The sequence below is a fragment of the Plecotus auritus genome (genome assembly GCF_963455305.1).
Source record: "Plecotus auritus genome assembly, chromosome: 10".
Lineage (NCBI taxonomy): Eukaryota > Metazoa > Chordata > Mammalia > Chiroptera > Vespertilionidae > Plecotus > Plecotus auritus.
This window is the reverse complement of record NC_137785.1, coordinates 10,605,848-10,663,056: the sequence shown is the minus strand read 5'-3', so window position 1 is coordinate 10,663,056 and position 57,209 is coordinate 10,605,848. Positions and strand designations below refer to the sequence as shown.

Below are 57,209 nucleotides of genomic sequence, written 5' to 3'. Positions count from 1 at the left end.
GAGGGGGGCTGGGGCCTGCTGGACCCTCCCCTCCCCTCCCCAGGGCCCCTCCCGCCCGACTGGCTCCTCATCGGACCATATTAGGCCGCAGCTGCGAAAGCACCTGGGCGGTCACTCAGGCCCGGAATAGAAACACTTGGGAGTGTCCGCCAGGCTGTCTGGGGCCGGTGGGTCAGGGGCGGGCACAGCGGGAGGAGGGGGCCCAGGGGGCCAGGGAGGCACAGAGACAGGAGCCAAGACAGAGACAGGGAGAAGCATCCAGAAAGAGCGGGCAAGAGAGGGGCAGAGGGGGAGCCAGCTGGGGAGGCGGGGGCGGAGGGAGGGAGACCCCGCAGGTTGCCGGGGCCCAGGGTGGGCTGTGGGGCCCCAGATCCGGGTGTCTGGGACTCCAGCCGTGTTTCCCTCCGTGCTGTTTGACTGCTGACTTTTTAAAAATATATTTTTATGGACTTCAGAGAGGAAGGGAGAGGGAGAGAGAGACAGAAACATCAATGATGAGAGAAACCATTGATTGGCTGCCTCTTGCACGCCCCACACCTGGGATGGAGCCAGAAACCCGGGCCTGTGCCCTGACCTCCTGGGTCACAGGTTGGCGATCAAACACTGTGCCACACTGGCCGGGCTGACTTCTGACTTTACCAGTTGCCCTTTGACCTCTGGGAGTCTGGGAACCCAGAACCCTTCAAGCCCCAGCCCCCACTTCCCGGCCAGCTTTTCCGGGTGACAGCTGCTCCCTGCCTGCTTGGGGGGCAGCTCCTTGAATGACTTACTATTTGGGTGACGCCGGCCTAAGGCCGAGTGGGGACACACCCTGCCTCTCCCAGCTGCACCTCCCTGTGCCTCTGGTCCCCAATCCTGCCTAGCCCTGTGGGGTCCCTGCTGCTGCCAAGCCCCCACCCCCACCCCCGGCTCACACACCCCTGCCTCCCAGGTCAGACCCTTGACCCCTGGAGCCATCTCCCTAGTCCCTCCCCCCCCGTCACCCAGCCTGTCAGGGCCCTTTAGCCCACTGAGCACACGTGTTCCCAGACCACTGCTCCCCCCTCCTCCCCGTGCCTCAGGGTCACACCCCTGGGCACCTTCTTCCCTCCCTCCCCCCCTCCCTCCCCCCTCCCCCCTCCCCCCAGAGCCTGCCAGGCCCAGACTGTCCTCTGTCCCCTTGTCTCTGTCCCAGGGCCCTGCTCAGGCCTCGTCCTCCTCCTCCAGGGCCTCGGGCCCTCCGTCAGCCCAGCAGCCCAGAGGGTCTCTCTGCACCCAGGACTGACCAGCCCCCTGCCCACAGCCCCCCCCCCCCCCCTGCACTCCCCTCACAGCCGCCCTTGGAGGCTGCGTCTGGGCCTGGCCAGCATCCACCTCATCTCTCATCACCTCCTCAGATAACCACAGGGCAGACGGCTCCGCTCAGCCTCCCAGGTCTGAGTTGTTCCCAATTCTGGAAAGGCTCCCTCCTCCCCTCCCCCTGGCCCTCTGGACACCTCTCAGCCTTCCACAGCTGGCCTCCCAGGTCCCCTCACCTTCCTGTGACCCCAAAGTGTCCCATGGGACCCCTGTTAACGCCCCCCCCCACCCCCATGGGACAGGGGAGGTCTTCCTGTCCCGTTGCTTTCTCCTCCCTGAGACCTGGGGTGGGCAAGCGCCTGGCTCACAGGCCCCACCCAGAGCTGGGGCTCAGGGGGCACCGGGAAAGCAGACCTAACGGGGAAGCTGCAGGGAGGGCCGGGGGCCTGGTGGAGGGGGGAAGACAGGGAACAGGGGCCTGTCTGGTGAGGAGGAGGAGACGCCTCAGGGAGCTAGTGGTCCTTGCTCTGTTTAAAACTGCCGCCTCCTGGGCACGGCTTCCCATTTGTCAGCTCTCCACCCTCCCCTCCTGCCCTGTCTCCCTCCTCAGGGCACATGCCTGCCCCAGGGCCTTTGCACTCGCCCCTCTCCCTGCGGGAATGCTGGTCCCCCGGACCCGCCCATGGCTCCCTCCTTCCAGTAGCACTCAATGGCGCCTTCTCTGTGAGGCCACGCCCTGCCCTCGCGGATGCCCACGACGCTGTATTCCTTCGCCAAGGCTGTTCTTTCCAACAAACCTCGCTGAGGGCAACACAGTCTTCAACACTGTGGCAGCCACAGGTCCACCAGGAGTCCGACGGGGCCAGTCCAGTGTGGGCGGGGCCGGCGCCGCGGGGGGCTGGGGGGCTGTTCCTTGCCCGTTGGGCCCTCTGTCCTTAAAGCTGCGTGTGAGTGGCTGGGCCTGGCCTGGGTTCCATGGCTGGGCCCTGCCTCGCCTTTCTCGGACTCCTCTCCTGCCTCCCTCTCCGCTCCCCAGGACCCTCGAGCTTCTGAGACCGCAGAAGCCTCTCCGCCTCAAGGTCAGCTTCAAGGTCAGCGCCCTGCAGCCTCCACTGCCCTTGCCATGTGATCGCACCTGTTCCCAGTTTCTGGGGATTCGGGCGGGGCCACCTTCTGGGCCCAGGGAATAGAAATGAGAGTCAAGGAATGAACCCTGCCTTCTCCCGGGCGCCGTCCCGCAGGACACGCTGGTGGCACCCAGGTGCCGGCCTCTGCCCCCTGGGAACCTGGGCCCACAGGGCGGGAGGAAGCAGGCCCGGGGCTGGGACCCACAGGTCAGCTGGGAGGCAGGGCAGGGCCGTGGGGGACCAGCCTCGCTGGGAAAGCAGTAACACCGGGAAAGGAACAAATCCGATTTATTGAGGCAGCAGCGACAGGGGGCATGGGGGAAGGGGCGGGGCCTCCGCGGGGCCCATGAAGGGAGGTGGTGAGGTCGGGAGGCTCCCGTGGAGCTGGATGCTGGATGGGACTCCGGGGCTCGAGCAGGGACAGGCAGGGCGGCAGGGGTTCCCTCCTCGGGGTCAGTCGGTCTGCAGCCAGCTGCTCTTCTCCTCCACCTCCTTGGTCACCACCACCAGCACCTGGCACAGGCCCGGGGCCAGCACGGCCCCCAGGAAGGCCCTGGGCGGGGAAACGGGGAGACTGAGGCCCTGGGGCCTGGCGCAGCCTTTTGGGGTCGGGGGCTCCCCATCTCCCCTCACCTGAGGCCGTCCTCATCCCCCAGCGCCTCCGGAGCCCGCAGCTTGGAGTCCAGGTTGTAGTAGACTCCGTCCACCTGGCGCAGGGCCACCCAGTGCCGCCGGCGCAGCGGCAGCGACAGCAGCCCCAGCGACACGGGCGCCGGCAGGTTCAGGATCAGCCCCAGCACATGGGGCAGGGCCAGCTGGGACAGGGGCCTGCGCGGGGGGCAGGGACGCCACATCAGGGCTCCCGTCACTGTGCACGGCCCAGGCGGGCGCAGCAGCAGTGACCAGGGAGCCACCCAAGGACTCGCCTCACCAGCCCACCGTCTCCTTCCACCTGTTCACCCACCCGCACGGGCTCCTTCTCCTCCCTCCACCACCCATCGATCCCTTGCCCACCCACTTCCCCATCTACCCATCATCTGCCCACTCATCCGACCCCTAGTCAACCCCCTCCCTGCCCCACCACCATCTGTTCATCCGGCCACCACCCACCCATCCAAGCCCCCAACCACCATCTCCCACCATCTCCACCTCCCACCCAACTCTCCATCACTCTCCACGCATCTGCCATTGATCTACCCATTACCCATCCACCCTACACCACCTGTCCACCCCCATCCAAAGCTCCCAGCCATCTAACCACCGCCCACCATCCAGCTACCCATCATCCCAAACAGCATTCACCCGCTGATGCAGTCAACGGCCACCCAGCCAGCTCCCTACCCACAAACTTACCCACCACCCACCCGACTCATCTGCGCTACCCATCCAGCCACCCATTGCTGTCCACCGCCTGTCAACTAACTATCCATCCTTTGTTCACTCAACCCCTCACTTACCTGTCCATTCACACAGCTCCTCGCCCAGGCACCGCCCACTCCACACATCCAACCACCCATTCCCCACCCAGTTAGTCACCCAGTTTCCATGAATTTACCCACCATCCACCCATCATCCATCGACCGTCTGGTCATCCCACACATCCTTCTACCACCTCCAACCCATCGGCCCACCAGCCAGCGTCCACCATGCAAACCTACAGCCACCTTCCCCTCCCTCCTGCCCTCCCTCCTTCCGGACCTCCCCGCCCCACCCCCCCCCACCCCGCTCCTGCCCGCTCTGTCATCACACCACACCCACTGTGCCAAGCCCCGCACAGGACACGGAGCTTCAGGTCCCACCTCCTTCGATCCCACCACACAGCGGCCAGGCCCAGCCCCTGCAGGGCCGCCATGATCACATTGACGTCATAGTTGCCGGTGCCCAGGAAGCTGCGGTGGGGGTTCAGCCGGCAGTCTGGGGCCAACCTGGTTGGGGGGTGGTCAGAGACTGAGCTGGGCCCCTAGAAAGGTCTCCCCCCTTCCCACAAAGCATGAGAGTCCCAGGGTCTGCGAGTCACCAGCATTGGAACTCTTCCTCCCTATCCTTCCTGTCCCCTCCTCCCCCCCCCCCCCCCCCCCGCACTCTATCTGCCTCCCTTCCCCCCACCCCCTCCTCCAGCCACACCTCTCTGCCTAGGCCTTGTCCTCCTCCACCTGGACCCTCACCCAGCCCCCAGTCCCCCTCCAGCGCACCTCCCACAGGGCCCAAGGCTCTTCCCATGCCTGTCACTGCCCCTGCCCCTCCCACACTCTCAGGCCTCCCTGGTGCACCATCACCATGATGGAGTCCCAGCCCCTCAGCCCAGCCTTCAAGGTCCCACATGGCCAGGCCCCTGTGGCTGCCTAGCCTCAGTCCCCTCCCCCCCCTTTCCCAGCCACAGCTCTTGTGTCCCTGCCCCCAGCCTCTCCTCCAGCCATCCCCTCTCCCCTCCCCTCGGGAGGGCCACCCAGCCCCACTGTCTCTCTGGGCCCTCCACCTCTGAACAATAGCGCCTTTGTTCTCTCTCTGGCCTTTGGTGGGCAGGTCAGAAAGGGGCAAATTTGTGTGTCATTTTTCTTTGTATATTTCCCTGACCCCTCGGGGCAGGGCTCGCACTGGACTCTGGGTCTCCGGCAAGGCCTCGGCCTGAGAGCGCTGACCGCTCCCTGTTCTGAAAGACAGAGATGAGTCAGTTCTCAACAATCAGCCTCAGGGGCTGAGACTCAGCCTGAGGGTACGGGGCACCCCAGAGGGCTGCGAGCAATGACACAGGGTCACCTCCTGGCTGAGGATCATGTGGGGACCCTGGTGGAATGGGGAGACTGGAGGCCAAGGGGAGGGCCTGGGGGACGATGGGGCCTGAGCTGGGGCCAGGGGTGTGTGCGTGTGTAGGGGGGCAGGGGTGAGGCAGAGAGACAATAAAGAAGTGTTTGAAATCTTGAACGGTAAGGAGGAACATTCCAGGCTGCCAAGAGGACGCCATGCCAGCAGAACAGGCCACGCCAAGGCCCAGAGGCCTCATAGCGGGACTCCTCCATCCCTGGAGAGGAACGCGGTTTTGGGGGAGCAGTGAGATCTGAAGCTGCAGAGCAGTTGGGGAGCAGAGCACGCAGGGCCTTGGATATCAGGCTGCTGGGGAGCCAGGGGAGGGGCAGGGGCAGCGCTGGGGAGAGTGTAGATGGATTGGAGGGGAAAAACCAGAAGCTGGTGGCCAGAGGGGAAGTGGGGCCCAGGGCCCAGACAGGACAGGGTGAGGGGGATAAAGGCCCAGATAAGGGAGGGCAAGGCCTGAGTGGGTGAGGCCCTGCGGATGGACAGGTGCAGGAGGCCACACGTCCATCTCCCAGTCCCAGGGGCCAGCCCAGCGGGTGATGTGGCAGCGGAAACCCTGGGCTCTGCCCCTGCCTTGCTAAGACCCCGGTGGGTGGTTCCAGGGCGGGGGTGGGTGAGGTCACCTCTTGCAGATCTCATCGGCAGCCTCCTGGCTAAAGAGCCGCTGCTGCAGGACGTTGTTGAGGGCGTGGATGGCACACAGCTCCAGGCGCTGCCGCTCGTGGTACACAGAGGGTGGTCTTGGCTGCGCTCCTGGGCCTTGGGACATGCCGCCCTCCGCTCCTGCTTGGGGGGCGCAGGAGAAGGTGCTCAGGAGACCGGGACCTGGAGCTGGAGGCCCAAACTGTCAGTAAGCTCCGGAAGCACCACCATTTACCACTGAGGCGGGGGCAGGGTGAAATCTGAGGGAACACTGGGCCCTGACCCTGCTCCCGGGTCCCTCTCCTGGCAACAGGGTACCTCCATCCCCCATGCCTAAGCAAAAGGCTCCCTTTCTGCTCACCCAGCAACAAAGAAACCCCCCTCCTGTCTGTAGGTAACAGGCTCCCTCTCTGGTTACCTAGCAACAGAGAACCCCCCACCCCACAAGTCTCTCCTCTAGTTACTTAGCAACAGAGGAATCCTCCTCCTGTCTCTAGGTAACAGGGTCTCTTTTGGTCGCCTAGCAACAGACGACTGCCCTCCCATCACTAAACAACGGGGTTTTCTCTTCCTGTCACCTGGCAACAGAGCCCCTTCCCCAACCCATACCCCAACCGCGGCGCTTGCCCGTTGCCAAGCAACGCCCCTCACCCCGCCTGCTCTCTGCTCCCCGGAACCAGGGGCTCCCGCATCCCCCTGGGCAGCGACTCTGGGCTCCGAGTGCGGAGCAGGAAGCACGGCGCTGACTGGGTAGGCGGCGCAGACTACAGCTCCCGGCGCTCCCGCGTGTTAGACTACGACTCCCGGCGGCCTCCGCGAGGAACGTCTGGGCGGCGTGGCCCGGAAGTCCTCCGCCTCCGAGATCGCGGGAGGGCAACTTCCGTCACTCTCCGCGGTGAACCTCAGTAGTGCGCTCTGCAGAGGCCCTCGCCTTCGCTCACCCCCCTCTCCCTGCCGCTCAGAGGATTCTGGGAAATGTAGTGGATAGGTTCTCGCGATGGCTTCCCGGCTTTTTGCTCCCAGCCGAGCCCGCCCCCTGAGGTGGCGTGATGCCCCGTGTGCAGACGCAGCGTGACGTCACAGAAGGGTAACCAGGCTGTGCATCTTTACTGAGACAGGAGGGGGTCCGGGGAAACTGAGGCCAGGGCAGCGGCCGCACGGTGGCGGTGGTGGCGGTGGGGGGAGGGAAATGAGATGAGGATGTCCTGGGGAGGAGACTTCTCAGCAGATGTGGATTCCGGGCCTGGAAGGGAGCTGGCAGCAGCCTGCGGGGAGATACACGGGGAATGAAAGGCTGAGAGAGAGACGGGAGAGACCCACCTGGAGGAAGGAACAGAGGGGCAAACCCCGAGGGGGACAGACCCCTGGAGAGCGGCCAGAGATGGGGAGAGAAGTGAAAGGGTTCAAAGCCATGGTGTAGAAGGCTAAGGAGACTACAAAATAAAGATCAACCAACAGAGACAGAACCAGAACTGCAGAACCAGAGCCCGAGACCCAAGCTCTGCGGAGCACAGGGCCCGGGGCCGGGGGACCGGGGCCACTAACACTGGAGGGGCCTGGCCATACCCAGGAGGCTGCGCCAGAAGGCAGTGACGGTGGCAGAGCCCGTGACAGCGCCGGGCTCGGCGGGGTTCTCTCTGTGGGTGTGCACAGCAAAGCTTCGTCCTGTGGGGCCTGGGGGTCCGCTCAGCTCCACATCCACCACGTGCATGTCCGTGAGGCTAGGGCAAGCAGGGTGGTCAGTCTGTCTGGCTGGCCCCAGTCCAACCCCCTGCTCAGCGTATCTCACCTGAGGTCCGCCACAAGCACCCCGATCACGCCGTCGAAACCCAGGCTGGGGGCCGCCAGGGCGGCAGCTGCCATGGTGTTGGAGTTGCGGGGGGCAAAGGGGCAGAGCCCGCGGACAGGGCCTTCATAGAGCACAGTGCGAGGCCCAGTACTCCGAGCTGCAGCCAGGGGTCCCTCCAGCCGGAAGCCATCGGGATGTGTAGCCATAGTGACACGGAGGCTCTGGAAGTGACAGCCAGGGTCAGCGGGGGTGTGTGTGTGGGGGGTCTCTGCAAAGCCCCTCCGCGTCCTGGGGACCCCAACAGGCCCTCACCTGGAGGCCCCCAGCTGAGTCCAATCTGCTGATGTCCTCCGTGCCCCACAGGGCCCCCCGGGCCACGAACACAGCGTGGTTCCAGCGTTTTGATGCCTCCAGGAGCTGCCGCTCTGTGGCCTGGTCAGCCAGGGCTGAGGGGGACCCCACCTGGGGTGGGTGAAGGTACGTGGGCAGAGGTCAGGGGACCCATCCCACTTTGGGGTGGGGTGGGGCCAAGGAGGAAGGGGCAGGGCTCACCAGGAGATTGGCATGGCGCAGGATCTGTGCCCCAGATTCCTGGATTATTTTGGGATGGGCCACTTCCACCACAAGGTCAGGGTGCCTAGGAGAGGGGAGAGATGGGGAGGGCCTTGGAGAGAGATTAGGCCTCCCCTCCCCAGATTTCCTCAGTCTGTAGTGGCCTGTCACTCTTCACTCAGGCCTGGGAGGGGAAACGGGATGGAGGCGCTTGTCCCAATTCATACTTGGGTGACGCAAGGCGCAGAGAGGGTGAGGGACTTGCCTGAGGTCACACAGAAGCTAAGGGAGGCCAGAACTGGAGCTTCGCTCCGGGAGCCCCGCTCTCTCAGGGCAAGGTCACTGACCTCTCCCCAAGGGCAGCGAGGTTCTGCAGCTGCAGGGAGGGGGGCACTTTCCCCGCCAGGCGTCCCGGGTCTCGATTCCAGACAAAAACCAGTTCTAGGCCCAGTTCCGGCCCCTGAGTCAGCAGGTGGGAGACCAGGGACTGTCCTGGGAGGAGGGAAAGAGACTCAGAGAACAGGGGACAGAGACCCAGGGGGAGGGGGACAGAGGCCTAGAGAAGGGGACAGACCCCACCGTGGGGAGTAGAAGCTGCTCAGGCAGCCAGCCAGCCAGGGCGCAGACACAGACATGGGTGAAAGGTGTGTTTGTGGTGGACACAGGGCTTTGGGGGCTTCAGGAAGGGGCCTGGGGAAGAGCCCCAGACAGTCAGGAACTCACCGAGACGGCCGTAGCCCACCACCCCCACCCTCCGCGGGACCCTGTCCAGGGCCATGTCCTCGAGTCTGGTGGTCTGGTCTGTGGTCCGAGCTCTGTCAGCTGCTGGCTGCCCGCCCTGCACACACACGAGGCCTGGGCAGCCGCTGATCTTTGGACATTTGACCCTTGAGCCTCTCCCAAGCCGTCCCCCTTCCCCGCAGCCCAGAGGTGAGGGTGCCAGTTTGCTGGGTGGAGGCGGGGTGACGATCCTCGGGGCGGTGGGCATGGTGATTTGGGGTTCCAGGGGCCCTGCGTGGCCCCCATCGTATGGGCCATTTCCTTCCCTGCATCATACCTCCTCCCTTGCTGCTGATGTGGAAAATTTCCTCTGCAGTCCCCCGCCCCCTTTCTGGCCGGCCAGGTTGTCATGGAAACTGCATCCTGCTTGGGGTGGGGGTTGAGGTTTTGGGAGCAGGGAGAAGAGATGGTGACAGGGACTGGGGCTCTCAGTCTGTGCCCTTGCTCCTGTGTTTCCAATCCACACCCCCCCCCCCCCGCACCCCCGCGGCCACTCCCCCAGGCCTTGACACAACGTTCCTCCATTTGGGTCTCTGTGTCCGTCTCTGATCCCTCTGCTGGCTCTGCTGTCTGTGCTGGCCTCCCTGGACCTCCATCTTTCCAGCCCCCACCCACATCTCACCTGGGCTGGCTGCCATTCTGTCCCCGGCCAGGCCAGGCCCTCATCTCCCCTCCGCAAGGTCTGGAGGCCTGGCCTGGTCGTTCCTCGTCTCCCCACAAGGCGGCGGGATGGAGTCGGCTACCCCAGCCCGGGACCAGGACCTCAGTTCACCTTGACTTTGGACCATTCATCCTCCTCCCCGGCCACCAGGCCAGCAGCACCCCTCCCAGTGTTGTATTCTCACCCCCACACTGTCCCTCCCTCCTCCCCACGTCCCATCGGTCAAGGAGAAGCCTGTGAGGCCTGAGGTGGCCCAGTGCCCCCCAAACGAGCCCCAGCCAGTGCGCCTTGGCATTGGAAATGGCAGAGTCTGCAGCAGCGCCGGCTCCCTGCCCCCAGCCGCCACCTGGTACCCGCTGCAGTGTTGCCATGGCAACCAGGATGGCTCTGAAAGAGGACGAGGGAGAAAGAGAGCATGAAAGAGGGAGCGAGGGAGAGTCCCAAGTCGACAGGCGCAGAGCAGACAGGCGCTGACAGAAAGGGCCCGAGATCCCAGCCATGGCGGCTGCTGCCTCTGCCCATGAGGGAAGAAGTTGCTTTAAGATAAACTGCTGTGGGCCCCCACTTCTGTCCTCAACTCCAGGGGGCCTGGGTGTCCTTCACAGCACCCAGCCCTGCTCTATACGGGGCCAGGCTGGGCTGAGGTGAGGGGGCAGAGGGGGCTGAGACCCGGCCTGCTCTGGGGCCCAGCCCTGCGTGTGCGTGGCCGAGCCTCATCCTGAGTGGACCCGCCTCTGTCGGCCTCTGCCTGTCTAGACAGCATGGATGGCAGCCCCGGGGGCCCAGTCCTCTAGAGGCTCAAACGCCAGCACCTTGGCCTCCCTACTCACCCCTGGGTTTGCTCCTGGCTGCTAGCCCTGGGGGGTGGGGTTCTGCATGCGGCCCACCCTGAGGGACAGTGTAGCCTGCCCCCCCTCCCCAGGCCTGGACCCTGCCCCCCCCCACCCCATTCCTCGGTTCTCTGCATTCACAAGACAATGTGTGGCTCCCTTTGATCCAGCAGGCCCCAGGGAGCACCCCTTGCCCCCAGGTCACCCCCTTTCACAGAGACCCGCTTTGCTGAGGCAGTGTGTGAACAAACGGTGTGCAGAGGAGACGGGCGCTCTGGCTCGGCTTGAATTGTGCCCGTCCGTCCCCCCGTCCCCCCCCCCCCCCCCCGCCCCGTGAGACACGCTGAGATGCTGACCAGGAACTGAGTGTGACCGGACGTGGACACAGTCCTTGCAGATGGGCCAGGGAGGTGAGGCTGGAGGAGGAAGGGCCCTCACCCAGCATGACCAGCGTCCTAATGAAAAGGGGCAACTGGGACACAGAGGCAGGCACGCTCAGAGGGAAGGCGACATGGAGATGCAGGGGAGGTTTGGGTAAAGCTGCCGCCAGCCTAGGAACGTCTGGGGTTACCAGCCAGGCCCCACCCCCCCCAGACTCCCGGATCTTGACCTGTGACACCACATTCCGGCTGTTCTGGGCCACCCAGTTTTTATGGCAGCCCCAGGAAACTAATACGGGCCCCTCCATTTCTGCTGAGAGGTGGGGGCGGAGAGAGCACCCCAGGACCTGCCTCAGAAGGGCTGCAGGGAGATGACATACTAGTGCCAGGTGATGGGGCCCCTCCTGGGCCCTCACCTTTTCAAGGGTGAAAAGGGTGAAGGGTCACATTCCCCTGCACGCCCCGTGACATCCTCTCCTTTAGCTCCCGATCCACATTCACTTCGTTTTCTCTCTTTTCCATGCTTTCATGACCCAAAAAATATTTTTTTTACTTTTTCCGTGTTTTTTTTTAAAGTAATTACAGAGCAGGTAGTCGTTGCCGCAAACCTCCCTTCAGTATCAAAAGAGTCTGTGTGTGGAGGGGTGGGCGCTGGGGCGCCCCCCCAGCTAAGGGCCCTGGGGACCGCGTGGGCGCGGGAGGGGGCGGGGCCAGGGTGTCTGGAGGCGCCGACGACCACGTGTCTGTCTCTTCCGTTTCGAGGGTGGATGGGTGGGAGGGGGGGCAGGCGTCAAACTGCAAAAAATGAATCTTAAAAGGAGGGTTGTTGGGGGATGAGGGGAAAGACGCCCCTCAAAAAAAGCTCCTCTTTCCCCTGGAAGGTGGAGGGCGGGACGGTTGGTCGGGAGAGCCGGGAGGAAAAGCGGGCGCGGGGGAGGGGTGGGTCCTGGCCCCTTATGAATCCTGCATCCCCTCCAGTCACCGGGGATGGGGGCGAGGCCGGAACCACGGGCTCCGCGCCCGGGGCCCACCCTGTCCTCGCTGGGCCAGCCGCCCTGGGGTCCGGGCAGGCTCCGAGCCCGTCTTCCCTGACCGTCCCCAGCGGGTCCGATGGGCTGGGGCTGCGGGGAGGGTCCCAGTCCGGCCCGAGCCGGTCCCGCCCAGGGGCGGAGCCAGATCTGCGCCTCCCGCAGGGTCCCCGCGTCAGATCTGCGTCTCCTGCACGTTCTCCTTGGAGCCGCTCTTGAAGAGCAGAGGTTCGTGGATGGAGTTGAGGCCCGGCGGGCCCTTGCCGCCGCAGCCGCCGCCGGGGTTGCCGCCGTAGTGCGCCTTGAAGGCGGCCGCCACGTAGTGGTGGTGGTTGAGGTGGTCGCGCTCCAGGGCGGGCAGGGCCAGGTGGCTGTCCCCGCCCACGCCGCCCCCGCTCGCCACGGCGGCCGCGGAGGCCACGGACACGGCCGAGGCGGCGGGCAGCTCGTCTTCCACGTTGATGATCTCCACGGTGCGCGTGGGCCCGTGGTGCTTGTGGAGCTGGTGCTGCTTGCGCAGCTTGTAGAAGGCCACGAGCATCACGGCGGCCATGAACGTGATGGCCACGAAGCAGCCGATGATGATCTTGGTGGTCTTCATGACGTCGTCCAGGTCCTTGAGCGCGTTCTCCGTCACGTCCGTGATGGGCACCGTGAACGCCTTCTCCGTGGGCCGCGAGGAGCGCGGGGCGGGCGCCGTGGTGGACGACGAGGCCGCGCCGGCCGCCTCCCCAGACCGGCCCCCGCCCCAGACGCCATCCGTCGTGGGCCCCGGCGGCTCCTTCTCCGTCCCCCGCGTCTGCAGGACCTCCTCGCCGGGCTGCGTCTCCAGCGTCTCCACGGTCACCGTGGTGAAGTAGGTGTAGCCGCCGCTGCCCCCGGGACCGCCCCCGCCGCCCCCGGGACCGCCCCCGCCGCCGCCGGCAGCGCCGCCGGCCGCCACGGGGTCCACGGCCGAGACGTTGAGCGTGGCCGAGGCGGTGGTGTTGCCCGCCGAGTTCGTCACCATGCACGTGTACTGGCCCGTGTCCTGCACCGTGACGTTGGTGAAGTTGAGGGTGCCGTCGTGCAGCACGGAGATGCGCACGCGGTAGGAGCCGTGCGTCATGAGGGTGCCGTTGGGCGTCAGCCAGTTGACCGAGGTCATGGAGGTGCCCGTGCGGCACTTGAGCTCCGCGGCCATGCCCTCGGTCACGTTGAGGTCCGTGGGCGGCTCCACGATGACGGGCGCGTAGCAGGTGAAGTGCGACTGGTCCAGCTCGCCGATGTAGCGCCCCTTGAGGCCGGCGGGCGCGTGGCAGCGGGCGCAGCAGGTGGTGTTGCTGGGCACCGTCTCCTTGAGCCACCAGCTGAGCCAGAGCACGTCACAGTTGCAGTGCCAGGGGTTGTGGTTGAGGTGCACGCGCTCGAGGCGGTGCAGGGGCGTGAAGAGGTCGTGGGGCAACGACATCAGGTTGTTGTGGGACAGGTTGAGCTCCTCCAGCGACTTGAGGTCGTCGAAGGCGTTGCGCTCGATGGTGGCCACCTGGGCGTGCATGAGCCACAGCTTGCGCAGGCTGGTGAGGCCCTGGAAGGAGCCCGGGCGGATCAGGTCCAGCCGGTTGCCCGACAGCTCCAGCTCCTCCAGCCGCACCAGGGCCGTCAGGTTGGGGATGTCCTTGAGGTTGCACATGCCCAGGTTGAGGTAGCGCAGGTTGACCAGGCCCTCGAAGGCCGCCTCCGAGATGTACTCCAGCCGCTTGAGCTCGCCCAGGTCGAGGCGCCGCAGCGAGGGCACGCGGTTGAAGGCGTAGGACGGGATGCTCTCGATGGGGTTGTTGCGCAGCCAGAGCTCCCGCAGCTTGGACAGGTACTCGAAGGCCTGCGTGGGCACCGTGGTCAGCCGGTTGTCGAACAGCTCCAGCGTGTTCAGGCTGGGCAGCCCGTTGAAGGCGCCCACCTCGATCTTGCGCACCAGGTTCTTGCTCAGCTGCAGGATCTCCAGGTGGCGGAGGTGCTTGAAGGTGTCGGTGCGGATCACCTGGGGGGGGGAGGGGGAGGGGGAGACACCATCAGTAACTCAGGTAACAACGGACAGTAAGCACCAGGTCGCCAAGTGCTGGCGGCCATGGGCAGAGGGGCCCAGCTCTCCCGCCTCTGCCGGTGGGAGAGTATGACCATGATGCCATTTTGGAAAAACGGTTTGATTTTTAAAAAAATATATTTTAATATTTTATTAATTTTTTTTTTACAGGGAGGAAGGGAGAGGGATAGAGAGTTAGAAACATCCATGAGAGAGAAACATCCATCAGCTGCCTCCTGCACACCCCCCTACTGGGGATATGCCCACAACCAAGGTACATGCCCTTGACCGGAATCGAACTTGGGACCTTTCAGTCCGCAGGCCCACGCTCTGTCCACTGAGCCAAACCGGTCAGGGCGGTTTGATTTTTGAAAATAGATTTTTTATGGATGTTTAAGCGGGGGGGGGGGGGGGGGAGAGGAGAGAGAAACATTGATTTGTTGTTCCACTTATTGGTGCATTGATTGGTTGCTTCTTGTATGTGTCCTGACTGGGGATCGAACCCACAACCTTGGCAGGGCTGATTGTTTCTTGCAAAGGTGAACACTGAGCTGCCACGGGACCCAGCCTTTCCACTCCTAAGGCTTTTCCCACGAGAATTGGGAGCAGAGGCCCGTTCGACTGCTTGGGGTGGGCGTCCACAGACTCTGTGGTCATTATAGCCTAACCCGGAAGCCCCTAACGGGGAAGGGACATGCGCTGTGTCCCAACAGCGGAGCACGGCGGCCCAGTCGTGAAAAGGAACCACGGATGAATCTCCCGGGTGTTGAGTTGAGTGGGAGGAGCCAGACGCCTGCGCGGTGGGATCCCATTCACGCTGCTCCCTGGCCGAGCTAAGGGTGTCTCTGAGCATACGTGTTGGGGAGACAGGCTGGGAAGGGGCGCCAGGGAGCTTCCTGGGGTAATAGAAATGTTCCAAATTTGGTGGGGGCGGGGCGGGTGGCTCCACGGGTGAACTTAACTGTCAAAACTCCCCAAACTGTACACATAAAAGGGGCATTTTGTTATATGTAAATTACACCCCAATAAAAAGACTAATCAGCCAACACGCGTTGAACACGTCTTCGGTGCCAGACCCTCTAGTAAATGCTTGGTGGGCCGCAACCGATTTAATCCTCCGAACCGCCCTGTGTGACGTATTCACCACCTGCAACTCGAGTCCACACGCTCCGAAAACCACAAGATGTTTCCACAGAACTTTGGCACCAGATCCATTTCGTGGCAAAGCCTGATCAGAGTGCCTATAGGCTATCCAAGCCTTTTATCGACCCCACTCATGTGACTAGTCAAACCTTTCCCTCGGTACAGAACCCCACATTTGACAAGGGATGTAGTAAGACCTGCCGGTGTGCTACAGAAAACACATCAGGCCGAGGGTTTCACATGAGCAAGTATGAATTATCCCCATTCAGGTGGGAGGACATGGAGGCACAGAGAGGTGCAGTGACCTGCCCAAGGCCACACAGGAGGGGTGGACCGAGGCTGTCTGGCTCCGGAGTCCTGGCTCTTAACCCCTGGACGTGGCCACCGCCTCTCAGGGTCGAGGCTGGGGAAGGCCTGGGAGGCTGTGTCGCCAGATTCTCCTCAGTGTTCACCATGCCGGGTACACTGAGGCACCGAAATCCACACAGCCATTCGACGGCATCCCTGAAACCCAGCCAAAGCCGCGGGGGACCCTCGCATTATAACATCAGGGGGGATGGAGAGTGCCCAAGAGCAGACTTCGCAAAACGTAAAGAGGAGGCTGAGGAATTAGGTGTCCCATCCCAGGTGGGCCGCCCCTCCTGTGTGACCTCGGGTAAGTCACTGCACCTCTCTGTGCCCCAGTGCCCTCCCACAGAAAGGGGCTGTAAGACACAGCCTGAGCTCTTCTCAGCGTGATCTCCAGCTGGTGGGGAGCATGGGCGATTTGTATTCTTCGTTTTTTTTCTTCAACGGACAAACTTACTTTTTAAAAAAAATATATTGATGTTTACAGAGAGGAAGGGAGAGGGATAGAGAGTTAAAAACATCGATCAGCTGCCTCCTGCACACCCCCTACTGGGGATGTGCCCGCAACCAAGGTACATGCCTTTGACGGGAATCGAACCTGGGACCCTTGAGTCCGCAGGCCGACGCTCTACCCACTGAGCCAAACCGGTTAGGGCCAAACTTACTTTTATAATAAGTACACAAACCTTTTTTTTTTAAAGTTTAAGAGACAAGACGGTGCCTGAGAGGCACCCAGCATGAGGAATGCTGTGCTCCGGGTAGAGTCCCGCTCATGGAACAGTAACCCGCCCCGTGTGCCACGTCAACGAAAACGCAGCGAGGACGACTTACTTAATCCTGCGTTTCCTAAAAGCCACATTCAGAGTAAACGCAAGCCCTGGTGGGGGGCTCAGGTGGTTGAGTGTCATCCAGTACACCAGCAGGTTTCAGGTTTAATCCCTGGTCAGGACAGTATGGGAGGCAACCGATCAATGTTTCTCTCTCTCTCTCTCATCAATAAACATATCTATCCTCAGGCCCAGCCAGTGTGGCTCAGTGGTTGAGCATCAACCTATGAACCGGGAGGTCAGGGTTTGATTCCCGGTCAGGGCACACGCCCGGGTTGCAGGCTCTGTCCCCAGTGTGGGGCGTGCAGGAGGCAGGTGACCAGATTCTCATCATGGATGTTTCTCTCTCTCTCTCTCTCTCCCCTTCTCCCTTCCTCTCTGAAATCAGTAAAAATATATTAAAACACACACACCTATCCTCGGGTGAGGATAATAATAATAAAAAAAGAAAACCCTAAACAGGCAAAACCAACTTTAATCGTGTTTATTTAGCCCACTAGATCCCAAATATTATGACTTCACCATGTAACTGAGCTGAAACCGACGAGGGAGAGACTGCCACTCTTTTCACACTCAGCCTTGCAAACCCCTGGCGTGTTTTCCCGTCCACGTGATGGCGTGTGAGGCTGTGCAGGTTGCCAGGCGCTTCCTGGGCTCCTGCGCTGTGGGAGCACAACGGCATTTTGCCTGCGCCCGCGCCCCCCCCCCCCCCCCCCCCCCCGCCGCCGCCTATGAAACAGGATTGCCAGGAAGGAGGGGCCTTCCAGCCCTGAGCCTGCTGACAGGCCACACTGCCGCCACGGGTGGAGGAGGCCCCAGGGCAGCGACAACCAGAGATGGCTGGTCGGTCTGACACTTGCTGTCCCCCCCGCCCTCCTCTCCAGTCCATGGCCTGGGCCCCCCTGGACACCTGGGCCCCCCTGGACACCCGGCCCCAGGAGGTCTGTTCCTACCCACAGTTCCCAGTCCCTCCTGCTCACAGCGCCCCCCCCCCCCCCCCCCCCCCCCGCCCAGAGCCCCTGTCACTCCCAGAGCCCACATCTGCCGCAGACCAAGAGGACCAAGTGTGCCGGTCCATCCCATATAACACACAGTCCCTGCCCTGGAAGGCATAGGGGCCTGGCATGACTGCCCCCTCCCCTTCCCCCATCCTTCCCGAATCCCCCCCCCCCCCCGCGCCCCCAGCAATTCCCTGAGCCCAGCGCATTCCCCCATGCCTCTGCACTTGCCTCTCCCTCTGCCTTCCACTCCCCGCTCAGGGGTCACCTTGGAGGCTGTCCTGGCTCTGTCACCCCCACCTGGGCCCCCATTGCGCCAGCTGCCTATCTGCTGTCTCTCCCCAGAGACACCCCGCCCACCCCCCTCCCCCCTCCCCCCTCCCCCCTCCCCTACTAAACACCACCCGGCCTCTCCTGAGGCCAGGTCCACGCTGGGTGCCAGGTTACAGTAACAGAGCAATCTCCATACACCTTTCTATTCTGCCGAGAAAGTAATATATACGCATCCTGGCTGGGTGGCTCAGTCGGTTGCACATCGTCCTGAACACCAAAGGGTTGTGGGTTCGATTCCCAGTCAGGGCACATACCTGGGTCGTGGGTCCGATCCCCGGTTGGGGTGCACACAGGAGGCAACTGATCCATGTTTCTCACATTGATGTTTCCACATCGATGTTTCTCTCTTTCTCACCCTTCCTCTCTCTCTCTCTCTCACCTTAAAAAACGATACAGCCACTTTATTATTATTATTTTTTAATCCTCACCCAAGACTATTTTTCCATTGATTTTTAGAGAGAGGGAAAGAGAGAGAGAAAGACAGAGAAATATCGATGTGAGAGAAGCACATCGATTGGTTGCCTCCTGCGTGCACCCTGACCAGGGCCCGGGCTGGGGAGGCGCCTGCACCCGAGCTACCTGCCCTTGACCGGAACCAAACCCTTTGTTCTGCAGGCCGACGCTCTATCCACTGAGCCAAACCAGCTAGGGCTCCTCTCTCTTTAAAAATCAATGAAAAAAAATCCTCTGGTGAGGATAAAAAAATAAAAAAAGCACTATATATTCATTTTAGGAAAAAGCATAAGGAGAAAAGAAAAATCAGAAAACTCAGCCAAAGGGCCTCTACCCACAATTCACTTCTGTTAGCGACTTCGCACAACCTCCCGATCCCTTTTCTGATGCGTATGATGCGTATGATGCAGGGAGATCGCTCCCATCATCTTTTTATTCTTACAAACGTGGGTGATGCACTACCTCTCCGGCCCGCGGTTCCTGGGATGGTCATGGGATCGGCCTCAGTGACGCCGCCGTGGCCACAGCCGCCTCCCCAGAGCACACCTACTCTGACGGATGGACGGGTCCGTTCTTTCTTTCTTTCTTTTTTTTTAAGTCAATTGTTTTATTTATTTTTTATTTTATTTTTGTTAATCTTCACCCAGAGGATATTTTTCCATTGATTTTTAGAGAGAGTGGAAGGGAGGGGGAGAGAAGAGAGAAACGCTGTTGTGAGAGAGACACATTTGATTGGTTGCCTCCTGCACACACCCCAACCAGGGCCAGGGAGCCTGCAACCAGGGTACGTGCCCTTGACCGGAATCGAACCCGGGACCCTTCAGTCTGTGGGCCTACGCTCTATCCACTGAGCCCACACTGGCCAGGGCACTTTTTTCTTTAATAGGCTTGCGCTTTCTCCAGCTTCCTCCCGTGACATGCTGGCTCTTAGAGCTGGAGAAACCTCCGCAAAGGAGGGGTGAGTCGCTTCCGGAGGGAGCTGGCTGGGGGTGACAGGCCTAAGGAAGCTCCTGCCACCGGGGGAGTGGCCCCTGCAGGACGTGGCTTCCTGGGAACGATGGCCTGGGAGGTGGGAGGGCTGGAGAGACCCCTCGCCGGCCCTGCGGCTGTCCAGGAGGCTGGGGGGCTGAGCCCTGCAGCTCCGGCTCCGCCACGTGGGCCCCCAGCCTCGCTTCCTCCTCATCCCGTGGCGGCCCGAACGGCGCCACCACAGCAGCTTTCCTGGTCAGACACGCCTGGAGCCCGCGTGTTGGGTCCTGCAGGGGCCAGGGCCAGTGGCGCGGCCCGGAGCCCGGGAAGTCCGGGGGAAACATCGTGACCACGCGCCCGTCTCACGTCGCCGTTGTCATCGCCCTGCGAAATGCTGGCGGAGCTCAAAGCAGGCCTCGCCGCTGCTTCTGTTAATACTATAACATCCCCACCGGTGTGGCTCCGTGGATGGAGCCAAAGGCCTGAGGACGGCAGGGTCCCGGGTTCGATTCCAGTCAAGGGCACGTGCCCAGGTTGCTGGCTCGATCCCCAGTGGGGTGTGCAGGAGGCAGCCAATCCGTGACTCTCTCTCATCATTGATGTTTCCATCTCTCCCTCCCCCTCCCTTCCTCTCTGAAATCAATAAAGATATATTTTAAAAACAATTTAAAAATAACAGTAACAATAATAATGGAGAGGGAGTTCCAGCGGGTCACCAGGGAGAGAGGAGCTGGGCTGCGAGAGCCTGGACTTGGGTTCGGGCTGAGAAGCTGAGACCAGGAAGCGCTCTGGGAGGCGGCCCCTCGTCCGGTCCTGGGGACACTTGGTCAGGGGGGGTCCCCGGGAGCCAGCTAGCCCATCTGCAAGCCCAGCAGGATGCGCTGCCTCTTCCTCTGCCCCCCACTCCTTCTGGGGTCCCTGTTCTCCGCGTGGCCCCTCCGGTTCGCCTTCCCAGGCAAGAGCGGGCCTGCAGCCTTGACCCCCGCACCACCCAGGGCCTCCCCGCGGGGTCAGCAGGCCCGCCTCGCAGTTCTGTCCCTTGTCAATGTCTCATCCAACTTCTCTCCACCCCCGTGACCCACCTCCAGCCTCTCCCCTCCATCCGTCATCTACAGGGCCTCGCCACACCCAGGGCTGACCCTGCTCTGTCCTCCTCCACAACCCCCCATGGCTGGCCAGTGCCCTCTGCGGCCATCCAGTCCGAGCCGGAAGCCCTGCCTGCCTCCCCCAGCCCCTCCGTACGACCCCCTCCCGTGCAGCCTCACTCCAGCGGCCTGTCACCAGTCTCAGCTCCTGGAACTCTCTCACCAGGTCCCCCACCTTCGCATATGCTGTTCTCTCTGCTCAGAACGCCCTTCCCTTTCATCTGCCCGGACACCTCCCGAGCACCCTCTTGGGCCCTGTCCAATGCCTCCTCTTCATCCACTGCCCATTTCGTTACCGATAAAGCGACGCTGAGGAGCGGATGGGAGGCCTCATCTGAGGAAGCCTTCACATGCCAGAGGGAGACAGGAGCAGCCCGCTTCCCCTGAACTATTTTATTTTAGTTCTTTAATGTTCTATCCTCACCGAGGAGATGTTTATTGATTTTTAGAGAGAGAGGAGGGGAGAGAGAAACATGGATGTGAGACAGAGACATGGATCGGCTGCCTCCTGCACACCCCCTGCCAGGGATCAAACCTGCAACAACGGGCGTCCGCCTGCCTCCCTTCCCCGCCACACGCCCTCACTCCGGCTACTTGGGGAGTCGAACCCGCGTCCATTTGGGGCATGAAACGACACTCTAACTGAGCCGCCCGGCCAGGGCTCTCCTGAATCGGAGCACGAGGTCCCCACCCCGCCGGCCCACCCTGAGCAGAGGGGCTCACTGCCTGCCGTGTCCGTGTGGATGTGAGCGGCATGGCCCGCTCCGTGCTCAGACGTCAGCGTGTGTCCACTGGCTCACTTGACAGGTAGTCCCTGGGCGCCTGCTATGTGTCAGGCTCCACGCCGGGCTCTGGGGATGCAGCCGTGGACGAGACAGCCGCAGCCGGAGCTGACCCGCAGTGGGGAGGAGAGACACACCGTCAGTAAATGCCATGGTGACCGGGGCCGCCCGGGTGGCAGTGGGGAGGCGGGCCTGCGGCCCCTCCACAGCAGAACAGGTGGTCAAACTCTCTCTGAGGCCGGGGCAGGCACCCTGGTGGCCACGGTCACGGGGGTGGGGGGAGGTGGCGTGGACAAGGTGGGCCTGGTGCTTGGGGCAGACACTCCCCCCTGCCCCCAGCAGAGAAGCGAGGCCTGGGGTCCTGCCTCTGACAGCTGCCTACCTGCCTGAGTCCCCTGGTCCCCTCACTCCTTCCCCCCAGTTACTGGGCCCAACCCTACCCAGTCCGGCTCTGTGTCCAGCGTCAAGGACACAGACACCTAATGGGGCTTCTGCCCCCTCATCCTCCGGCTCCCGTTGTGGTGAGCACATGTTACTAACGCTGGAAAAAAACCACTGTGTTCTGTTGGGGTTTTTAAGAAAACAAACTGCCAAGAAATCCTTTATTAAAATTTAACCATGGTAGGAAAATGATTAAGTGCATCGTTCATCTTAAACACTATGGAGATAAATTGTTTTTATACGTTTTGAATGCAATGAACCGGTAAAAATTTCGTAAGCTCCACTTTTGTGCTTTTTCCCCGTTAGTTTCTTTTTTTACATTCGCAATTTTAAAAATCATTGTTATTTTTCCAACCACTTTCACGGGGACTTCTCATATCTCCTCCTTCCCGGAGATAAGGGTGCGTCTCCCTTTCCCAGGGGGGCACCGGAACTCCTAGGACACGGCTGGGGCCTGGCGGGCACCTCACTCAGTGAGTCACTCAGCCTAGACTGGGCCTCCCCGGCCTCCTGGGCTTCCCTAGCCTCCGGGGCCTCCCCGGCCTCCCCCCTCTGCAGGGGGGACAGGGCCCTGAGGACTAAATGAGAAAAAGCACAGAGACAACACAGCCCTACCCAGCGCCAGGTGGCCACTCAGAACCAGTGTCTCCGCCCTTAGGGAAGACCATTATGCTATTTTGGTCAATATCACCTCACCTCCGCCTCCACCAACAATACTAACTGTTCCTGCTAGGAGCTCCAAGCCCCCCCCTCCTCCGCCTGGCCTAAGGCAGTGGGGTCAGGGGTCAGCCCTCCCAGGAAGGCATCCCCCCTGCCCCCTGCCCCTCTCCTGCCCGTCTGGCTCAGCTCGCAGCTCTCACCTCCAGCCAGAAGTACTGCCCTCGAACAACCAACTGGGTGAGCTGTGCGGGTCCACTTGTGGGCTTTTCCGTTAACACCTGAGCTAGTTTGGGTCTGTGGTTGGGAGCCCGCCGATGCTAAGGGCGGACTCTGCGTTCACTGTTCCACACCGTTTTCCACTTGAGCATCCACAGATACAGGTGTCTGACAGGGGTCCTGGAATCAACTCCCCCCTCCCCTGGTAGACACCGAGGGACAAGCAATTTTGGGGAGAGTCAAAAGTTATATGTGCATGTTTGACACTGTCTAGGAGTCAGCTGTGCTGTGCGCCTTCTGCCTGTCTCTCCGCCCAGCTTCGCAGGGGGCAGGGATGTGAACCTGCCCTGCTCACTGTGCTTTGTGCTTGGTGCAGTGCCGGGCACACAGTAGGTGCTCAGTAAGGGCACACAGTAGGTGCTCAATAAACCAATCAGGAACAGGACTGGGTGCTGCAGGTGCACTAGCTGGGCCTGTCAGACACGCGGTGGGGGGGCGCAGGGACTCAAGGTCTCAGCTGGGTTCCCGCTCAGAGCTGGTTTCCAGGTGGAGACGGACCCACGAGGAAGAGCGCCTGGCGTGGAGCACGTGCGGAGGGACGCGGGCTGGGGCTGTGTCTGGGCCCAGCGGAGGGCGCCCCCGAGTGTGGTGTGGCTGGGACCAGACAGCCCCCTGGGGCAGGTGCCTGTTGCAAGGGGAACAGGGATGATGTGGCAGCTCCGGCTGGGGGTGGGGGAAGGGGAGAGAGACAGAGGCCAGGAGGCAGGGGTGGGGGGTGGGATGGGGGGGGGAGGTGGGTGAGCATCCCAATGGGCAAGGAGGAGGCCAGAGCCCCGAGGGCTGTGCCCACGCAGTCAGGACTGGCTCACAGTTCTGTCACCAGGCGCGGAGCCCAGAGAGCTGCCAATTAGGGAGCATCAGAAGCACGTTAAGAAATCAAGTTCAAACGAAAGAAAAGAAAAGAAAAGAAAAGAAAAAAAAGATCAAGTTCAGCCCTAGCCTGTTTGGCTCAGTGGATAGAGCGTCGGCCTGGGCCTGCGATTGCAGGCTCCTCCCCAGCCTGGCCCTGGTCGGGGCTCGTGCAGGAGGCAGCCAATCGATGTGTTTTTCTCACATCAATGTTTCTATCTTTCTCTCTCCCACTCTCTCTTAAAATCAATGGAAAGATATCCTCAGGTCAGGATTAACAACAACAAAATAATAAATAAATAAATTTTAAAAGAGAAAGAAATCAAGTTCAGCCCTGGCCGGGAGGCTCAGTGGATTGTAAGATCGTCCTTGCACTGAAGGGTTGTGGGTTCCATTCCTGGTCAGGGCACATTCCCAGGTTGTGAGTCCAATCCCCACTTGGGGTGCATATGGGAGGCAACCGATGGACGACTCTCTCTCACATCCATGTTTCTCTCTCTCTGTCCCTTCCCCTCTCTCTAAAAATCAATAAAAAACATATCCTCAAGTTAAAAGAGAAATCAAGTTCTGCAGCCAGCCTGCCGGGCTAAGTCTCAATCCCCTTGCTAACGGTGGCCTCTTGCACAGCACCCTCGCTCTCCCTGCCTCAGTGTCCTGGTCTGTAAAATGGGGATAAGAATAGGGCCACTGGGGTGGTGTGTGTGTGTGTGTGTGTGTGTGTGTGTGTGTGTGTGTGGCCAGCATGTTGAAGTTAGCGGACTGTGGAACTAGGACTTGGAGCCATGGGGGGAGGGCAGGTGATGATAATGGGGGGGGTGTAATTACTGGGGGCCATGGGTCTTCTGGCTCTGGGGGCCTCAGTCTGCTCAAGTGAAACGTGGGGATGACACCCCCACCGGCCCTCCCTGGGGCTGTCATGAGGCTCAGAAGCCACGTGGCTCTCCAGGACGTGGCGCTTCTCCCATTCGGCCATGTCACGGTTCGACTCCGAGCTGAGCACTGGGCCAGCGGTGACCGCGGCCGGTGTCCACGAAGTCGGGGGCCGTGCACTCCGGGGCGGGGGCTCGACTGGACTGGGCTGGGCGCTCAGAGCAGGCGCCTGAGGCCGGCGCTTCTCTGAGTGGAGCAGGATGACAGTGACCGCGGCGAGGCCGGCCTCGCTGTCGCCTTCTCAGCTGTGATCTGCTGGCGACCTCGGTCCCCAGGGCCACGGAGCGCGCCTGGCACATGGCGGTGCTTAGTACACGCTGTCCAGGAAGGAGGCGCGATTTCTCATTGACGGGGGAGGCTGTGCCCGTCCCCAGGTCGGTGACGAAACTGAGGCCCAGCGGGCTTCACAACATGTCAGATCCCCACTGTCACCCACAGTCGTAAGCGCTTTTGACATTTTTGGGTGGTCCCTGCTGCTGTTGTTTTTTAAATTAAGTTGTAAAACAAATCGGACATCCTGCTCGCATCCTTTGGAAACTCGATATTGCATTTGAAGCAATTTCCTGTGTCATTCGATATTCCTCCAATTCCGTTCTCAGTAGCCGGTAACCTCGCGCGTGAGATGCTCGGCCACTCGCTTACCCATGACCTCCCGCGTGGGATGCTCGGCCACTCGCTTACCCATGACCTCCCGCGTGGGATGCGCGGCCACTCGCTTACCCATGACCTCCCGCGTGGGATGCGCGGCCACTCGCTTACCCATGACCTCCCGCGTGAGAGGCGCGGCCACTCGCTTACCCATGACCTCCCGCGTGGGATGCTCGGCCACTCGCTTACCCATGACCTCCCGCGTGGGATGCGCGGCCACTCGCTTACCCATGACCTCCCGCGTGGGATGCGCGGCCACTCGCTTACCCATGACCTCCCGCGTGAGAGGCGCGGCCACTCGCTTACCCATGACCTCCCGCGTGAGAGGCGCGGCCACTCGCTTACCCATGACCTCCCGCGTGAGAGGCGCGGCCACTCGCTTACCCATGACCTCCCGCGTGAGAGGCGCGGCCACTCGCTTACCCATGACCTCCCGCGTGAGAGGCGCGGCCACTCGCTTACCCATGACCTCCCGCGTGAGAGGCGCGGCCACTCGCTTACCCGACGCCCATCATCAGACCCGCGGGCTGCCTTTGCAGCCCCATGGAGGCTGGGCTGCCCTTCGGCCTAACCCTACAGCACCCATGAGTGTCTCCTTGGGATGGGCTGATTGTTTCTGAGGACAGAAGCGCGGTCTTTGCCAAGAGCTGTCACACACTCCGTGCACATGACCTCACGGGCCCCCAAGGGACCCAGGGCAGCCGACTACAAGCCTTGGTGGATGGGATCGGTGTGAGGCTGAGTGCATGTCCTCTGAGCCACCAGTCCCCCAGGGACACATTCCAAGACATTGTCACGCGGGCACCAAAGGGGTCCCCAGGGAGGATTTGTGTGTGTGGGAGCAGCTGGAAGTCTCCTGGGTGTCTGTCCTGACTAGGGTGGGAGGCAGGGTGTGAGGGGGCGCCCATCAAGGGGAATTCTGCAGCAGTTAAAGCAATGGAGCAGGCAGTTGCCCGCGCACGCGTGCACACACACACACACACACACACACACACAGCCACGTGGATGGCGCTTAACAACCCAGGCCGAGGGAAAACAGTGAGACAAAGAAAGCCATCCATAACACAGCGTCATTTACATGAATTAAAAATACACGCACACAAAGCAACAATAAGCGCTTTCCAGGACACACACAAGCAGAAAGACCCACAGTAAACAGATGAGGGTGGCTGGCTGCGGGGAGGAGGGGATGGAGCGGAGGAGGAGCAGGCGGTGAAGGAGGACGGAGACTGCAGCCAGGGCCTCACCGAGGAGCAGGAGCAGAGCCCAGGGGTGGGAGCTTGCCCCTGCCCCCCCCCCCCAGGACACCGAGGGGTGCCAGGCTACAGATGCTTCCCCAGCCAGAGCCCCAGTCCAACCCGCTCCTTCAGGTCACTGTGGCTACGAGGCAGAGGGAAGGCTGGTCCCCAGGCCTCCGCCTTGAAGGCCTCTCCGTGGCCCCGGGCTCACATGCCCAGTCCAACCTCAAACAGAATGAGGGACCTCACGGAAGGCCGGTGATTAAAAAAATAAATAAACCATCTTGCCCACAAAGGCATCCAAACCACCACCTCCACACCCCTGTCCCTGCCGTGTCACAGAAGGGCGTTTAACTCTCCCCAAGACTAAACCATCATCCCAAGGAGAGGCCCCGGCCACCTGTGCACTTGGCGTTCCCGCATGAAATGGCGTGATTTCATTTCCTTTTTTTTTTTAGTTAATCCTCATGCCAGGATATTTTCCCATTGATTTTTAGGGAGAGTGGAGGAGAGAGGGGAAAACAGAGAGAAACATCCATTGGTTGCCTCCTGCAGGAGCCCCAACCAGGGCCCCCACCGGGGAGGAACCTGCAATCAAAGTACGTGCCCTTGACCGCAATCGAACCCGGACCCTTTGGTCCGCAGGGCAACGCTCTATCTTCTGAGCCAAACTGGCTAGGGCTCTTTATTTTATTTTATTTTTTTAATTTGAAAAGAGAGAAAAGCTATAAATGGGTTTCCTAACCCCAGCCTATTGCGCATGTGCCGAGGATGTGTGTGGCGCGTGTCCCGGGCGGCTGTGGAATTTTGCTTGGCTTGTTCTGTGTTTTAGCTATATTTTCTAGTGTTTCTAAATGAATTTGCATTCACTCTGTAATCAATAATTTAAAAATACATGCACAGAGGCACACAAAAGAGCCAGGAAGGCTTTTAAAACAAAAGCTGAGCAGCAGTTATTTATATCCAGGTGGTGGGACTAAGGGTGGTTTTTAAACTTTTTTATTTGTATAATTAAGGAGTTGTTCTTTTTAAAAACGCCTCTAATTGCTCCCCAGATGGTCCCACTCCAGCCACCTGCAAGATGCCTGGTAAAGAGGCCAGATCTACTGCTCTTCAAAAAAATAAATTAATTAAAAAAAATCCTCACCTGAGGAAATGTTTTCATTGATATGTAGAGAGAGGAAGGGAGAGGGAGAGACAGAGAGAAACATCGATGTGAGAAGGAAACATCCATCGGTTTCCTGCACGCACCCGAATGGGATTTAAACCTGCAACCCAGGTACGTGCCCTGACCGGGAGGGAATCAAACCTGCGACTGTGCACAGGATGACGCTCCGACCAACTGAGCCGCATGGGCCATGGCCAGCACCCGCCCTTGTGGACGGACACCCTCTGCCCTCGGGGAGCGGGCAGTGTCAGGAGTCGGTGGTCTCCAGAGTGGGGTGCAGGATCCCCAGGATGAGGAATGAAAGTGTTGGGATTTGGACCCATTAAGGGAGCCCATTTCTGTGTGCCTTTTCTTTTTCTTTTAAAAAAATATATTTTTATTGATTTCAGAGAGGAAAGGAGAGGGAGAGAGAGACAGAAACATCAATGATGAGAGGAAATCATTGATCGGCTGCCTCCTGCACTCCCCACACTGGGGATCGAGCCTGCAACCCGGGCACGTGCCCTTGACCAGGAATCGAACTGTTCATAGGTCGACCCTTAACCACTGAGCCACGCTGGCCGGGCTGTGTGTGCCTTTTCGTGTCCACGGTGCAGGAGACTGAGCGAGAATTACACATGAACTCATGTATGTCCGCGGGGCCACGTGTGTACTCTGACAGGGATGTGGAGCCAAAGGTTTGGAGGCCGGTGGCCTGGAGTGGGGGTGACAGGCATATGAGCAAGCAGGTCCCACCAGAGGGGCCAGCTCAGGCTTAAAACCCCGGGCCATCCTCGTTCTCTGCCTCCCTCCCACCTCCCCTCTGCAGGGAAACCCTGCCATTTCCACCTTCAACACAGACCCAGAACCAGTCCTCTGGTCACCACCGCACCCCCACCAGCCTGTCTGAGCCTCCGCAGCTCTCCTGAGCTCTGCACCAGCCGCCGGCTGTCCCAGGTCCCGGGTCCGTGGCCTGTGCCAGCACCTCACACCCCCCATCAGAGCCCACCCAGCCTCTGCCACAGCCACCCCGGCTCCCTCTGTGACCCCAAGTCCTCACTGTGACTGCAAAGCCCAGCCGGCTCTGCGTCACTGTCCTCTCTCAGCAACACCCCCACCCCCCCAGCCCTGCTGGGAACGCGCTTCCCCAGATGCCCGCAGGCTCCCGACCTCCTCCAAACCTGTGCCGCCTCCACCAGCCTCCCTGCCTCCCTGCCTCCACAGCGGTGCCCACCGCCCCCCCCCACTCCTCCCCACACCCTTGGGCACAGGCGCCACTGACTGACGGCGTCTGTGTCCCCACCGGCCGTGGGCGCAGGGAGGCAGGGCCTGGCTGTCGGAGTTGGGCACCGATGTGTCCCGAATGCCCAGGTCACGGCCTCCCACACAAAGAAAACCAGGAGGCTTTTAACAGGTGCGTTTAGGGCAGGGCTGGGGGGCTGGGGGAGGGGCTGCGACCCAGAGAGGAAGGCGGGGACCCAGGGCCGGGGGACTAAGTCCTCAGCACTGGAGAGTGACCGGGAGGCTGGAGAGGTGGCGCCCCTGTGGGGACCTGGGGGTGGTAATGAAGAGCCTGGACTGCGTTCCTCAAAGGGGTGTGTCCCGAGCGCCACTGGTGGCCGCTGGGAGGATGGGCGGGGCACTGGAGGCGCGAGGAGCTGGGGGCGCGGGTGCCGTGTGCCGCCCCCCCCCCCCCCCGTCCCCCCTCCCCCCGCCGTGAGCTCCCCGCGTCCTGGTCCTGGGCAGGTCTGTGCCGGTGCCCAGAGCAGGCCTGGCACCTGGCTCTCAGCAGCCGCCTGTGGGACTGGACGGTTTGTTCGGTGAAACCCCCCCCGCCCCCGCAGGAAGAGAAGAGGGGGCTGCGGCCGGGGGTGGGGGGAGGGACTCAGAGCTCCTCCCAGCCGTGCCCTGTGGACCAACTCCACAGCCGCTCGGCTTCTCGGCTTCTCGAAGGCCATGGCCCGCCAAGCGCATCCCTGTTCATGCATTGCCCCGGCATCACCCGGGACTGGAGGCATCTGCTGACCGTCAGGCGAGGAAATGGGGGACAGATGGAGGGCAGGGCAGGTGTGTGGTGACAATGGAGTCAGTGTCCCCCCCTTCAGGGGCTGCAGCTGGAGGGACGGAGGGGGACTGGGGAAGTGACTGGGGTGGTGGCCTGGAGCAGAGGACACGGTGGGGCCCGCAGGAGCGGGGTGGAGCCATGTGGCCAGGCCCGGATGTTCCTGGACCCGACTCTGGCTTCCTGGTCCTGGCGCCACAGCCACCCCTGGCGCTGCCCCCTCACAGCCCTGGTCCCAGGCCCCGAGGACAGTCGGGAGAGGCTGCAGGGGGCGGGGACTGACCGACACCTGTTTTCTCGTTGAACAGCATCTAGGAAAATTTATTAGTGAAAGACAGGTGTTCAGAGATGACCCAGCTTCTATTCTTGCCTTCACAAACTAAATGCTCGCTAGCTGCGAATTCACTGAGAAATGGGCTCTATGCAGACACAGGCAGGCTTGCCTTGGCCCAGTGGTCAGCAAACTCATTAGTCAACAGAGCAGCAAACTGCGGCTTGCGAGCCGCAGTTTGCCGACCACTGCCTTAGCCAAATGCAAATTTAACTTGGTTTGAAATCCTAAAGTAGAACCTTGAGCCCACACCATTGGAACAGTGGGTCTCAGCCAGGGGCCAGGCCCCCCCGGAATGTGTGGCAACATCTGGAGACATTCTAGGAACTGGCACCTACTGGCCAGGGATACTGCTCAACGCCCCACAGTGCCCAGGACACCCTCACTGTGCCCAGGACGCCCCCACTGTGCCCAGGACGCCCCCACTGTGCCCAGGACGCCCCCACAGTGCCCAGGACGCCCCCACAGTGTCCAGGACACCCCCACTGTGCCCAGGACGCCCCCACAGTGCCCAGGACGTCCTCACAGTGCCCAGGATGCCCCACTGTGCCCAGGATGCCCCCACAGTGCCCAGGACGCCCCCACAGTGCCCAGGATGCCCCACTGTGCCCAGGATGCCCCACTGTGCCCAGGATGCCCCACAGTGCCCAGGATGCCCCACAGTGCCCAGGACACCCCCACTGTGCCCAGGACGCCCCACAGTGCCCAGGATGCCCCACAGTGCCCAGGATGCCCCCACAGTGCCCAGGACACACCCACTGTGCCCAGGACACCCCCACAGTGCCCAGGACGCCCCACTGTGCCCAGGACGCCCCACTGTGCCCAGGATGCCCCCACTGTGCCCAGGACGCCCCCACAGTGCCCAGGACATCCTCACAGTGCCCAGGACACCCCCACAGTGCCCAGGACATCCTCACAGTGCCCAGGACACCCCCACAGTGCCCAGGACACCCCCACAGTGCCCAGGACGCCCCCACAGTGCCCAGGACATCCCCACTGTGCCCAGGACACCCCCACAGTGCCCAGGATGCCCCACAGTGCCCAGGACGCCCCCACAGTGCCCAGGATGCCCCACAGTGCCCAGGACACCCTCACTGTGCCCAGGATGCCCCTACTGTGCCCAGGATGCCCCCACAACCCGGATGACCTGGCCCCAGGCATCGACAGATCAGAGGAGGGACCCAGCTTCCAACAGGCACATTTCTCCCCAAAGCCTCATTCAGGGCCACCTGCGTCACAGCCATAATTAACCAGGTGGCAACCGCCCCGGCGAGCACCAGCCGCGTGCATGGTGCCAGGCGCGGGCTCAGCGCTCCCATTCTCACTCCAGCTGTGCAGGCGGCAATGCGGGCTCACGGGGCCAGGACGATTCTACACCCTCAGTCCTCAGCCTCACACCAACCCGCGGGCAGGGCTCACCCCTTCTCCAGATGCAGAAACAGGCGCAGACCCTCCCTGCCATCATGGGCGAAGCCGCGCAGCAGGCGGGCCGCACGCAGACTGCAGACCCGGGCAGCGCAGCCTGCGACTCCAGGGCCAGGCCTGTCCCGCTGTGCGAGGCGTAGGTGGTTGCGCCCGAGCCCAACACCTGGGCGCTGAGTCAGGGAGCCCGGTGCTGAGGAAGCCCCGGCGCTGGCTCAGGCTGAGGGGGTCCAGGCAGCATCCCCCAGGTGGGCAGGGGCCGCCCTGAAGAGCGGGCGGGGTCGCTCAGAAGGCCCTCGCCCACGCAGGGAGCGGGGACTGGCCACCCCCTGTGCCCACCCCCGCCGGCGGCCGGGCTCACCTGGATGCCGTTCTCCTGCAGGTTCAGGTACCGCGTGTTGACAGGGATGCTGGCCGGGACCTCGGCCAGGTCTCTCCGTGTGCAGATCACTCGGCTCGCCTGGTTGCTGCAGGAGCAGGCCGCGGGGCACGAGGTGGCAGGCGGGGAGCCCCCTCCGGCCGCCGACGTCAAGGCCACACCACCCCCGCCGGCCCCCAGGGGTGGGGAGAAGAGCCAGAGGAAGAGTAGGGCCCCGTGGGGCCAGGACATCCTACCGGGCGGCAGTGGGGGGCACGTGGAGCCGCAGGCACGCGCCATCCTCACTGTTCATGCTCCGCGTGGGCGCTGGGGGGCTGTGGGGAGAGAGAGAGGAGAGGCTCAGTGAGGGACCCATCTGTTCCCCCGACACCCAGCTCACGGCCACTGCTGCCTCGGTCCTCACCTCCCTGCCCTCATCTCATCCCATCCTCTCCCTGTTGGGAAGATTGTGCCCATTTCACAGAGCTGAACACTGAGGCCCGGGAGAGGAAGTGCTTGCCCAAGGTCACTTGGCCAGTCAGTGGAGAAGTCAGCCAGATTCAAAACTTAGTTCTCGCCCAGCTGGTGTGGTCCAGTGGTTGAGCATCGACCTGTGAACCAGGAGGTCCCAGTTCAATTCCCAGTCAGGGCACATGCAGGCTCGATCCCCAGGGTGGGGCATGCAGGCTCGATCCCCAGGTTGGGGCGTGCAGGAGGCAGCCAGTCAATCATTCTCTCTCTCATCATTGATGTTTCTCTCCCTCTCCCTCTCCCTTCCTCTCTGAAATCCATAAAAAGATATTTTTTAAAAAACTTAGTTCTTGCCCTAACTAGTTTGGCTCAGTGGATAGAGCGTCGGCCTGCGGACTCAAGGGTCCCAGGTTCAATTCCGGTCAAGGGCATGTACCTTGGTTGCGGGCACATACCCAGTGGGGAGTGTGCAGGAGGCAGCTGATCGATGTTTCTCTCTCATCGATGTTTCTGACTCTCTGTCCCTCTCCCTTCCTCTCTGTAAAATATCAATAAAATATATTTTTAAAAAAACTTAATTCTTTGCATGATTTCAAAAAGGTGGATAACTAGGTAGGGATGGAGAGAAAGACAGACGAGACAAAGGGGGCAGAGAAAGGTGGAGAGCCCAGCAGAAAGGCTCCCATCACCCACCCACCCCAGCCCCCTGGCTGCCGGCACGAGCCCCTGCGAGCAGGGCCCAGTGTCCTGTCCTGGCCCCTCCCCTGGCCTCTCCCGCCTGGAGTGTTTGCAAGGAGGCCAAGCCCCCCGGCGGCCAGGCCCCCAGCTCCACGCTGCTCTCAGCCCCTCAGCTGGTCCGGACCCTGTGGGCCTCACAGCAGCTACAGGGACTTGAGTTAGACTCACAGGGGAACCGGAAGGACCGAGAGGCACCAGACTAGGAGCAGTGATGGGCGAGGCAGGGGCTGGGGGGGCGGGATGGGAGGGTGGGAGTGGCAGGGAGGGGGCTGGAGGCGATGCTGGGGAAGGGGACCCAGGCTGCCCGGAGTGGCAGGTGCTGGAGGCCACGGCGGTGCCCACGGGCCTGTGCTGGGCCCGGGACCCTGTGCCTAAGTTGTGGGAGGGGGGGGCAGCGTGGGGTCAGGCCTTCTCACCCCCGTTTCCATCGGACAGAGAAGGAAAGGAAGACAAGCTAACGGTAACATCAGCAGTGACCACGGTGACGAAACTGCCGGGGGATTCTGAGGAAGCCCTTTTCTCGCAGACGTCCCCCCGCCCCCAGCCTCCTGGGGACTGTGGGAGGGAGCGGTTAGGGGCCGTTTATAGGTGAGGACACAGGTGCCAGGGGAGGAAGCGGCTGTCCCAGGCCTGGGGCCTGTGGGGAGGGCGGAGGGGCTGTTGGCTCGGGTCCCCCTCGGCTCCCAGCCCCTAGCACACTGGAGGACACACAGGTGCACCCACGCCGGCAAGCCCTGCTCCCTCACGCGACCTGAGAGGCCCCCACCGGCCGCCGCACACCCACCCCCCAGCAGAGCGGGGCACGCCCTCGCACGCGGCCTCAGGCCCAGGACACAGGCCCCACGCACATGCGCGCACACATCCCCTCTCTCCTTCCGCAGTTCCCTACATCATCTCAACTCGGATGAGGATGCCTGTGTGTTTGTCTGTGTCGGAGTGTGTGAGAGCGAGAGGGAGACAGAGGGACAGAGACAGACAGGGAGACAGACAGAGGGACAGAGGGACAGAGGGACAGAGACAGACAGGGAGACAGACAGAGGTACAGAGACAGACAGGGAAACAGAGGGACAGAGACAGAGGGACAGAGGGACAGAGACAGACAGGGAAACAGAGGGACAGAGACAGACAGGGAGACAGAGGGACAGAGAGACGGACAGAGGGACAGAGAGAGAGAGAGAGAGAGAGACAGGCAGAGGGAGACAGACAGAGGGACAGAGAGACGGACAGAGAGATAGAGGGACAGAGACAGAGGGACAAAGACAGTTGGAGACAGAGACAGAGGGACAGAGAGACAGAGGGACAGAGAGAGGTTTGATTGTGTCCGTGCCCGAACTCATTTTCTGCGGGGGGGGGGGGGGGGGTGGTGAAGTGAGGGCTGTGCGTCTCTCTGGCGGGAGGTGCTGGGACGGGAGGCCAGTGCCTGTCCTTGTCTGAGCCCAGGGCCCCGGTTCCACCTCCTAAGAAGACTGGCGCCGACCCAGCCCACACCCTCTGAGCCCGGGGCCTGGAGGCTGGGGGACCAGGGGCCAGGATGCCTGGGGGTGAGGGAGCCGCAGCAGCAGGGTCCAGGCCTGCCTCCCCATCTGCCTCCTCGCCCTACATCCCCATCTCTCCCGCCGCCAGCCCGCACCCCCCATCGCTGCTTCTGCATCTGCAGCCCCCCTCCCTCCAGCCTCGGCCGCCTCGTCCTTGTCCCCCTCCCACAGAGCACAGAGCACAGAGCGGACACTCACCCTGGTGGCTCGGCTTCTGCGGGGCCTCTCCCTGCACCCCAGGCCCCCCCTCCACATGCCGCCAGCCGCTGCCGGGGCTCTGCCTCCCCAGTTCTCTGGGGTTTCGTCCAGGTCGTGCGGCGGGGTGGTGGGGGGGGACGCAGGGGCTTCCTGGTCTCCCCGCGCCCCCCCCCCTCCTTGCCTGTCGCCCTTCCCACCCCAGGGGGCGGCTGTCTAGGCCACCGCAGCAGTCTCCTCCCTCCCTGCGGGCCTCCCCTGGGCCCTGCCCCCACCCCCACCTCCACCTCCACTCCCCCCACCAACAGCCTCTCTCCTCGCCGGCGCAGACCCCACCCCGCTCCTCCCCCAGCCCCGCCGCCTCCGGCCCGTCCCCTCCTCAGGCCGCCACCCCTGCCCGGCTGCCCCTCTCCGTCCTGATGTCCCCGGGACCTCCGGGCCCCCTCTCTCCTTCCGCCATCTCCCCCTCACTCCGCGCTGTCCCCGTCACCCTCGCGTTGTCCGGAAGCCTGTCTCAGTCAGACTCTGTCCGTCCGTCCGTCTGGGTCTCTGGGCCGGCTCGGTCTCTCTTTCCGAGATTACAATTTCCAGTCACACGGCAGTGCAGAGCCGGGCTGTGCTCCGCGCCGCCTCCCCGCTGCCGCCTTTCTCTCCTTCTGGACGGGGAGGGCACCTCTCCTCCCTCCTCCTCACCCCCTTCCCTGCGCCCAGAGGCCCCCTCCCCCGCTAATCAAAGGCCCCGTTATCTAATTAACCCATTGGTTCTGGACGGCGGGAAGGTCGGAAGGCGGGGGGCGGGCAGGGGGTGGGGGGACGCTGATGGCTGGGCTGCCCGGGAGGGGGTCTGAGCCATGCCAAGCCTGCCTCATGGCACACACAGCCTCCTCACTGCATAAGCAGGCTGACCCCACCCTCCCAGCGCGGCCACGGCCAGCCCTCTGCACCCACCCCAACCCAGGGCAGACAGCCTGTAGGTTCCTTCCAGGACCCCAGGGGCTCCCAGAGCCCCTGCCATTCGCACAGCCATCCACTCCAGCACCCCCATGTACCAGCCAACAGGGCCACATCACAGATGCCCGGACCTGCAGCCGAGGCCAGCCCGCTCGTGCCACAAGGAGCCCTGTGCAGCTCTCCCTGCCCTCAGCCACGTCCCGATGCCGCCTCCTGATTCATGTCTGCAAAATGGGCAGGGAGCTGCATTTGTCCATTTGACTCACCCAGACATCCACCCTCCACCCTCCACCCTCCACCCTCCACCCTCCATCCTCCATCCTCCATCCATCAATCCTCTATCCATCCTCCATCCATCCATCATCCTCCATCCTCCATCCATCTATCTATTCATCCACCCTCCATCCTCCATCCATCCTCCATCCATCCATCTATTCATCCATCCATCCATCCTCCATCCATCCATCTATTCATCCATCCATCCATCCATCCACCCTCCATCCATCCATCCATCCATCCATCTATTCATCCACCCACCCATCCATCCATCCACCCATCCATCCATCCATCCTCCATCCATTCATCCATCCATCCATCTATTCATCCATCTATTCATCCATCCATCCATCCATCCTCCATCCTCCATCCATCCATCTATTCATTCATCCATCCATCCACCCATCCATCCATTCGTCCATCCACCATCCATCTATTCATCCATCCATCCATCCATCCATCCATCTATTCATCCATCCATCCATCCTCCATCCATCATCTATTCATCCATCCATCCATCCATCCATCCATCCATCCATCTATTTGTCCATCCATCCATCTATTCGTCCATCCATCCATCCATCCATCTATCTATTCGTCCATCCATCTATCCATCCTCCATCCATCCATCTATTCGTCCATCCATCCATCCATCCATCCATTTGTCCATCCATCATCCATCCATCCATCCATCCATCCATCCATCTGGCTATCCACCCATCCACCCATCTGTCCATCCATCTGTCTGTCCAATATTTTCCGAGTCCCTGGTATGTGCAGACACTGGTATAGGTGCTGACAAATGCTACCTCCACACTCAAGACCCGGGACAGCCACGGGCCATAACAGACAAGTAGCAAGAGGAGCGACACCGTCAGCACCAGGGCCTGGGTTCGGACTCTGGGCCTGCCGTTGCGTTGTGTGGCCTCGGGCCGGTGACTTCACTTTTCTGAGCTGCAGGAAAAGGCTGTGAAACGAGGAGGATAGTATCCATCTCACAGGGCCCTTGGGGCCTGACTAGCTACCTGTTCAGGAAGTGCCTCCACCTTTGGGAGACATAGAGACCCACCATGGCCCTGGCCTGGCCACCCCCAGGGATCAGAGGAGCCTCCTCGCTGGTCTCCCCACCTAGACCCTCGCCTCCTTCCCAGTCTGTTCCAACGCCAGCTGCAGCCGGGGTGGGTCAACATCCCAGTCAGATCCGGCCCTCCTGTCTTAGCAGCCTCCCCCAGGCCCCACCCCCAGGTCCCTCCTCCAGACCCCTCCTTCAGGCCCCTCCTCTAGGCCCCTCCCCCAGGCCTCTCCCCCAGGTCCCTCCCCCAGGCCCTTCCCCCAGGCCCCTCCTCCAGGCCCCTCCTCCAGGTCCTCCCCCAGGTCCCTCCTCCAGGCCCCTCCTCCAGGCCCCTCCCCCAGGTCCCTCCTCCAGGCCCCTTCTCTAGGCCCCTCCTCCAGGCCCCTCCTCCAGGCCCCTCCTCCAGGTCCTCCCCCAGGTCCCTCCTCCAGGCCCCTCCTCCAGGCCCCTCCCCCAGGTCCCTCCTCCAGGCCCCTCCTCCAGGTCCTCCCCCAGGTCCCTCCTCCAGGCCCCTCCTCCAGGCCCCTCCCCCAGGTCCCTCCTCCAGGCCCCTCCCCCAGGCCCCTTCTCTAGGCCCCTCCTCCAGGTCCCTCTCTCAGGCCCCTCCTCCAGGCCCCTCCTCCAGGCCCCTCCTCCAGGCCCCTCCCCCAGGTCCCTCCTCCAGGCCCCTTCTCTAGGCCCCTCCTCCAGGGTCCCTCTCCCAGGCCCCTCCTCCAGGTCCCTCCTCCAGGCCCCTCCTCCAGGTCCCTCTTCCAGGCCCCTCTCTCAGGCCCCTCCTCCAGGCCCCTCCTCCAGGGTCCCTCTCCCAGGCCCCTCCTCCAGGCCCCTTCCCCAGGTCCCTCCCCCAGGCCCCTCCTCCAGGCCCCTTCCCCAGGTCCCTCCCCCAGGTCCCTCCTCCAGGCCCCTCCCCCAGGCCCCTTCTCTAGGCCCCTCCTCCAGGGTCCCTTTCCCAGGCCCCTCCTCCAGGCCCCTCCTCCAGATCCCTCTCCCAGGCCCCTCCTCCAGGCCCCTCTCCCAGGCCCCTCCTCCAGGCCCCTCTCCCAGGCCCCTCCTCCAGGGTCCCTTTCCCAGGCCCCTCCTCTAGGCCCCTCCTCCAGGCCCCTCCCCCAGGCCCCTCCTCCAGGCCCCTCCCCCAGGTCCCTCCTCCAGGCCCCTCCTCTAGGCTCCTCCCCCAGGTCCCTCCTCCAGGCCCCTCCTCCAGGTCCCTCCTCCAGGCCCCTCTCCCAGGCCCCTCCCCCAGGCCCCTCCTCCAGGCCCCTCCTCTAGGCCCCTCCCCCAGGTCCCTCCTTCAGGCCCCTCCTCCAGGCCCCTCCTCCAGGCCCCTCTCCCACCCAGGCTGCTTCAGCTCCCACCGCCTCTTCCTGTTTCCAGAACGCGGCTGTGCACGCACCTGCCTCAGGGCCTTTGCACATGCTCTTCCCGCTGTCTGGGCCTCACGTCCCCAGCTGTCCCTGACTCCTCAGGTCCCTGCTGAAATGTCCCCTTTCCCATGAGGCCACCCTGACCACCTCCCATCACACAGCCCCGCCCCCCCCCCCACCGCTTTATTTCTCTGTGTAATCTTTTCTCGTCATCACCCTCTTGTAAGCCCACAACACGGGAGTGTGAGCTCCCCATCCCAGGAGGCCTGCCCAGCGGAGGCAGCGCCGCCAAATGCCAGACACCGCTGCCTCCAGCTGAACCCCGTGCCAGGCCATGGCGCCACTTGCTGGCTCAGTCTCGGACACCATACCCTAGGTCCAAACTGCAGGTGCCCAGTGCACCCCGTACATGCCATGCCCTGAGGGAGCTGGACCTCAGACCCCGCTTGAGGGAGCTACACCCTCCAACACCCACAACAGGGGTGCTGGTTCACCCTCCTCTTCCCAGCGCATCCCCAAAGCCAGGCACCCGTCCGCATGGGACATGTGTAACACCTCGAATGACACGCCACCCATAACAGTAATGTCAGCCGCTCACCTGGACGGACCAGACCCCTCCCTGTGGTCCCCCATCTGTCCTCTGAGAGGAGACTGCTATCACCCCATTTCACAGATAGGGAAGCTGAGGCACAGAGGCAAGGCCAACACAGAGGGGCCCCAGAGACCCCCAAGCTTATCATGATTCCCACTGAGGCCCCCTGGCGGGCGTGTAGAACAATGCTGCCCCTGTAGAACAATGTCACCCCTGGCCCACACCTGCTGGCAGAAGCTCTGTGTCCTCCCTTCTGTGACCTCCCACTGGCTACCACCCACACCGACCCAACACCTGCCCTGTGCCTAGTAACACGCCAAGCGCGGCCCAGGCCTCAGGCCGCTGGCTTCTCCCCTCGGCCCTCGGAGAAGGGGCCTCTGCTTGCGTCCATTTTACAGATGGAAAAGCAGATCCCGAGGGCCAAAGGCACAGGCTGAGGGTCACCCAGCCTGCACAAGACAGCTGGGGTTGCACCCCAAGGCCAGAACTACGGTGCCTCCCTAACCAACTCCCCGCCCCCGGGAGAGGCCTCAATGCCAGCACCTGTTCTCCACCCCCACCTGTGCAAGACAGATGCGGGAGGCCCCAGAGAGAGGAGGGAGGCAGGAAGGAGCAGATCAAGGCTGGGGGGTGAGGGAGAGAGAGAGAGAGGGAGAGTCAGGGGGCAGGGGAAGAGAGAGATGAGGGTGTGAGCTGAAATCCAGGGGAGGCAGAGGTGTGGGGTGAGGCCTGCCTTCCTCCCAGCCCAAGCTCTGAGAGCTCAGAAGGCTCCATGCCTGAGAGCATCCAGGCAGATGGCAGATGGGAAACTCGGGGATCCAGGGGAGGCGGGGCAAGGCAAAGAGGGAGGCAGGGAACATTCTCATCAGGCAAACTCATTTTTCTGGGGGAAGTTCAGAAGGTGAGAGAAAAGATAGGAAATGGACTGACTTCACAGCAAGAGGGATGGAGGTTAGATCTAAAGAAGAACTTCCCGACTGTGAGGGACTGGGGCAGAAGCGGAGCCTGGAGCCACGAGGGTGGTGAGACATCAAAGCCAGGGAGCGCAGAGCACTTCTCTCTCTGGCTGCCTGTCCTGCGGGGCGGGGCCGGAGCTGCCAGGTGGGAGGGGGAGGGTATGGGCAGCACAGGCTGGGGGATGGACAAAACCACATCACGTGTGTGTCCCTCAGAGCCAGCCGTGTCCTAAATACTTTTAAAATAAAAGCCAGCCGCCCTGGCCGGTGTGGCTCAGTGGGTTGGGTGTCGTCCTGTACACTAAAGGATGGCCAGTTTAATTCCAGGTCAGGGACCAGGTTGTGGGCTCCACCCCCCGTGGGGAGAGGCGGGAGGCAGCCAATCGATGTCCCACTCTCACATCGATGTTTCTCTCTCCCTCTCCCTTCCTCCCTGTCTAAAAAAAAAAAGCCTCCATAAAAATTATTTTTTAAAAAATATATTTTATTGATTTTTTTTACAGAGAGGAAGGGAGAGGGATAGAGAGCTAGAAACATCGATGAGAAAGAAACATCGATCAGCTGCCTCCTGCACACCCCCCACTGGGGATGTGCCCCCAACCAAGATACATGCCCTTGACTGGAATGGAACTTGGGACCCTTGAGTCCACAGGCTGATGCTCTATCCACTGAGCCAAACCGGTTAGGGCCATAAAAATTATTTTAAAAAACTCCACCAAAACCCAGGTCTGCTTGATTCCAAATATCACAGTGGGGGTTGGGGGAGTCAGGAAGAGATGAACCAAAGAATGTATATGCATAACCCCTGGACACAGACAGTAGCCTGGGGAAGGCCTGGGGTGGGGCGGACACTGGGCGGAGGGGGGCAAAAGGGAGAAAATGGGAGACATCTGTAATACTATCAACAATAAATAAATAGCCCTAGCTGGTTTGGCTCAGTGGATAGAGCATCAGCCTGCGGACTGAAGGGTCCCAGGTTCGATTCTGGTCAAGGGCACATGCCCATGTTTTGGGCTCGATCCCCAGTAGGGGGCGCGTGCAGGAGGCAGCTGATCAATAATTCTCATTATTGAAGTTTCTAGCTCTCTCTCCCTCTCCCTTCCTCTCTGAAATCAATAAACAAGACAAAACAATAAATAAATAAAAATAAAATGAAAGGAACCCCAAAGCCCTGAGAATGGACAGGCCCCTAACATCTGAGCTAGAAGGGAAAAGGGCGGCCCAGGCCCCTCCTGGCCGCTGCTGGGACGCGGGCCGGCTCAGCTCAGGACTCGCCCAGGCCCGTAGGCAGCAGGGCCGGGCTTCCCAGCGGCAGGGGTGGGGCGGGGTGGGGCGGGGCGGGGTGGCTTGCTCCGAGGAGGTGCTGGCTGGTCCTTTATTTGGTCTTTCTATGTTCACTTAACAACTAGTTACTGAGTGGCTCCTGCCCCTGCTCCGGCCACAGGCCTCCTGAGGACACACACACACACACACACACACACACACACACACACCGGGGGGGGGGGGCAGGCCTTTGCTCCCGCTGTCCCCTCTGCCCAGAGCGCTCTTTCTTGCCTCTGCCAGGCTCTCCTGTCTCCGGGTCCCTGTCACAAAGCCACCTTGGAGATGGTTTCTTTGCCCCGCCCACCTCTCACACTTCTTCCTCTTTGCAGCCTTCCCAGGGCCTGGCGTGGCCCACGGACCAGCGTGGTCTGTGCGTATTGTCTGTCTCCCCGCTAGAAGGTGAGCACCCCAGGCGGAGAGTCTGGTGTGGCCTGTTCAGGGCTGGGGCTGGGTCCTCAGTGCCAAGGACACGCGCCCCCCCTCCCCTTTCCGCCCCAGCCAATACTCGCTGAGTGAGCCAGCCAGCGCCATGCCCTGGGGCCGGCGAGACCTGGGTATGTTTTGTTTTGTTTGTCCTGAGGGAGTTAGTGGTCCACGCGGGCAATGTTCAAAGGCTAAGCGGATGGTGGGCACCGGGGGGATCTGGACCATGGGATGGGCACTGCCCTGGCCTGGGGGAGGGGATGGGGATGCTGAGACTCGGAGGACGTGCGAGAGGGGAAGGGACCCCTTTGCGCCCAGGCCTGCTGGCTGGAGAGGCAGGTGGAGTCAGCAGGCTGAGAGGCTGGGTGTGGGGCTGTGACGGGGAGGGCAGGGCAGCTCTGGGTTGCAAAGACCCCTCTGCGTGGGCTGGAGGCTGCGGAGGAGCTGGGCCAAGGGTCTGGGGGGGAGGATGAGGATGAGGATGAGGATGGAAAGGAGGGAATGGGTGAAAAGACACAGCGAAAGCAGGAGTTGCAAAGGCCGAGCTGGGAGACATGGGAGGGGAGGGAGAGGGGCCAGGCTCTCCTGGAAAGGGGAGAGGGCGGGGAGGAGCGGCGGAGGGAACCGGAACCGGGCCGCCAGGTCACCACCGACCCTGGGCTCCCGTTTCCTCCTTCGTGAAGCAGGATGTGGTGATAATCGGGGCTCGGAACTGCCCCTCCATTTCCTCACCCGCAACGGGAATTAGTCACAGACGCCCCGTGGCCGAGGGCTGGGAGGCCCTGAGCGCCGCGGGGGCCGCGGGTGCGCCGCCGCCTCGGTGCCTGGAGGCGGCGCTGTCCGCCGCGCTCTGCCTCGAAGGCCGTGCGCCCTGCACCTCCGGGGCCAGCGTGCTGGCCACCAGCGCGCGCGCCCCGCCCTCCCGCCCGCGGAGAGTGCGGCCGAGGGACTGAACTGTTAATTTCATTGAAATTAATCTGGATGTCAATGGCCACACGTGACGGTGGCTGTGATGGTTCCAGCTAGACAGTGCGGTTCCCACCACCGCTCGCTCCTGCGGGTTCCCACCACCGCTCCAGGCGGCCCAGCTGCAGCCGTCCAGCTCGGAGCAGCCTGCGCCTGCGTCCCCACTGCTCGGCTCCTGCTGCTGCGCCGGCCTGTCGCGGGGCTCCAAGCAGCGGGAGATGAAAGCCAGAGACGCCAGCTTCACTGAGTGTAACATGTCTGTGTCGGGGGAGGTGCCGCGGGAGGCGCTGCCCCCCTTTCTGAAGGACATACTGAGGCAGGGCGAGGTCACAGCTGTCCCCGGGGACACCCAGGCCCTCCGGACTCCCTCCACTCTGCAGGACTGTGGGGGGTGGGGGCGGCTTAACGTCCCCCTGAACGGAATCTACCCGGGAGCGAGGTAGGGCCTGGCCTGGTATTGGTGATTTTCAAAACAGAGGCCATTGCCAAGGTCATTGCCAAGGCTTCTGCAGGGGTGCGTGAGGCTGTTTGCAGGTGGAGAGGGGCGCGGGGCGGCGCAGCCTGACTCTAGCCTCCTTCTTGCTGCTTCCTGCCCTGCTGTCCCCTAGGAGGCCGATGCTGCCATGTGTTCTGTCTCAGGAGGTGCACAACTACTTTATTTTTATTTAAAAATATTTTTATTGATTTCAGAGAGGAAGGAGAAGGTGCGAGAGATAGAAACATCAACGATGAGAGAGAATCATTGATCGGCTGCCTCCTGCAGCCCCCTACTGGGGATGGAGCCCGCAACCCGGGCATGTGCCCTGGACCGGAATCGAACCTGGAACCCTTCAGTCTGCAGGCCGACGCTCTATCCACTGAGCCAAACCAGCGAGGGCGCAACTACTTTATTTTTAGAAACGGGGTGCTACTCCAGTCAGAAAGAATGTATGCACCCCTATGTTCATAGCAGCACAATGTACAATTGCTAAGATCTGGAGACAGCCTAAGTGCCATCAGTAGAGGAGTGGATAGAAAAGCTGTGGTACATGTACACCGTGGAATACTATGCAGCCGTAAAAAAGAAGGATCTCTTACCCTTTGAGGCAGCATGGAGGGACCTGGGAGCATCATGCTAAGTGAAATAAGCCAGTCAGAGAAAGACAAGTATCACATGATCTCACTCATATGTGGAATCTAATGAACAAAATAAACTGATGAACGGAGTGGATCCAGAGACACGGAAGCATGGAACGGAGTGCGGAATCTCAGAAGGAAGGCGGGGGAGGGTGGGTGGGTGGGAGGTAGTCACCCAAGGAGCTTATCGACATATATGGTTGGCCCATGGACACAGACAATGGGGTGGTGAGGACCTGGGGCGAGGGCGGGGGTGGGGGGCAGGGGCGGGTTGAAGGAGGTCAATGGGGGAAAAAAGGAGAATCTATGTAATACTTTCAACGATAAAGAATTATTTAAAAAAATAAAAAAGTGCCCTAACTAGTTTGGCTCAGTGGAAAGAGCGTCGGCCTGCGGACTGAAGGGTCCCAGGTTCGATTCCGGTCAAGGGCATGTACCTTGGTTGCGGGCACATTCCCAGTAGGAGGTGTGCAGGAGGCAGCTGATGGATGTTTCTCTCTCATTGATGTTTCTAACTCTATCTCTCTCTCCCTTCCTCTCTGTAAAAAATAAAAAAATAAAAAATAAAAAAGAGGGTGCTACTGCTCAGCCCGTGTGGCTCAGTGGTTGAGCGTCAACCTATGACCCAGGAGGTCCCGGGTTCGATTCCCGGTCAGGGCACATGCCCGGGTTGTGGGCTCCATCCGCAGTGAGGGGCGTGCAGGAGGCAGCCGATCCATGATTCTCTCTCATCATGGATGTTTCTCTCTCTCCCTCTCCCTCTCCCTTCCTCTCTGAAATCAATGTGTGTGTGTGTATACTACTAAAAGTAATAAAAAGTTGGAAACTTCTTGAACTGGAACATTTCTCAGACATCGCCATGAGCCCCGATCACCTGGGGACCTTGCACAAGCGCAGGTGCTGGGTTGGTGGGTCCTGGTGGGGTGAGATTCCGCCTCTCAGGGGATGCTGGCCCGAGCACCCTGGGAGGAGCAAGGAGAGGCGGGTCTTCAGGATGAATAAGGGTGGCCCTCCCCTCCCCCCTCTGTAGGGGTTCGCCTGACCAGTCAGAGCCTCAACAACTAGCCCTATGGCCCTGGATAGGGGAATCACCTCTCAGGCCTCAGTTTGCTCATCTATAAAGTGGGGACATAGCTAACCTACTGCCTAGGGTGGTGGGGCTTCAATGGCCCGATCCCTGTGCGGGGCTGAGCGCAGTACCCAGCACACAGACCGCTCTCAAAGAAATGACTCTAACCGTGCTGAGCCACGCACCGGCCTCTAGGAGGGTGGGAGAGGGGGCAAGAGACTGGGGTCGGGGAACCCTGGGGTTGAACTCCGACTCTCTCGCTGGGGCCCCTCCTGCCCCCCGGCTCTGCCTGTGAAGATGACACCTCGCTTGGTGGTGGGACATGCGCAGCGCTGGCGCTGAATGGCAGCAGTGTTACAAGTGATCGCTTTGGGCCCTGGCCAGGTAGCTCACTTGGTTAGAGTGTCGTCCCGATTTGCCAAGGTTGCAGGTTCGATCCCCCGGTCAGGACACATACAAGACTCAACCAATGAATGCATCAATAAGTGGAGCAACACAGCCACGTTTCTCTCTTTCTCTCAAAATCAGTAAATTATTTTTTTTAAAATTTTAAATCTCTTTTTAAAAAGTTATTGCTCTTTCTCACTGGGTTGGAAGAACAAATCTTTCCCTCATTCTGTGACTCTGCCCCCCCACACACCCCCCATGTGTCAACCCAGCATTTCTGGCTGAATGGAAACCACTCATTCATCACAGATTGCGGGGGGGGGGGGGGGGGGGAGGGGGACTCTTAGAGTTGCCTGAAAGGTCTTTGCCCCTCCCCCGAGCTGGACCGGGACTGGCCCCCCCACTGGGTGCGGTAAGGCCCCTGTGGGAGTTGGCGGGGGGGCGTCCCGCCCCTCTGGAGGAGGAAGAGCACCAAGACCCAGAGGCCGGAGCCTCCAAGTTAGGGCAACTCCAGCGTCTCTTTGGAAGTCCACGGTTACCGCAATGTAGTCACTGTAGTTACAGCAATTCCCACTTCCACTGGGAGGGCCTGGCGCTTCCCCCTCTGGGCCTCGGTTTCCCCTCTGGACAGCAGGGGTCGCCGCTGGCAGCCCCAGGCCTGCTGCTTCTTGCCGTGTGATCGTGGGCAGGGGGCCTCAGTTTCCCCAGAGGCCACCCTAGGGATGATGATGGTGCCTCCCTGGCAGGGAGGAGTGAACGGAGGGACCACACCGGAGGCTCTGCGTGGAGCCTGGCTCCTGGGGGGCGGGGGGCGCTCCGTGGACGGGGGTTCACTATCACTATCTGGCCTGCGTTTAGGGTTTCAGGCCAGAGGAGGGCCAGTCCCTGAGTTGGTGCCTGGGGTCTGCTCTCCGTGAGAGCTGGGGCTGGCACGGCGTTCTGACCTTTCTGTCAGTCCCTGAACCAGAGCTTGGGCCCCAGTTCAGCTCCCTGGCAGGACCCTGGGCTGAACCATCACCCTCGGTCCCCACCATCATCCACAGCCGAGACAGGAAGGGGGTGGCCTGTGCTTGGCCCCCAGCCCCCCTGCATCCGAGTCATACACAGGTCCCTCAATTCCCCCTCCAGGACTCAACTTTCTCTCTCAGCAGCCCTCTTGGGGACCCAGCCACCCGCTGGGACAGATTCCTGCCCCGCCCCCCAACTACAGGGCCCCACAGCCCATCTCCCAGGCCTCCCAGGCAGCCCCTCCGCCTCTGCCTGCCATGACAACAGTTGCAATAGGTTTCCAGGCAACAAGGGGCATCCTGCTACTCTTCTCACTTTTTTTTGCCACCCCCCTCTCAGGGACCAGGAGGAAACGGAGAGGGGTCCCTCCCCATTGGGGATGGGGGTGTCTGGTCAGAAAGGACACGAGCACATGCTCCCTGCACTGACCAGAGTGATGGTGAGGCCTGAGGGTGATGGTGAGGCCTGAGGGTGATGGTGAGGACCGAGGGTGATGGTGAGGACCAGGGTGATGGTGAGGACAGAGGGTGATGGTGAGGACCAGGGTGATGGTGAGGACCAGGGTGATGGTGAGGACCAGGGTGATGGTGAGGCCTGAGGGTGATGGTGAGGACCAGGGTGATGGTGAGCACAGAGGGTGATGGTGAGGACCAGGGTGATGGTGAGGCCTGAGGGTGATGGTGAGGACCAGGGTGATGGTGAGGCCTGAGGGTGATGGTGAGGACCAGGGTGATGGTGAGGCCTGAGGGTGATGGTGAGGACCAGGGTGATGGTGAGGCCTGAGGGTGATGGTGAGGACCAGGGTGATGGTGAGGCCTGAGGGTGATGGTGAGGACCAGGGTGATGGTGAGGCCTGAGGGTGATGGTGAGGACCAGGGTGATGGTGAGGCCTGAGGGTGATGGTGAGGCCTGAGGGTGATGGTGAGGACCAGGGTGATGGTGAGGCCTGAGGGTGATGGTGAGGCCTGAGGGTGATGGTGAGGACCAGGGTGATGGTGAGGCCTGAGGGTGATGGTGAGGACAGAGGGTGATGGTGAGGACCAGGGTGATGGTGAGGCCTGAGGGTGATGGTGAGGACCAGGGTGATGGTGAGGCCTGAGGGTGATGGTGAGGACCAGGGTGATGGTGAGGCCTGAGGGTGATGGTGAGGACAGAGGGTGATGGTGAGGACCAGGGTGATGGTGAGGCCTGAGGGTGATGGTGAGCACAGAGGGTGATGGTGAGGCCTGAGGGTGACGGTGAGGCCTGAGGGTGATGGTGAGCACAGAGGGTGATGGTGAGGACCAGGGTGATGGTGAGGACCAGAGTGATGGTGAGGACCAGGGTGATGGTGAGGACCCAGGTTGTTCCTGAGCACTACTATCTGCTCCCTGACCTGGCGTGAGACCACTCGAAGGCCCTGTCCAGAGGGACCGGGTCCCATGCCTGGCACTGTGGTTTGATGTAAGTGCCACGCCCACCCCCTCCTCTGAGACCGGCAACAGATAAACTTCCAACTGCCCCCCTCCCCCGCTCAGGGAAACCTCCTCCTGCCTGTGGTGTGCAGGCCCACAACCTAACACACCTACTCGGGCAACAGCGTGGGGTCTCGCCCTGGCCCGGTGGTTCTGTTGATGAGAATTTTGTCCCAATTTGCCAAGGTTGTGGGTTTCGTTCCCAGTCAGAGCACATACAAGAATCAACCAATAAACACATCAATTAGTGGAACAGCAAATCGATGTTTCTCTCTCCTTCTCTCTAAAATCAATAAAACCAATAAAAAAAGAAAGTGTGGGGCTGTGGCTGGCCCAGCTGTCACCCAGCTGAGGATGGTCTGCACATGCGGCTTTGTGCATCCCGACTCTAGAACACTGGCAGGGCCCACAGTGGCCACGGGGCACCTGCATGGGCTCTGCGCCTGGTCCCGAAGCAGGCCCGGCCCCAGGGCAGCCGGGAGCTACGGCAACGCTGCCTGGAGATGATGGAGGAAGGGGGTGGGCGGAGACCCCTGGCAAAGGGGCTCAGAGTCTGGGAGGAAACCAAGGGAAGGAGTGTGGAGAGTGATGGGGCCAAAGTGTGCCCGTGGGGAGGAGAGAGAGAGAAACTCAGCCTGTGGACCGGCAGGTGAGGGGCTGGCAGGGCGGGTGAGGGGCTGGCAGGGCGGGTGAGGGGGCTGGCAGGGCAGGTGAGGGGGCTGGCAGGGCGGGTGAGGGGATGGCAGGGCGGGTGAGGGGGATGGCAGGGCAGGTGAGGGGGCTGGCAGGGCAGGTGAGGGGCTGGCAGGGCGGGTGAGGGGCTGGCAGGGCGGGTGAGGGGGATGGCAGGGCAGGTGAGGGGATGGCAGGGCAGGTGAGAGGGATGGCAGGGCAGGTGAGGGGGCTGGCAGGGCAGGTGAGGGGGCTGGCAGGGCGGGTGAGGGGATGGCAGGGCAGGTGAGGGGGATGGCAGGGCGGGTGAGGGGATGGCAGGGCAGGTGAGGGGGATGGCAGGGCGGGTGAGGGGATGGCAGGGCAGGTGAGGGGATGGCAGGGCAGGTGAGGGGGATGGCAGGGCAGGTGAGGGGGATGGCAGGGCGGGTGAGGGGATGGCAGGGCAGGTGAGGGGATGGCAGGGCAGGTGAGGGGGATGGCAGGGCAGGTGAGGGGGATGGCAGGGCAGGTGAGGGCAGGTGAGGGGGCTGGCAGGGCAAGTGAGGGGCTGGCAGGGCGGGTGAGGGGGCTGGCAGGGCGGGTGAGGGGATGGCAGGGCGGGTGAGGGGGATGGCAGGGCAGGTGAGGGGCTGGTAGGGCAGGTGAGGGGCTGGCAGGGTGGGTGAGGGCAGGGTAGGAATTGGTGGCCCACTGCTGCGGCGGGGGGTGGGGTGGGGTGGTTTCCAAAACAGCTGGTAATCTGGATTTTTTTGGAGACGTAATTGGCATCACAGTCTATTAGTTTCGCTGTACAACAGAGCGCTCCAGTATCTGTGAGATGATCCGCACAGTAAGTCTCCTCACCATCTCCACAAAGTTACAATGTTTTTCTTGTGGTGAGAATGGATGATGTGAAATCGCTAAGCTCCTGAAAACAAGTTGGCCACAAATGAAACGTTTGGTAGCACTGGGGAAATAACGCTCAACCACCGGCCCAGCCCACAGCGCGCGTGCGCCAGGGAGGGCTCAGGGGTGTGGGCAGAGGCGGGAGGAGGGGGAGGGGAGGGAGGGGACACAGGTGCAGAGACCCTGTGAGCAGGGGCAGACACGGAGGCAGGTGTCACAGCAGGTGGGGTGGGAGACAGAAAGATGGAGAGTGAGTCCAGGGCAGACAGATGAGTGAGGACAGGAAGACGGGGGCTGGGGGGCTGGGGGGTGGGGTGAAGGGTCAGCCCAGGCGACAGGTGAGAGGCTGAGAGGCTTGATAGGGACAGTGCAGGTGACACCTTATGACAGATAGCAGGCCAGACAGGTGGGGAGACTGGAGAAATGATGAAGGTCCCCGCAGGCAGGCCAGGTGAGCAGTGGGGGTGGGGAGAGCAGACAGAGGTGGGGGTCGCTGTCTGGCCTGGAGCCGGGAGGGGGAAGAGGAGCACGTGCCCCGCCCCCTCGCCTCTGCCTGGAGAGTGGCCTCTCTCCTGCAGCCTCAGCGCGGGTGCGGGTCCGCTCACTGTTAGCTCTACTTCTGCGAGGCATGTCAGTGGCCCTCAGAAACTTACACTCTTTTTTTATTGATATATTTTTATTGATTTCAGAGAGGATGGGAGAGGGAGAGAGAGATAGAAACACCAATGATGAGAGAGAATCTGATTGGCTGTCTCCTGCACGCCCCCTACTGGGTATTGAGCCCGCAACCCGGGCATGTGCCCTGACCCTAATCAAAACCTGGGTCCCCTCAGTTCGCAGGCCAAAGCTCTATCCACTGAGCCAAACCGGCTAGGGCAAGGTTTGTTTGTATATATACACTGAGTGGCCAGATTATTATGATCTCTGAACGCATACTAATCTGGCCACTCAGTGTATATCCTATATAATAAAAGGCTAATATGCAAATTGTCCCCTCGACCAGGAGTTTGACCAGCAGGCAGGCCGCCAACCACCCATGTCCCCTCCCCCTGGCCAGACCCCACCCATGCACAAATTCATGCACTGGGCCTGTAATATATGTACCGGGTGGCCAGATTATTATGCGTTCAGAGATCATAATAATCTGGCTATATCTATATCTATATCTATATCTATATCTATATCTATATATATACACACACACACACATATATATATTTCAGAGAGGAAAGGAGAGAGAGAGAAACATCAATGATGAGAGAAAATCACTGACTGACTGCCTCCTACATGCCCCCTGGCTGGGGATCGAGCCTGCAACCGGGACCTGTGCCCTAGGCCAGAATCGAACCTGGGACCCTTCAGTCTGCAGGCCAAAGCTCTATCCACTGAGCCAAACCGGCCAGGGCTAAAGTCCTGATTCTGCAGTTGGTCCCCTCCCACAGCAAGGGGCCCCCTGGGAGCCCCCTGACCGGTGGAAGGAGTCTCCCAGCTGCCTGGCGGTGGGACTGGGGCGGCGCTGGGCTGGGCCTGACGGGGTGGACTCCGTCCAGCTCCAGGAGCAGCCCTCGTGCTGGGCTCCGCGCCTGTGTCTGTGAGTTTGAGGTTCTGGGTGACCTCTCTCCATGAGGGCTGCCTTGGTCTCCCCTCCGGGCCTGGGTGTGCGGGGCTGTGTGTGTGTGTGTGTGTGTGTGTGTGTGTGTGTGTGTGTCAGTGTGTACGCAAGGCTCCAGGCCTTCCTGCCGCCTCGGCTGACTGTGGGTCCGCAGCCACGTGTGTGACCGGGTCTGAGAGTACACATCTGGGTCCCTGGCTGCCAGTGAATGAGTGTGAGTGTGTGTGTGGGGGGGGGGGGGGAGGGGGGCCCTCCCGCACCTCTGCCTCCACGTGCCTCCGTGCCTTTCTCACACACTCCCACCCTCTGCCTCTGGCCCACCAGCTCCCTCTGACAGTCACACACTGGGCCCCCGGCACCCCGCACCTCTGCCTCCTTCCTGCCAGCACCGTGGGTCGGTCCCACCCTCCCCGAGTCTGTGGCTCCCTGGGGCTCTGCCTCCTCTGGCTCCTCAGTGTGTGCCCCAGACTCTCCCTTTCTTTTGGAAAGTGAGTAACTTTGTGTGTCTGGCTCAGTGTGTGTGTGTGTGTGTGTGTGTGTGTGTGTGTGTGTGTGTGTCCCTCTCACTCTCCGGCCCCCACGTTGTCTGCCCTGTCTAAGCCTCAGGCCTCCACCTGCCCCACTCCGTCCCTCACCCACCCTCGCCCCGAGGCAGCACTGGACACTCAGGCGGCGGGATCGGATCGGAGGAGACCCAGGCCGAGCAGGGGAGGTGCGAGGGGAGAGCAGGCTGGGAGACTCAGGTCAGAGAGCCGAGGAGCCGGTGCCACGGGAAGAGGGAGGGGCTGATCGCGGCGGGTCCTGGGGGTGGGGAGTTTGAGGGGCTGGGGGTGGCAGAAGATGCTGCCGGCCGCCTGGACGCGAGGGGAGCAGGGGAAGCGACTCGGCGGCTCCCAGCTGCCGCGGGAGCCGGGTTCCCGTCTGGCGGCTGCGCGCCGGGCCGGGATGTGAGGCGCATAGCAATGGGCGCTGCGCTGCGGAGGCCAGACTGCGGCTCCGGCTCCGGCTGGGGAGGGGCGGGGGGCGCGGGGCGGCCCTGGGCTGCCTCCCCTCCCGGCGGGCTCTCCCCGGGGATTTCCCACCCCGAGAAAGTGTCCTCAAGAGAGGGGGACCGAGGCTACGGGGAGCGGGGCAGGATGGGGGGCGCCCGGGAGGAGCAGCGGAGGGGGGCGGGGAGCAGGGCCAGGTGGGAGTGGCGGGGAGAGGGGACGGGACGGGTGGGCGAGGGGGCGTCACGGGCAGGGCAGTCAGCCCGGAGAGAGGCCCCTGGGCCCCGGAGGAGAGGAGCCCAGGGAAAGGGGGTTTGGATGGGAACGTGGGCGGGACCCTGGATAGCGCTCGGCCGGCTCCGGAGTTGGAAGGAGCTGAGGGTCGGAGTAGGAGAGGCCGGTGGGAGGGCCTCGCCCCGGGGGTCTGGGGTTGGGGTGGTCCCGCGGTGAGGAGACAGGAAGAAAGGTCACAGGAGGGGGTCCCAGACAGACAGGGGCCTGCGAGAAGGAGGTGGGGCGTGCCAGGAGAAAGGCTGAAGTTAGGGTCTCCTGGAGAGAGGGTCAGGGAGGGAAATGAGGGGGGGGGTCCGAAATGGGGGATCCCGAGGGGAAGTGAGGTGCAGGGGAGAACCCCAGAAGAGCAGGTGTGAGGGTGGGGAGGCTCTGGGTGGCAGCAGGTGGGGGAGGGGGTCCCCGAGAGGAGAGGGCTGAGGACCGTGGGGGTAAGGTAGTGGCCCCCGAGAGCCACGTGCCCAGGGACGGAAGGCCCCACGCAGAATGGGGTCACGGAAGGGGGTCTCGGAAGGGGGGAGGGGCAGGGGTCGGCGCTCGCCTGCAGGAGCTGGGCGCGCCCCAGAGGGAGAGGGACTGAGATTGGGGAGGGGGTTGCCTTGCTCTCCAGTCACCCCCTCCGTCTCTCCCATTCTCACTTCCCAAACTCCCCGGTTCTCCCCGGTTGCCAAGGCAACCGCTCCTGCCAGGCGCGGTCACCAAGGAAACCCCGTGCCCGCCTCTCCCCCCGCCCCATCATTGGATGCCCCCCCATCCGGCAGCGCGGTGTGGAGGGTGGGAGGGGCAATGGGGGGGGAAGAACCCGAATAGGGTCCCAGACCTGCACCCGCGAGCCCCCACCCCAAGCTGCATCCCCAACCCCGCAGCTGGGTACGCAGCGACCGCGGGACGTGCACCCCCACCCCTGCCCGTCCCCAGGATGCGGCGACCCCCCAACACCGAACTCGCCAGGCCCCGAGACACCCCCTCGGCCGCCTCCCCCACCCGCTGTGCTCCCCTCAGGCCCCTCCCACTGTCCTCTGCCGCCGCCCCCTCCCCAGGAGGCCTGGGACCAGGTCCCCTAATTAGAGAATGCCCCCCCGCGCCCCACGGTTCCGCCCCCCGCCCCCACCGGGCGCCCCTCGGCGTCTACTCACAGCGAGGAAAGGGCTCCTTCCGGGGGGCAGCATGCCCGGCCCGCGGGGGGAGGACCCCCCCAATGAGGCGCGGGGCCGTGGGGTGCGCGGCCGCTGCGGGGAGGCGCGGGGGGCGGGGCTGCGGCCGCGGGCCTCGCGTGCGCCCCCCTCCCCGGCTCCGGGATGGGGAGGGGGTTCCGCAGCTGCAGGGGCCGCCGCCCGCCCGCCGCCGCTCCCGGCCCGGCGCCCTCGCCTGCGGCCCGCCGCCCGCCTTCCTTCTCGCCTTCCTTTCTTCCCTTCTTTCTTCCCCGCTTCCTTCCTTCCAGCCTTCCCAGCTTCCTTCACCCCCTCCGCGGGCCGCGCGCCGCTCTCCCCCCACCCACCCCCCCCAGGCCCCGGCCCCGGCCCCGGCCCCCGCCTGGGACGGTGCGGCAGCGACCGGGAGCAGCCGAGAGCGGCGGAGACGGGAGCGGAATACTGATGTGGAGGGGGAGCGAGGGAGGGAGGGAGGGAGGGAGGGGGGAGCGGGGAGCTGCCCGGGAAGGAGAGGAGGGGGGAGAGCGGAGAGGGGAGGGAAGGCCAGAGGAGGAGAGGGAGAGGGTGGGGGGGAGACAGGGGAGGGAGAAAAAAGGAGAAGATGGGTGAGGGGAGCAGGGGAAGGCTGGGAGTGGGGGAGGGAGAAGAGAGGGAGGATGGAGAGGCGGGGGGGGGGGGAGAAAAAAGAGAGGAAGGATGAGAGTGGGAGAAAAAAAGAGGGAGGAAGAAAAGGAAGGGGGAAGGAAGGAAAGGGGGAAGAAGTGGGCAGAGGGGGGCAGAGATGGACAGAGGGGGGCAGAGATGGACAGAGGGAGCAGTGCCCCAGGAGGAAGTGGAGTAGGTCCCTCTGGGTAACTGCGGGAGGGAGGGAGGGGTGGGTCAGAGGGAAGGATGGAGGGAAGGTGGTCTGGCTGGGGCAGGCCCCGGAGCTGAAAGTGGGGAAGGGAGGAGGGGGGAAGGGGCAGAGAGGCCTGGAGAAGACGGGAGGCGTGAAGCTGTGCGCACCCCAGAAGAAGGCAAACTTTGGGGTGATGTGGGGCGAGGGGGGAGCAGGGGGAGGAGCTGTCACTAAGACCAAACGGATCCCCACCCGGGGTCCTGGGCTCTGGAAGGAGCGAGGAGACGCGGGGCCCTGGTTTAGAGCCTGGCGGGCCGGTCAGGTGCAGGCGCCTGGGAGGGGGCAGAGGGCAGGGCCCACACCTCGGCCCATCCTCTCACCTCCCCCAGGGGAGGCGGCGGGTGTGGAGACGCATTTAGAACTGTGAAGCCGGCGCCGCACCTGGGGTGCAGGGAAGGGCGGCGACCGCAGAGGCAGGGAGAGGTCGCCTGGCCCACCCTCGCCCCATCAGTCCCCCCTGTCTACTACCCCCAAGGCTTGGGCACCACCCAAGGGCGCCCGGCTTGGGGAATTAGGGGGCAAAGAAACCCAGCCTTGGCGGAAGGGCCGCAGCCCCTGCTCAGGCCCCCGATCTCCTCCAGGTTCTGAAACGAGGGCAGGAACCTCGTCTGGTCCTTGTACCCTCAGCAAGTCGGCCACTCACTCTGGACACGGAGGAGAGAGAAAAGATAAGGTTCCAGGACCTGGACACCACCCCCCCCCTTCTTCGCCCTTCTCATTCTGAGAGCCCCGGGTGGGGAAGGTGTGGCAGAAATGGGGCGAACCGGAGGCTGTCTGGGGAATGAGGGGAGCCGGAGACAGACTTTTGTAAGGAGGCAGAGCGGGAGACAGACCCCGAGTTCACGGGACAAGTGAGGTCACATTTGGGTGCCTACGAAGCGGCTGCGGGTGGGGGTGGGTTAACCCAGAGATGTGAGAGCTGCAGAGAGGGGAAACTGAGGAAAGCAGAGACCGGTGAGGGCCAGGGAGCAACAGGTGGGCCGAGGAGCCTCGGGTTCCCACCTGGGTGCTGCTGCGATCTGGTTTGGGAGACGGAGGCGTGAAGCTGTGCACACCCCAGTGTGCGGCCCCAAGGTCAATGGCGACGCGGACAAAACAATAATAATAAGCCGGCCAGGGCTGATGCCGGGCTGAGCACTTCAGGAACCCCTCACTGATTCCTCACCACCACCCTGGACCGGGATCCTCAAGGCCTGGCCGTGCCCAGCCTTAACCCGTTAGTTACTAGAGGGTGCGTGGGGCGAGGCCAGAGCGGGGGACTTAGGGGAGAATTTCAACAGCTTCCCAGCCCCCAAGGCCTCCTGAGGAGGGTCTGAGCCCTCCCTGCCTGTGGTGTGTGACGCTGTGGGACCGAAGGAAGATGAGTGGCCATCAAGCCCCAGGGCTCACGGGGGCCTAATCGGTGCCAGGCAGCTGCATGGAACTGGCCTTCCTGAACAGGCAACCCTCGGACCCATTTCAGAGAAATCAGAGGGTCTGGCCCGAGGGAGGGTAGGCGGGCTGGAGGCACCACGGGGCACAGACATACTTGCCATCCAGGGGGTCCTCCTGCAGAAAGTGGCTTTTTAAAATATACATTTTTATTTATTTCAGGCAGAGAGAGGAAGAGAGAGAGAGAAACATCAACGATGAGAGAGAACCATTGATTGGCTGCCTCCTGCACGCCCCACCCCGGGGATCGAGCCCGAAACCTGCACATGTGCCCTGACCGGGATTCCAACCCTGACCTCCCGGTGCATAGGTCGGCGCTCAACCACTGAGCCCCGCTGGCTGGCCGGGCGGGGGAAAGAGGCTTTTAAGATGAGACTGAAACGATGAGAAAGAGGCAGCCATGTGGGTGGGTGGGCAGGGGTGTCCCGGGTGGAGGAATGTGGAAGCAGAAGCCCTGGCTGGGCAGTGAGCGTGGCCCCTTTGAGGGAGGAAACAAGACAGGTGTGGCAGGATGTCCAGGGGCCGGGACAGGGGAAGAGGGAGGACGGGGCCTCAGGGCCAGCTCAAACACACACCAGTCCTCAGTGCCAGTCTCCGTCCCACAGTGTAACTCCAGCAGCAGTCCTGAGCACCCCCCTTTTTTTGTAATCCTCACCTAAGGATATTTTTTAAAATATATATTTTATTGATTTTTTTTTACAGAGAGGAAGGGAGAGGGATAGAGAGTTAGAAACATCGATGAGAGAGAAACATCGATCAGCTGCCTCCTGCACACCTTCTACTGGGGATGTGCCCGCAACCAAGGTACATGCCCTTGACCGGAATCGAACCTGGGACCCTTCAGTCCGCAGGCCGACGCTCTATCCACTGAGCCAAACCGGTTAGGGCCTAAGGATATTTTTTAAATTGATTATAGAGAGAGTAGAAGGGACTCTCCCAGGGGAGGCGGCAGGTGTGGAGACGCATTTAGAACTGTGAAGCCCTGGCCCTCACCTGTCTCTCTGGCCCTTGTACCCTCACCTGGCCCTTGGCCCTTCCGCCAAGGAGGGGCAGAGAGAGAGAGAGAGAGAGAGAGAGAAACATGGATGTGAGAGAGACACACCGATTGATTGCCTCCCACACGTGCCCTGACCTGGGCTGGGGATTGAGCCTGCAACCCAGGTAGGTGTCCTTGACTTGGAATCAAACCCGAGACCCTATGGTCTGTGGGCCGACGCTCTAACCACTGAACCAAACCAGCTAGGGCCCGCTTTTCATTCCCATTTTCCACATTGACTGAGGCCTACACTGCACCAGAAACACTATTACCTAAGAAGGGGTGGGGGTAGGCACTCCCATAGTAATGGAGGCTCAAATGGTATGTTTACTATTTCAGAAAACCAAAGGTCAATCATAGATTTCCTCTGGGATGGTGTGTCAAGGGTTAAACATCACATTTCTTTACTTCAAGCTATAATTTTTTTAAAAAAATCCACTCCGTGTTTTAACTGTTTGTCTCAACCTGATCAGAAGTTCTGAGGGGCCTTGGCTGGTGTCCTCAGTGGTTATTGCATCGGCCCATGCACTGAAGGGTCCCGGGTTCAATTCTCGATCGAGGGCACATGCCTGGGTTGCAGGTTCCATCCCTGGCCCCAGTCAGGGTGCATGTGGGAGGCAACCAATCAATGTGTCTCTCTCACATCAATGTTTCTCTCTCCCTCCCCTCCCTTCCATTCTCGCTAAGAATCAATGGGAAAAAAATATCCTTGGGTGAGGATTTAAAAAAAAAAGTTCTGATGGGCAGTTAGGTAAACCTTCTACACTAATAAAAGAGAAAGATGCAAATTGACCATACCTTTGCAACACCCACCAGCCAATCAGGAGTGAGTATGCAAATTAACCCAACAAAGATGGCGGCTAATTTGCATACACAGGCGCTGAGCGACTGGGGGTGGGATGCTCCGGGCCTCTGGGCAGCGTGGAAAGGCGGAAAGGTGGCAGCCAGGGGAAGGAAGGCCCATTCTTGCACGAATCTTCGTGCATCGGGCCTCTAGTTGGTAAATAAAATACGGGGAAAGTAAGACATTTTTCACTTCATGCAGTTT

At 61.8% G+C, this 57,209-nt stretch overlaps 3 protein-coding genes across 14 annotated transcripts; all 3 read right to left on the bottom strand.

Annotated features, from left to right (window-relative positions):
* Positions 1-2,676: 2,676 nt before the first annotated feature.
* On the bottom strand, positions 2,677-6,808 carry JOSD2 (Josephin domain containing 2). Of its 6 annotated transcripts, none has more exons than XM_080644175.1 (6): positions 6,510-6,633; positions 5,840-6,047; positions 4,980-5,055; positions 4,205-4,330; positions 3,039-3,233; positions 2,677-2,958 (listed from the first exon to the last, which is right to left on the bottom strand). In XM_080644175.1, exons 2-6 carry the CDS (start codon positions 5,853-5,855, stop codon positions 2,859-2,861), a joined length of 513 nt encoding a protein of 170 aa, XP_080500301.1. In that variant the 5' UTR covers positions 5,856-6,047; positions 6,510-6,633; the 3' UTR covers positions 2,677-2,858. The 6 variants fall into 6 exon arrangements, with proteins under 6 accessions (XP_080500301.1, XP_080500296.1, XP_080500298.1 ...); XM_080644170.1 differs by lacking the exon at positions 6,510-6,633 and adding an exon at positions 6,094-6,208 and having other exon boundaries at positions 5,840-5,999; XM_080644172.1 differs by lacking the exon at positions 4,980-5,055 and having other exon boundaries at positions 5,840-5,999; positions 6,510-6,808.
* Positions 6,809-6,940: 132 nt separating this feature from the next.
* On the bottom strand, positions 6,941-9,069 carry ASPDH (aspartate dehydrogenase domain containing). Its single transcript, XM_080645753.1, has 7 exons — positions 8,923-9,069; positions 8,547-8,691; positions 8,200-8,284; positions 7,960-8,109; positions 7,648-7,868; positions 7,425-7,579; positions 6,941-7,123 (listed from the first exon to the last, which is right to left on the bottom strand). Exons 1-7 carry the CDS (start codon positions 8,975-8,977, stop codon positions 7,080-7,082), a joined length of 855 nt encoding a protein of 284 aa, XP_080501879.1. The 5' UTR covers positions 8,978-9,069; the 3' UTR covers positions 6,941-7,079.
* Positions 9,070-11,374: 2,305 nt separating this feature from the next.
* Positions 11,375-53,129, bottom strand: LRRC4B (leucine rich repeat containing 4B). 7 transcript variants are annotated; one of them, XM_080645746.1, is made up of 5 exons: positions 52,782-53,129; positions 36,276-36,433; positions 35,322-35,414; positions 31,304-31,635; positions 11,375-13,898 (listed from the first exon to the last, which is right to left on the bottom strand). In XM_080645746.1, the coding sequence occupies exons 4-5, from the start codon at positions 31,598-31,600 to the stop codon at positions 12,054-12,056; spliced, it is 2,142 nt and encodes a 713-aa protein (XP_080501872.1). In that variant the 5' UTR covers positions 31,601-31,635; positions 35,322-35,414; positions 36,276-36,433; positions 52,782-53,129; the 3' UTR covers positions 11,375-12,053. The 7 variants fall into 7 exon arrangements, with proteins under 7 accessions (XP_080501872.1, XP_080501873.1, XP_080501874.1 ...); XM_080645747.1 differs by lacking the exons at positions 35,322-35,414; positions 36,276-36,433 and adding an exon at positions 31,725-31,911; XM_080645748.1 differs by lacking the exons at positions 35,322-35,414; positions 36,276-36,433; positions 52,782-53,129 and adding exons at positions 31,725-31,911; positions 34,243-34,487.
* Between the last annotated feature and the right edge of the window lie 4,080 nt (positions 53,130-57,209).

Coding starts and splice junctions, on each gene's coding strand:
- ASPDH (XM_080645753.1), bottom strand. CDS start 8,977: ATGGCCCTGGACAGGGTCCCGCGGAGGGTGGGGGTGGTGGGCTACGGC. Junction 8,110..8,199: donor TGCGCCATGCCAATCTCCTG/GTGAGCCCTGCC, acceptor CACCCACCCCAG/GTGGGGTCCCCCTCAGCCCT. Junction 7,580..7,647: donor GTGCTTGTGGCGGACCTCAG/GTGAGATACGCT, acceptor TGCTTGCCCTAG/CCTCACGGACATGCACGTGG.
- LRRC4B (XM_080645746.1), bottom strand. CDS start 31,600: ATGGCGCGTGCCTGCGGCTCCACGTGCCCCCCACTGCCGCCCGGTAGG. Junction 13,899..31,303: donor TGCAGGAGAACGGCATCCAG/GTGAGCCCGGCC, acceptor TCCCCCCCCCAG/GTGATCCGCACCGACACCTT.
- JOSD2 (XM_080644170.1), bottom strand. CDS start 6,189: ATGGGGGATGGAGGTACCCTGTTGCCAGGAGAGGGACCCGGGAGCAGG. Junction 3,234..4,204: donor GTGTGGTGGGATCGAAGGAG/GTGGGACCTGAA, acceptor CCCCCCGCGCAG/GCCCCTGTCCCAGCTGGCCC. Junction 2,959..3,038: donor GGGGATGAGGACGGCCTCAG/GTGAGGGGAGAT, acceptor TTCCCCGCCCAG/GGCCTTCCTGGGGGCCGTGC.